Source organism: Dendropsophus ebraccatus, chromosome 10, assembly GCF_027789765.1.
Source record: "Dendropsophus ebraccatus isolate aDenEbr1 chromosome 10, aDenEbr1.pat, whole genome shotgun sequence".
In the NCBI taxonomy this organism is placed as follows: Eukaryota; Metazoa; Chordata; class Amphibia; order Anura; family Hylidae; genus Dendropsophus; species Dendropsophus ebraccatus.
Window position 1 is genome coordinate 80280280 of NC_091463.1, and position 66986 is coordinate 80347265.

General features: G+C 43.6%; 5 protein-coding genes across 5 annotated transcripts; 2 read left to right on the top strand and 3 right to left on the bottom strand.

The window, feature by feature from the left end:
* Window positions 1-16512: 16512 nt before the first annotated feature.
* Window positions 16513-22310, bottom strand: LOC138766160 (THAP domain-containing protein 5-like). Its single transcript, XM_069943539.1, has 4 exons — window positions 22093-22310; window positions 20467-20659; window positions 19371-20345; window positions 16513-17977 (listed from the first exon to the last, which is right to left on the bottom strand). Exons 1-4 carry the CDS (start codon window positions 22218-22220, stop codon window positions 17837-17839), a joined length of 1437 nt encoding a protein of 478 aa, XP_069799640.1. The 5' UTR covers window positions 22221-22310; the 3' UTR covers window positions 16513-17836.
* A 2114-nt stretch (window positions 22311-24424) lies between these two features.
* Window positions 24425-25646, top strand: FANCF (FA complementation group F). The gene has a single exon (XM_069986839.1). The coding sequence runs from the start codon at window positions 24438-24440 to the stop codon at window positions 25479-25481; it is 1044 nt and encodes a 347-aa protein (XP_069842940.1). The 5' UTR covers window positions 24425-24437; the 3' UTR covers window positions 25482-25646.
* Window positions 25647-26785: 1139 nt separating this feature from the next.
* On the bottom strand, window positions 26786-39224 carry LOC138766439 (vomeronasal type-2 receptor 26-like). The gene is made up of 7 exons (XM_069944032.1): window positions 39197-39224; window positions 33696-33756; window positions 33302-33593; window positions 30789-31592; window positions 28123-28344; window positions 27799-27925; window positions 26786-27711 (listed from the first exon to the last, which is right to left on the bottom strand). Exons 1-7 carry the CDS (start codon window positions 39222-39224, stop codon window positions 26786-26788), a joined length of 2460 nt encoding a protein of 819 aa, XP_069800133.1.
* A 6014-nt stretch (window positions 39225-45238) lies between these two features.
* On the bottom strand, window positions 45239-46246 carry LOC138766440 (4-galactosyl-N-acetylglucosaminide 3-alpha-L-fucosyltransferase FUT5-like). The gene has a single exon (XM_069944033.1). The coding sequence runs from the start codon at window positions 46244-46246 to the stop codon at window positions 45266-45268; it is 981 nt and encodes a 326-aa protein (XP_069800134.1). The 3' UTR covers window positions 45239-45265.
* A 6856-nt stretch (window positions 46247-53102) lies between these two features.
* On the top strand, window positions 53103-59823 carry LOC138803024 (radial spoke head protein 6 homolog A-like). The gene is made up of 7 exons (XM_069986843.1): window positions 53103-53348; window positions 54001-54235; window positions 55477-55932; window positions 56016-56303; window positions 56387-56531; window positions 58524-58641; window positions 59532-59823. Exons 1-7 carry the CDS (start codon window positions 53248-53250, stop codon window positions 59764-59766), a joined length of 1578 nt encoding a protein of 525 aa, XP_069842944.1. The 5' UTR covers window positions 53103-53247; the 3' UTR covers window positions 59767-59823.
* The last annotated feature ends 7163 nt before the right edge of the window (window positions 59824-66986 follow it).

A 66986-nucleotide genomic window follows, 5' to 3' on the forward strand; every position in this document is an offset into this window, starting at 1 on the left:
GGGCCCAGCCATTTCTAGTTACGGCCCTGGATGTATAATTTACTGGGGTCTTATAATGGGGTCTATAATATGCTGGGGGCCTTATACTGGGGTGTATAATATGCTTATGGTGATATGTATAATATGTTGGGGGCCTTATACTGGGATGTTTAATATGCTGGGGGCTTATACTGGAATTTATAATATGCTGGGGGCTTATACTGGGATCTATAATATGCTGGGGGCCTTATACTGGGATGTATAGTATGCTGGCGGCCTTATACTGGGTTGTATAATATGCTAGGGCCTTATACTGGGATGTTTAATATGCTGGGGGTTTATACTGGGATGTATAATATGTTGTGGCTGTGGGGGCTGTATTAGACTGGGGTATGCCTCCAGTCTAATACAGCCCCCGGTCCGGTGACATCCCAGCTCAGAATTTCGATGTACACTCAGCCAGCAGACTGGGGCAGGACACCTCTGCAGTCACTGACTGACTGGGCAGGTACTTCCCGTTGGAACATGTCTATGCAGGAAGCCAGAAGAAATTGAAGACTGAAGGCCGACAGAGAGCTGTTGACACTGCACTGTGGGGAGATGGGTGAGTAAAACCTCTTTATTATGTTCCTCCCTAGCGCCTGCCCATCTTGGAATTTTAGATTTGACTGGAGTTCTCCTTTAAGAATTTTTAAAATGGTATAGGGCCCTGCAAAAAGAGTCTATCGTGTTGTTGTACCAAGCTTCAGATCCCTGATACAGTGCAATATGGAAACTGGTAAGAGTGTGGAGGAACGGACACTCCAGCTATATGGGGCCCTGAAATTCCTAATGGCGGCCCTGGTTCTCTGGGCTATTTTTATTGACAGGCAATCACTATGGGTCTGACCTCTAACACTATCACCAATGCACTGTTGGAAGGGGCCTCTGTGCTCGTGCAAGCGCTGTAGCGTCTTATTTTTCTACCAAGTACAGAGGGTTATGGCTATATCTGATACAGCTCATATCATTTAAAGGAGAAGTCCGGCAAACATTTTTATTAAAGTATTGTATTGCCCCCCTAAAGTTATACAAATCAGCAATATACACTTATTATGGGAAATGCTTATAAAGTGCTTTTTCCCTGCACTTACTACTGCATCAAGGCTTTACTTCCTGGATAACATGGGGATGTCACTTCCTGGATAACATGGTGATGTAACTTCCTGGATAACACGGGGATGTCACTTCCTGGATAACATGGTGATGTAACTTCCTGGATAAAATGGTAATGTCACGACCCGACTCCCAGAGCTGTGCAGGCTGTGGCTGCTGGAGAGGATGATGGCAGGGGGACACTGAGGGACACAGGGCATCCAGGAAGTGACATCACCATATTATCCAGGAAGTGAAGCCTTGATGCAGTAGTAAGTGCAGGGGGAAACAGCACTTTATGTGTATTTCCCATAATAAGTGTATATTGGTGATTTGTATAACTTTTGGAGGCAAAACAATACTTCAATAAAAAATTTTGCTGGACTTCTCCTTTAAGTTAATTAGATGACTGCAATACCAGGTACAACCACCATCCAGTGTATGGCACTGTGTCTGTAGGAAGCAAAGAGGCTGCAGGGAACGATCACAGAGACCTTTTCAATCGCCTGACTAGTGGGAGTTCCAGGAGTTGGACCCCCACTGATTGGATACTGGCGATTGAGCTGTTTTTAACAGCATTTAGTGGCATGCTTTATAGTAAGCCTCATTGTCATAGACACAATGAATATCTCCTATTATATGTTTGGGACACTTGGTGAACATCAGACGTGTCAAACTCAGGCCCTCCAGCTGTTAAAAAACTACAATTCCCATCATGCCTGGACAGCCAAAGCATGATGGGAATTGTAGTTCTGAAACAGCTGGAGGGCCTGAGTTTGACACCCCTGGTAAACATGTTCTGTAACCTCTAGGACCTGTGCAAAGGTCATCATACATAGTGGGGAGGCTGAACTTTGAGCTTCATCCATTGTCTTTTTGCCATCTACATTGTCATTGCCATCTACTAGCGTCACCTTTTACTGTACAGATTAATTTCCAGCAGCCTCTTTGCTATTATTACAGACAGAACAGGAAGTCTCAGTTTAGTTTTAAGCCCTGTGGTCAGAATGAAAACTTCAAACTGGACCCTTAGGTTGTGTTCCTCCGACCATCAGAATATTTCACCACAGATAATCGGCTCTTGTTCCAGTTTTGCCACCTGGTGGCCGGATTTATTATACTGCAAAAGTCAATTTGATAGAAGGTTTTTGACTCTTTCGGAGGATAATCTGCAATAGGTCGGGTGAGGTACCGGGGTCACACATAATGGTTTAGAGTAATCAATCTGTTATCCATTGCACCCCCACAGCTGATGAAACGAGGGACTAGTATCCCCTACCTGAATATAGGTGTTGTCAAGCATGTGTGCCGATATTTCATATAACCTCTACCGGGCGAATGGAGATAATGGAGTGCAATCAAGTACAGCACAGCTATTTGAAGGGATTTTCCAAGCAAAATAAACTGATCAGTGGGATGGGGTGCCAACACCTGGCACCAGGCAGCTAATCAGCTGTTCTGCACCCGCACTACATAGTGAAAGGAATTGGTCTCAGTTCACTGTGTATGTGAAAGATGTGTAACTGGAGCTCAGCTCTCATTTAAAAAAACAGACACATCTGCTTTCGGCCCCATTCACTGTGTAGTTTGGGCGCTGAACGCCCTGCCGATCAATGGCTACAGAGCTAGCCTATGTCTATTTTTCCCAGAAACGTGAGTCTAGGAGCTGCAATTCAATTTCCAAACTACTAACACTGTTAGATAGCCGTAAGATCAATGAGACACATGGGGGAGATTTATCAAACTAGTGTAAAGTAGAATTGGCTCAGTTGCCCCTAGCAACCAATCAGATTCCACCTTTCATTTTTCAAAGAATCTGAAGGAATGAAAAGTGGAATCTGATTGGTTGCTAGGGGCAACTAAGCCAATTCTACTTTACACGAATTTGATAAATCTCCCCATGGTACCTTTCATATATCTGTCTGTGCTTCCATAACATAGAGAAATGCTTTTATTCTCTGGTGCAAAGAGTCAAAGAGGGGATCCCAAGCTTCTGAACTGCTAAGGGTTATTACACCTGCACTCCCCTTCCATGCCTGACCTATAAATCAAGGATAGGAGGGGGAGCAAGGAGGCGTTCCATGAGTTTGGGAACATCTCTTTGACACGTTGAAGGTCTCAATAAAGAATAAAAAAAATAACATTATCTTCATTCTGGAGGCACAGCTGTATATAGGAAAGATACCATGTGTCTCCTTGACCTAACAGTGATTCAACTGCGTCAGCACTTATCAACAGCCTGTTGAGACTGAAGTTGAGACTTTTTTAAAAATCCACTTAAAAATCCATATGCTCTTTGCACCGGGAAAAACTATACAAGGAGCTCCTACTGCTAGCTCTCTGTATAGGAGACAATGGACGCTAACTCTCATAATCTGTGGTTGTCCCAGTCCTGTTATGTTATGCCAATCCTCATTTAGTCGAGGTGGAAATACCTGAATGCTAGGGTTAAACTTGGAAATCACGCTGCCTCGCTACGGATGCTGCAGGTCTGACCTTGGGGGAAGATGAATTGTCCATAGTATATGTCCATTGTATTTTAAACATTTAAATATTTCTAGAATATACCAGCCCTTTTCTTCTGGGTGGCCTCTCCCCACTGACCTGTCTGGCACGGGTGAGCCCACCAGGAGAATACTCCCACCAGCTTAGCTCATTGGATCACCAAGGCACACAAGCTCCCTCACCACGTCAAGGTGAAGGCACCATGAGGGAGCCCCTCCACCCTAACCAGATTACCCATCCCAACCCTTAGTTTACCTTTCCTTCACTAAAATCTACCTAGAACTCCTTAAAAATTAGAGCCCAAGCCCCTCCTGGTGCCCTTTCCAGCCTCCTAATTCAAACCCTCCCGTTGACCTTCCTAGCCCAGTCTAACGACTGCAGTAGTTGATACAATGGACCGCCGCTAGCGATGGTATAAACCACACCAAGAAGAGGAGTCTAAGGGGTCGCTTGTCTTCACCAGAGCCTTCCGCAGGGCAGGAAGGGCTTGCTGCTGCAGCTGATCCCCCCAGGTTGCTACCCCTGATTTAGGAGCCATGACATGAGTGGCTTTAAATAGGTACACGTGCTGCTAAAGCAGCCAATTAAGGGCGCATTGGCCCTTTAACTCTTGCTGAGCAGGAACGCGCGCCCTAGGAGTCAGGTATGCACGTGTCGGTGAAGAGGAGACAGAGCAGGAGTGTGGATGGGTGACTACGTGGAGAGACCAGACAACAGACAGGCCCACACCCCATCAGGGACACGGCGTCCGCCACAGCAGTAGAGACGCCCAGGACCACCCCAGCTCCCTAACTTGGACCCTCCTGGTACCCTTTCCAGCACAGGACCACCCCAGCCCCCCAACACAGACCCTCCCAGCACTCTTTCAGGCCTCCTAGTGGTTATATACTAATGCCATTTCCTTACACGTTATGGGCATATATAGGGGCTATAAGGGAGATTTATCACAGCCTTACAGTAGGAATGTTCTTTGCTGCCCATAGCAACCAATCACAGCTCAGCTTTCATTTTACTAGAGCTAACGAATATTTGATAGCTGTTGCTATAGACAACAAAGAACGTTCCTACTGTAAGACTGCTTGATAAATCCTCCGCCCCACCCCCACCCTATACGTTCTAATATCCAGTCTGTATAGAGCAGCACAATCTGCCATTGAGGAGGCTGCAGACAACTCCATATTACTTTATGGGCCAGATTGGAGAGCTATGTATGATCTGAATGGCGGCCATATTGTTTCTTCGAGATGAGTTTTTTCTAACATAGTCCATAGTGGCCGCCATTACTAATGTCACCTGTGTCCTGTACAGATCAGTCTTATAAATGTCAGCTAGTTACATGGTCCCCTAACATGACCAGTCTCCCCCAGTGATCAGTGTCCCTCTCCGCTGTCCTGTGTGCGGTGTACCAGTAATATTTACCAGTAGATGTTCTGGGATGATGTACCGGGGAGCTGTGCCGTCCATCAGGCGTCTGTGACAGGAGAAATGGGCAGAGAATTGCCCCTCAGAAACCACAAGACGCCATAGGACTTGGTTACAGCTCCAATGATAGTGGCAGTTGGTCGCCAGCCTCACCAGCCAGTTCAAATAATAACAGTCCATGATTGGACAATGACTTTTTTTTTTTTTTTTTTACTGAAATAGCTTTATTAACATACTAAAGTACAATGTTAAGATTACAAGGAAATCAGTAGCCCTTAGATTATTGGGGCTATACACTCACCGGCCACTTTATTAGGTACACCATGCTAGTAACGGGTTGGACCCCCTTTTGCCTTCAGAACTGCCTCAATTCTTGGTGGCATAGATACAACAAGGTGCTGGAAGCATTCCTCAGAGATTTTGGTCCATATTGACATGATGGCATCACACAGTTGCCGCAGATGTCGGCTGCACATCCATGATGCAAATCTCCCGTTCCACCACATCCCAAAGATGCTCTATTGGATTGAGATCTGGTGACTGTGGAGGCCATTGGAGTACAGTGAACTCATTGTCATGTTCAAGCAGAAATCGAGACTCATCAGACCAGGCAACGTTTTTCCAATCTTCTACTGTCCAATTTCGATGAGCTTGTGCAAATTGTAGCCTCAGTTTCCTGTTCTTAGCTGAAAGGAGTGGCACCCGGTGTGGTCTTCTGCTGCTGTAGCCCATCTGCCTAAAAGTTCGACGTACTGTGCGTTCAGAGATGCTCTTCTGCCTACCTTGGTTGTAACGGTTGGCTATTTGAGTCACTGTTGCCTTTCTATCAGCTCGAACCAGTCTGCCCATTCTCCTCTGACCTCTGGCATCAACAAGGCATTTCCGCCCACAGAACTGCCGCTCACTGGATGTTTTTTCTTTTTCGGACCATTCTCTGTAAACCCTAGAGATGGTTGTGCGTGAAAATCCCAGTAGATCAGCAGTTTCTAAAATACTCAGACCAGCCCTTCTGGCACCAACAACCATGCCACGTTCAAAGGCACTCAAATCACCTTTCTTCCCCATACTGATGCTCGGTTTGAACTGCAGGAGATTGTCTTGACCATGTCTACATGCCTAAATGGAGAAAGACAAAGTAGGTCAGCACTTCCAATAAAACTTCGTTCTTTATTTCTTTACTCCATTAAAAATGAACAAAAAGGCAGATACAAAATAATATAATACACATCTGACGCGTTTCTGGCTATACGCCCTTAATCATAGATGACGTGTACAAAGGTATGCTGGGATAAATATAGGGGAAATAAACACATACTCCCTCCCACATCACATTATTTTCTCATAGACATTTAAAGTGAAAAGACATGAAAAAACGCACATAAAGTGCACAGTGCCATATGACAAAAATACAAAGTTACAAAGCACACCATACATATTAATAATTCATGATTAGATCCAATCTATGATTCAGTCCTTTTGGAGATGAAGAATCCAACATAAGAATCCAATATCCTTCACGATTTAAAAGTTTCTGTTTTCTATCACCTCCACGATCCGGGCGGAATACTCTCTCTATGCCCATAATGGAAAGTGACGAAATATCTCCTGCATGGACTAGAGAAAAATGCTTAGCCACATTTGATGGATTTTTAACGTTCATATGTGTAGCACCGTAAATGTGTTCACGTAAACGGTCTTTTAACCTACGGCTAGTGCAACCTACATAACCTATTTCACATGTAGTACAGAATACATAATAAATTAACCAAGTAGTGTTACAGTTCATGTAACTTTTAATTTTATGTTCTGTATTGTCTACTTTGTTTACAATTGTATTTGTTTGTTTGATGTATTTACAACAATTGCATCTTGCCCCTCCACATTTAAAATTGCCCTTGGCATTTAACCATGTAGAATTCACAGAATGTTTTGTGACATGGGAAGGTGCCAAAAGGCTACCCAAAGTGGGGGGACATCTAGTAGAAAAATTACAACCCCCCTGTACTATTTGTTTAAGCGTACAGTCCTGATACAGTATTGGTAAAAACCTCTCAACAATATCACGTATCTCAGAGAACTGTCGTGAATAAGTAGTAACAAACGTGGGTTTTTTTGAGAAATTTGTGGACGGCTGTCTTTTATTGTGCAAAAGATCCTTACGATTTCTGATTTGTGCGTTATTGTACGCTTTAACAACATTATACTCTTTATAGCCTCATTTTTTTAAACGTGCACTGAGGCTAGCAGATTCAGATTCATGCCTAAATGCACTGAGTTGCCGCCATGTGATTGGCTGATTAGAAATTAAGTGGTAACGTGCAGTTGGACAGGTGTACCTAATAAAGTGGCCGGTGAGTGTAGTTATACACCACTAGGTGGCTACTCACTGGACCCCATAAGGGCCCTATTACACGGGACGATTATCATGCGAAAAATCATTCTATCGTTCGAATTTAAACGATAATTGTTCTGTGTAATTGCAGACAACGATCGAAAAATTGTTTGTATGATGTTAATCGTTGATTTCGATCTGAACCTAAAATTATCGTTAATCGTTCACTGTAATTCCACATTCGTTCCGCATTTGTTCACTTATCGTTCAGTGTAATCGCACATTGTTCATTGTTTTGCTGGGATCAGATGGAGTAAACGATCTTAGTAACGATCGCAATAACGATTTTAACTAACGACTATCACTCTGTGTAATAAGGTGACTGATTTCAGGTTAACGATAAACAATCTCGTTTGCGATCGTTTATCGTTAGTCGCTAAAAATCGCTCTGTGTAATAGGACCCTAAGTCTGTCCATGATAGACTGCCTCTTTGGTGCCCAAAACAGGCATTACGGTATCATTTCAGGATGGGCACTCATATGAAAGTAAGGCAGTGGCTTACACCTCCAGCAGTGTTTCATGGTGGCAGTGGATATATCAGCAGTGGCATCAGTATCAGTGATATTACATCTCTGAACCTATATTGATCCATGGTATATGATTATGTGACATTGGGTCCTGGATAGAGATGAGCGAACCTGAAGCATGCCCGAGTCCATCCGACCCCGAACTTTCGGCATTTGATTAGCGGTGGCTGCTGAAGTTGGATAAAGCCCTAAGGCTATGTGGAAATCATGGATATAGTCATTGGCTGTATCCATGTTTTCCAGACAACCTTAGAGCTTTATCCAAGTTCAGCAGCCCCAGCTAATCAAATGCCGAACAATCGGGTTCGGATCGACTCCCGGTTCGCTCTTCTCTAGTCCTCGACTGTCCAGCACGGATCATGGAGGAACCCAGTGTAGTGGAATAATAACACTTAGGGCGGGCTGCCCCGGTGTTGATGCCGAAGCAGATCTGTGTCTGAGCAATCTGGTATTGGATTCTACACTCCTAACTTATCCGCCTTTGTCATATGCCGCGAGAAGCTTCATACACTGTTTGACACAATAAAATGTAATTACTACATATTGGAAAAAAGCTAAAGCATTGAGTGTAGGACACCGAGATGATAGGATGCATTTTCCAGATGTCAAGCATAGGTAACTCGGGACGTGAGGCGCTTACAAAACCTGTGATAAAGCTGAAGGGTTCCCAGTCAGGAGCGGCATCGAGAGGGATTAGGGGAGCCAGCCACGCCGTTACCAGGTTTCAATTAGCAATTACGGAGGCTTTTAGGGAAATTTTAATTATTAACATAATGGAATATGTTTCCATTCCGCACATTTACAAAAAAAAGATGGAAATTATTTTGGAAATTTACAATTACTGATTAGAAGGTAAAATTTTATTGGATGTACCGCAGACTGGAGCGAGAGAGGCTGAACGGAGTAATATAAAGGTGTGTGCCAAACGCTTCACTTGTAGTACACAGGTGTCAAACTGCGGCCCTCCAGCCGTTGTAGAACTACAATCCCCATCATGCCTCCATAGCCAAAGATTTAGCATGATAGGAACTGTAGTTTTGCAACAGGTTGCGGGCTATTTAGTTTAGAAAAAAGATGTGGGGTGATATGATCAGGATAGAAAGTTTTACCACCATCACAGATGCGGATTCTTTACTGTAAGAGCAGTGAGACTATGGAACCCTCTGCCACATGATCATGTGATGGTTGATTTTCTAGAAAAATATATTACAGATTATGAGCACTAGATTGGAGATAGAATTCTGATCTAGGGATTTTTTTTTCTCATCTCATAAGTATTTTATGCCTTCTTCTGGATCAACACAGTAGGGATATGGGTTAACTTGGATCCTTGGCTTTTTTAACCTCATCAACTACTTGACTATACTAACCGTAACTTGGAAAATATATACAATGTGACAGATTAACTTTTATATATGGGGTAGAACCTACTACCATGTACTTAAACAGCATCATTGACAGCAACCTGCATCACATAACTTTACCATTGAAAAACGATCAAAGAGAAGACAACATGAAATGGTTTCCAGGCATACGATCTGCATGACTGGACCTGGAGAAATGCATTTGCATCATGGTGAGGAGTCGGATCTCACACCTAGTGTTAAGCATAGATCATATTGGGTGTCAGATTGCTGCCTCAACAACCTAACCAGTGGATCCTGCAGTAGTGGGACCCCCACCAAATACAAGAATTCTGATAAACCTCCTGCTATGTTTTCTCTGGCGGTCCTGGCCAGTGATTAGCTGAGCGGCCTGTCAGCTAAGACAGGCCGCGGGACCCGGGGAGAAGCACAGCGCAAGAGGAGCCCTGCAGCCTGGATAGGTAATGTATATCGCCAGTCCCCGGTCATGCACCGCTATTACATGTAGCGATGCATGGTTGGCGCCCGACAATTATAGGTTCAAACCTATATCAACGATCAGCCCAGGGGCGTAGCTAGGATTCAGGGGGCCCCATAGCAAAAATTGTTAAGGCCCCCTCCCCTAAGCACAACACAAAGCACTGCACTCTGCACGTTTTCCTTTCCTACTTGATTGCCAGCAGAGGTCAGGGGTTATCTGAGCAGTGAAGCACAGATCTCTGTCTTCTGCTTGTTAACCGTTTTTTGTTTGTTGCAGCATGTAAGTAAGCATTGGGTCACTTACACACTGCAGTACATAAGGGGTTAAGCAGAAGGACACACGCTCTTACCTTCTCCCCCGGGCCCCCCTCCTGCATGGGCCCCATAGCAACCACCTACCCTGCCTCTATGGTTGCTACGCCACTGGATCAGCCGATGACAATGATCTTCGGCTGATCGTTGTATTTATTACACGGAGCAACAATATTGTTCCGTGTAATAGTACCCTTAGGGTACTATTTCACGAAGCGATTATTTGATGATCAACGATTAACAAACTCAAATGACCGCTATGTCGAATGACCTGAAATCGTTCACAAAATTACACGGAACGATGATCGTTACTTATGATCGTTATTGCGTTCGTCCTGTTATCACTACTGCAAACGACATCTTATTCCATGCGAACGATCAATGATAAAAATAGGTCAAAATTCTATTAAATGACCAACGATCTCTCGTTGGTCGTTTAATTATTGTCTGGTATTACACTTAACGATTATCGTTCAAATCTGAACGATTTAACGATTTTTCGAACGATAATAGTTCTGTGTAATATCACCCTTAGTCTGATGTAAGAGTAATAGATCTGAATCATATAGGCCATAAGCTGTATCCATGTTTTCCAGGACTCCCTAAGGCTGCATCCATCTTCTTCAGCCACCGCAAATGCTGAACAATCAGACTCGAACATTCTTGAGTTGCGCTCATCTCTATTTATTACTCATATGATTCATCCATCATATCACAATCTCCGATTCCAATCATCTAATGGTTAGTAATCTTTTGTTCTAGTTTATTTGGATATTATGTACTTGTTCTACTTTCCTTGCAGCAGCTGACTGTTCATCGTATTCTGTTCTACTAAGTCCTAGGGGTATCGGAGTACCAAGAGCTATTGTTACGACCCAGAAAGACGACTACTATAGGGAAAGCCAAGTTCAGCCAACCAACCAGTGGTGACACATATACAGATATAACCTATCCGTAATCATTGGCTTGCAAAGCAATATACACTCACCGGCCACTTTATTAGGTACACCATGCTAGTAACGGGTTGGACCCCCTTTTGCCTTCAGAACTACCTCAATTCTTCATGGCATAGATTCAACAAGGTGCTGGAAGCATTCCTCTGAGATTTTGGTCCATATTGACATGATGGCATCACACAGTCGCTGCAGATTTGTCGGCTGCACATCCATGATGCGAATCTCCCGTTCCACCACATCCCAAAGATGCTCTATTGGATTGAGATCTGGTGACTGTGGAGGCCATTGGAGTACAGTGAACTCATTGTCATGTTCAAGAAACCAGTCTGAGATGATTCTAGCTTTATGACATGGCGCATTATCCTGCTGAAAGTAGCCATCAGATGTTGGGTACATTGTGGTCATAAAGGGATGGACATGGTCAGCAACAATACTCAGGTAGGCTGTGGCGTTGCAACGATGCTCAATTGGTACCAAGGGGCCCAAAGAGTGCCAAGAAAATATTCCCCACACCATGACACCACCACCACCAGCCTGAACCGTTGATACAAGGCAGGATGGATCCATGCTTTCATGTTGTTGACGCCAAATTCTGACCCTACCATCCGAATGTCGCAGCAGAAATCGAGACTCATCAGACCATGCAACGTTTTTCCAATCTTCTACTGTCCAATTTCGATGAGCTTGTGCAAATTGTAGCCTCAGTTTCCTGTTCTTAGCTGAAAGGAGTGGCACCCGCTGTGGTCTTCTGCTCTGCCTCAAAAGTCGACGTACTGTGCGTTCAGAGATGCTCTTCTGCCTACCTTGGTTGTAACGGTTGGCTATTTGAGTCACTGTTGCCTTTCTATCAGCTCGAACCAGTCTGCCCATTCTCCTCTGACCTCTGACATCAACAAGGCATTTCCGCCCACAGAACTGCCGCTCACTGGATGTTTTTTCTTTTTCAGACCATTTTCTGTAAATCCTAGAGATGGTTGTGCGTGAAAATCCCAGTAGATCAGCAGTTTCTGAAATACTCAGACCAGCCCTTCTGGCACCAACAACCATGCCACGTTCAAAGGCACTCAAATCACCTTTCTTCCCCATACTGATGCTCGGTTTGAACTGCAGGAGATTGTCTTGACCATGTCTACATGCCTAAATGCACTGAGTTGCCGCCATGTTATTGGCTGATTAGAAATTAAGTGGTAACATGCAGTTGGACAGGTGTACCTAATAAAGTGGCCGGTGAGTGTAGACTGTATACTCCTCTAGATTCCTTTCTATAAGTCAACTTTATAGCCGATCATCGCTTAGTGTAATAGAGACAACGATCAGCCAATGAAATGATCGGCTGATCTTTTCATTAGGCCCAGACATAAAATCATTGGCTGCCGACCGCACATCGCTACGTGTAATAGTGATACGCAGTCAACAGCTGACAATTCGAAAAACCGTTTATAGCACCTGTCCTGGTGTTCTCCTGCGTTCTGCAGTGTCAGAGCAGCCTGTCAGCTCAGATAGGTCTCTCTGAAGCCTCAGCGCCTGGAGAAGACCAGGAATGTAGACAGAGCGGCCTGTCAGCTCAGATAGGTCTCTCTGAAGCCTCAGCGCCTAGAGAAGACCAGGAATGTAGACAGGTAATGTAAACTGTTTGGGCAAGGACTGCACAGACATTGCTAATGATGTCCGTGCTAACGATTATCAGGCTGTGTAATAGGCCCAATCTAGCAGATCGGCGCTCGTTTACAGTATTGGTCGGGCTGTCATTGGTTACGTTCCCATAGCACACAGCCCTATGGGAGTCTTCTAACCTACTTTTAAGGAGTTATCCAGTGCTACAAAAAACATGGCCACTTTCTTCCAGAGCCAACCCGACTCTTGTCTCCAGTTCAGGTGCGGTTCGCAATTAAGCTCCATTCACTTCAATGGAACTAAGCAGCAAAACCCACCCAAGCTGGAGACAAAAGTGGGGCTGTCTCTGGAAGAAAGTGGCCATGTTTTTGTAGCGCTGGATAACCCCTATAATTTTCCTTTAACATTTAGGTTTTCTGGATTTTTAAAGTTGAATGCTAACACGATTTCATTCTGCTACGTGACATAAAAAAACAGACAAAAACACCCAATTTGATAAGGAAAAAATAAACTTTATCATTTAAACAAAGATTCAAGTTTCCAGAAGTAAGCTCAAGTAGTATTGCACATAAATCAAAAACGCAATCTCTAAACAAAACAAAATTAAAATTAATAGTTATAAAAGGTGCTCAAAATGACAAAACTTTTTTTCTTTTTTTCCTTTTTGTAGAGACAAAGAACTTCAACTGACAAGTTAAAGCGGTATCCAGTTTTATAATATTATTATTATTACTAATATATACTAAATATTTCTCTAGGAGATATAAGAAAAAGACTCAATTCACAAGACTATTACGAATTTCAAATTTTCACTGCAGATTACAATGTAGCAGGAGTGACATTGTGGCCAAGTTTACATATCATCAAAATGTTTTTGCTGCATGGCTGTCGACAAATAATTGCCATTATAATAAAGGACGTCCAATAAAAAAACGTCCATCATTTAAATAGTGTGTGAGCATAGCCTTAAAGGTAAATTTACAGAAAACAGGTGTGGATTTGGAGCAAAACATTTTTTTTTTGCTGTGTGTGGCCTTATTGGCGTGTGTGCCCCTCAGCTAATACACCAAAACTGCTGATGGAGGCTCCAATCCTCTCCCAACTGTGTGAACAGAGCCTTAGGGGGAGATTTTTACTGATCTCAAACTCTTAGGGCCCTATTCCACCAGATGATTATCGTTCAGATTATCGTTAAATCGTTCGAATCTAAACGATAATCGTTCGGTTGAAATTCAGTTAACGATTAACGACCGAACGAGAAATCGTTGATCGCTTTATAAGACCTGGACTTATTTTTATTGTTGCTCGTTCGCAAAACGTTCACAAATCGTTCGCATTGAATAAGACATCGTTCGGTCGTTCGCAGTTCGCAATAGCGAAGAAAAAACAATCGCAATTACGATCATAAGTAACAAATATCGTCCCATGGAAATGAGTGAACGTTTTCAGGTCTTTCGCAATAGCGGTCGTTTGAGATCGTTAACGATTATGCGAACGATAATCGTCCGGTGGAATAGGGCCATTAGGGTATTTTACAGGTACAGGTAAATCGCTTAATCGATCGTTTAGCAAATGACAAGTGATGAAATCCCTACAAAAAGTCGTTAATAATACAATAGTAATCATGGGGGCGGAAACATCAAACATGGTGTAAAGTGAAACTGGCTCAGTTGCCCCTAGCAACCAATCAGATTCCACCTTTCATTCCTCAGAGACTCTTTGGAAAATGAAAGGTGGAATCTGATTGGTTGCTAGGGGCAACTGAGCCAGTTTCACTTTACTCCATGTTTGATAAATCTCCCCGTGTTCGTATATATACCACGAACGACCGTAATTGCGCTTATATCTTCACACTGAACAATGAGTGTTCACACTGAGCGATTTGAGAACGATTAACAATGATTTAAAGGCCAGTTCAAAAGATACCATCAACGTCATATGAAGAAACTTTCATTTGCCGCTTGACAGTTGCTGCATTTACACCAGAAGATGTATGCAGCCAGCTCCTAAGCTCCCCCTATAGGTGGCTGCAGGCAGAGACTACTTTCTTATTTGGCTCTATAGCTGTATGAATGGAAAGAGACTATTTAGAACTCTGTATCAAAAAAATTGAGAATTTTACTTAATAGGCAAATAATATATAAAAAATATTATATTAATAATAAGTAATATAACTAAAGTAATATTAGAAGCATCTCTGACGTTCAAATAAATTGTCAGAGAACAGACACTTCAAAAGTTTCAGTTGGATGGAGTCTCAATGCCAAGACTCCCTCTGATCAGACATAGTCGGCACTCAATCCAACTACTTGCAGAAGCTGGGCTTCACAGACTTCACGCAACGTATAAATTCGTATAACTACGGCTGTTGTTGCCGATTGCAACAACTGCCGTGATTAATACGAGAATATACGTGCCGTTGCCGCCTATGGAATCCCGCTGGAGCATATACACATAGTACACACTCCGGCTGGGATCCCTAGCGGCGCCGCAAACAACTGACATGTCAACTGACAACAACAAAACCCTGTCAGTGCACACTATGGAGCGCGCAGCGGCGGCCACACGCTCCATAGTGTGCAGTGGAGAGTTGCGCCCACATCAGAACTCTGTGGCCCTAAAGATGATCTTTTCTGAGACCGGTCGTTCCGTGACCCGGCCAGGTCACAGAACAGCCAGTCTCATACTATGTATAAACATAGCCTTATAATGGAGCAATCTGTGAGCGGCAAGCCGGAGAGTGAGGTATACTGCCTTATGCTTCACCTGGTGAATGAAGGGGGAGGGGGGGGGGGGGGGGTCAAGGCACCAAGACCCTGACTGATCTGAACTTTTGATATGTCAAAAGTTTATTTACATGGCAGTACTCTTTAAAGCATGTTCCCACTTTTAAGAATGGAAAATCCTTTCCCGACAGTATGATGTATTAGAGCACCAGCAGAATGAATGGGTTTTGCAAAAATCTTGTCCACACACTGCGGAATAAAATCCGCTCACAAAGTCACATAATATTTCACTTCAATGGGGAAGTCAAAACCCGCACTGACTCCACAGTGGAATCTATGGGGATTCACAGCAAAATCACAACTGGGGATTACAGATATTTTTTTTATTATTTTGTTATTATTCTATATGAATGAAGTACTCCCAGCAAAACTGTTATTCTGCAGCCATTATCAGCTCTATTCCAGTCTTACCATGGACCAAACCATCGCTCCTACTCACTGAAACATCCTGCACGTTATGTCCTATGTTATGTTCTCTATTCATTCCAATGAGGACATCTCGGCTTCTTATTAGAGTAAATAGAGAGCGTGACCTTTGCCGATCATATGGTCCATGTTGCAACTGCGGCACCAGTACATAAACTAAGTACACAGCATTGTCTTCCATAGAGGTGGCTAACAGGCAACAGAATTTTTTTTCTTGTTGGAAGCGCTTCTTTATCATAATCCACACCGAAATCCATAAAATTTGGTGAATATGTTGAAAAACATAAGTTATACTTGCCCATCATGGTTCCCCGCATCACCACTGCTCCCCACCCATGACGTCATGGCTACACAGGAACTGCCCACTCAGCCAGTAAGGGTGTGACACCACTGCAGCCACCGATTGGCTGGGCAGACAGTTCTTACATGTCTGTGATGTTACAGATATGAAGCAATGTTTAACATGGCTGCAGGGGATCAGGATGGGCAAGTATAACTTGCTTGCCAGGATTATCCCTTTCACACCACAGTGGGTGGTCACTACCAGATCACTCAATTCTTATTATGTTAAATAGCAGTAAGAAAAATCTTAAGTAGAGAACAAAACTAATAAAAAAAAAAGGTATAAAATGGTGGCACATCAGCAGTAAACTAAAGCAGAACCTGAGCTTTACTACAATAAATCAATACACACCTGTGATGGGTTAATAGGTCAAGAAACTTTGGGTGATCAACGGCAACTATGCTGAAACTCAAGAGTGGTGTATACTCATCCCCACCCAGCGGGATCTCCTATACCACAGACAATGATCTGCAGGTTAAAGGGGTTTATCAGCGCTAAGAAAACATGGCCACTTTTGCCCCGCTCGTCTCCAGACTGGGTGGGGTTTGAAACTCCGTTCCATTGAAGTAAATGGAGCTTAATTGCAAACCACATCTGACCTGGAGACAAAAGCGGGGCAAAAAGTGGCCATGTTTTTGTAGCGCTGGATAACCCCTTTAATGGCTGCACGGCTTTACAGCTGAAACAGTCCAAATGGTTTTGGCCACGTGAAACCCAACCTCCATATCAGAGATGACTCAGATTCAATCTTATGTGAATAAAGAACGTACAAAGTTGCATAACTTTTCATAACAATACACTTAATATTAAATTCTCACCATTTTCAAAATCTATGCTTGCTGTCATTGAATAGGGGACCTTGGTTACATCCGTTTGCTGCTGAACCCACAGCTGATTATCAAGCTTATGCTTTGGTGTCACCGCAAAAGATTTTTCATGTTTTCATTCCCTGACACCAAGCAGAAATAAACTGAAATGTACAATATAAATTTTCCTTACACAATCATTTGGTAAAAGCCAGAACCTTTAAGTGGTACATACACCTTTAAATCTCTACTTATAGCTTGAATGGGCCGCTGTGCTGTGACCGCTTCATCTTTGGGATCACTGGGATCATGGCTCCCCAAGGTACTGCTAACATATGGTTCTAAGTCAAAGAGGCTCCGATATTCCTATTTAAAGCGACAGCAACTTCTATTATAGTTTATATTGCCTTACACCCCTCACACCATAAACAGTAGTCGCTGGCAGATACATATAGCAGAAAATATAATGAGAAATGAGATGAGCCTTATATTGAAGTGTCTAGGCTTATAGCGACGGCAGACATAACGTCCAGTGTCATCTCTCCTCCCCGTATCACCAGCTCTTGGTCGTGTCTGCCACAATCTGCAGACCGTAAGCTAAAGCAAAGAAACATTCAGAGGACAAATGAGTGCAAAACGAAAAAAGGTGGCTATATAAATAATTCTCAAATGAAAAACCATATACAACATAATTTCCTTGTGATAGGATGGTAACACAGGTCCTCCATCAATACAAGGATTGGAGACCTAATTCATTCACTAAGGCAGAAGCTTAAAGGGATTATCCGATCATTGCTCGGTCACATGAAGGATTGTCCGGTTTTCACCCTGGAGGGGCAGAGCGTAGAGCAGGGTTTGGTCCGCGTCATCACAGACAATGGCGATGGTCTCGGTCTCTTCCGTCTGTATAGGGGTGCCGTTCAGACAGGCCTAAAAAAAACACAGAATACAGGTTCAGGGTCAGTGTTATGCCATGTATTTTTATACTTTACAATTAGTTAGTCTGGGTGTTCAGATCCCCAAAACGAGCAATGCACCAAGCCAGATCTGGTCTTCGTAAATGTAAGCCAATGTGAACACATGACACAGCTGTGTCTACTGATCCCTTGTACATATGACTTAAAGGGCAACTCCAGTGATTTTTTTTTTATTCAAATCAACTGGTGCCAGAGATTTGTAATTTACTTCCATTAAAAAAAAAAATCAAGTCTTCCAGTACTTATTAGATGCCGTATGTCCTACAGATCTATGTCCATGACATACAGCAGCTGATAATTACTGGAAGACTTTTTTTTTAGTAAACTACAAATCTCTGGCACTTTCTGACTCCAGTTGACTAGAAAGAAAAAACATTTCACTGGAGTTGCCCTTTAACTCTCAGAAACCAGAAGGACCAGGCTGCTGAAATCTGAAACGCATAGTCCTCCTCTCTATTAAAGAGTACCTACCATTCAGCTACCACGGCAGGATACCTTCTCTATCTACAATTCAGTCTACGGTGATTCTGGCAGTTCCCTACACCTGCCAGAGGATTGAGAGGGTATCCTGCCGCACAAGCAGGAACCTTTTAACATTATCTGTCAGGGGAGGCCACCATGGACATGGGAGTCACCCAGCACCGTCAACTTATGTCTTATGTGTATGGCCATGATTAGGCATACATACGGTACTCTACACACTCACCCCATGCACACATCATAAAAATCTATTAAGATTTCATTAAAAAAAAATCAGGTTACATTTCCTGACTAATTGGGTTCTATTAGGCATGGACACCCTTCGGGATTTTTCCTGACATGTGTCTGTGCCAGAAATATATATGTCCTATAAATGTCAAGAATTCCAGCACAAAGAACACTAAGGGGGCATCCAGAATTCTGGACAGCTATTCAGAAACTCTGGAATTTTGGATGCACTGCTTGGCAGCCTGACCAAAGGCAGCAGCCGGGTAAGAGCCACCAGGTGCTGACACTGGCCTGTATCCTTATCAAGAGCACATACAGTTAAATGTGGCGCTGTGTTTGTCAGGGCCAGGAGCCACTGGCTTCTGGCTCTATCAAACACACTTCTTGCCAGAGGCAGCATTACACCTCTGGCCACAAGAGACCACTCTCTCACGCCCAGCATTGCGGCACGAGTGACATCACTTGTATGCTCGCAAAGCCGGAAGAAAGAGGGAGAAGCCAGAGGAGAGCACTGCTGCAGGTGAGTAAATAATTTTTTTTCTTCTCTGTTTTTACGGTCAGGAAACACTGATGGTTTCCTGAAGCCTTCTGAAAGGCTTCTTGGCCGTAAAAATGACCACGGACATGTGGGGTCTTACCAGTTCCAGAAAGTTTAGCTTATCTTCTGCTATTAGATTTTCCTTCTTCAGCTGATCTACCACTCCTTCCATGACCTCCAGCTTGGAGCAGTGCTTCTGGTGCCGCTGCTGAAGAGCTGAGACTTTGTTCTGCAAGTTCATCACTACAGAGACCAGCTCAGTGGTAGATAACCCTTCCGCGAGTCCATCAGATGGTTCCTGCATGAGATCTTGAGACCCGTAAGCAGAAGACGCCTCTTTGTTGTGTTTTGACACGATGGGAACAGTTGAAGGTATAGGCCTGTCTGTAGAGCTTGACAATACGGTCTCTTGTGAAGGTACCAGGAGTGGCAGAGGGCCAGACGACACTACGGGAACAAGCGTGGCAGTCTGCATGGTTTCTAAATAGGACATCACATCCTCTGTGGTCATGGTGGCTGGGGCCGGTGTGGGTAACCCAGCTTCAAAAAAGGGCTCAATTGAGATGTTCTCCATTACCAGAGCACCAGGATCAGACATCTCAATAACTGTGGGGACTTCCTCTCCAACAGACTGTAAAACCTGACCCTCGTAATAATCCTGCTGTAATGTTGTGGTTGCGATGTGTTCTTCAGACAGGAAGCCGACTTGTTCCACCAGAGGAATCTGCTGTATCTGGTGTTCTCCTGACACCACAATAGGTAAAGCTACAGTCTGGAAGCCTTGAGATGGAGCTAGAGCCAACGACAACCCATCAAAAGACTCAACAAAGTGAACCAGTGGCACCAAATTGACAGCACCCATGACCGCAGTGGGGTCTGTATTTTTCACCACAATTCCCGCTCCATCTATGGCTATCTGACCGGTAGATGCATTTGGATCCAGCGCGATTGTCACAGTTTCGGGAAGAACCTGGGTGTTGCCAATGACGAAAGGGGAGACTGTGGATATGCAAGCTTCAGTACCTAAATTCTGCACAGAGCTCAGTGTTCTGGACTTCGTCACCTGTACTCTGCCCTGAAATACAGAGGGAGAATGATCATCTATAGACACGGCAGATGACGAGGTCCCAGGGGGAAGTAAGGATAGATAGATAGATAGATAGATAGATAGATAGATAGATAGATAGATAACCTACCGGAACCACCGGGCTGGAGGAGAAGATAGTGGGCACAGCGTCATGTCTGAGGTAGCGGACCCCCCATCGTATCTGGAAACAAGACGCCTTGAAGTGTTTGCTGCACAGATATTGGTTCTTTGTGGGGAAGAAATTTTCCATATTCAAGTTGGTCAGCCATTGCTTGAGACGCACCTTATCGTGTAATGGAAACCTGCAAGAGAAATGGAATCAAATATATAAAAAAACAACAAGTAGGAGCTGCACATACGGAGAACCACACAGAAGGAAGCGCTATTTGTTATGCCATGTAGCCCCGGCTACTGCCCACTGGGTAATAGAGATTAATCAGAATTATTATTATTATCTATTTTTTTACTAGTAATGGAGTAATGGAGCAGTTGTCCCCAGAGATCAGAGCGAGTATAGATCCATACAGATCATAAGGAGTGCCCATAAGCCTCCTCTGTTTACTGTAGACATTGACCCCATAAGTAACCTGTGTGCGGCTTCTAGACACCTAGATGTCACTATACACAGCTCCAATGCTGGAGGGTTACTGGAGGCTGTCAGCAGGTAGCAGCCAGCAGTACAGAGGGGGCTCAGCCCCTGTATGTGAACTACATTAAACTGTTAAAGGGGTTCAGCAAGGATCTGACTTCTGGGACTAGTGTGATGGTACCCCAATGCATGGCCGCTACTATTACAGTACAAGCAGGAACTGAGCACATCTAACCAGGCTGCATCCCTGTGCTGCGGCCCCCTTCAAACTGAAGACCCATAGGGATATCTGTAAGTGTTTTATTGAACTTTTTATTATATTTTCTGTTTTTTTTACACTTTCTTTCACTCATACTGATAGACTTCATGATATGATTGTTCACTGCCTCTGTATTGTTCACTGCCTCTGTATTGTTCACTGCCTCTGTATTGTTCACTGCCTCTGTATTGTTCACTGCCTCTGTATTGTTCACTGCCTCTGTATTGCAGTATATTGTGCCTCTCAGGGTAAATAAAAGGGTCTACTAGATGGACCAAGATGGCCGACATAGAGGTCTTCATTATGTCCCCCGCGCTGCCATGACAACCTACTGGCAAAATGTGTCACAGGAATAGGAAGCCATGATGGGGTGACATAGCGAGCACCTCTGGCCGCAGCATCTTAAGTAGTGTTTATCAAGCTGTGGCAAAACTACAACTCCCATCATGCCCTCACAGATGAGTTGTAGTTGTGCAACAGCTGGAGGGAACTAATCTAAATCAGGGATGGGGAACCTCTGGCCTTCAAGTTGTGGCAAAACTACGATTCCCATCATGCCTGGACAGCCAAAGACAAGCTTTAACTGTCCGGGCATGATGGGAGTTGTAGTTCCACAACAGCTGGAGGAAGGCAGGTTCCCCACTCCTGATTTAAAGGGTAAACTTCCAGGATGGGATACATATATATATATATATATATAATGTACATATATATGTAAAGATCCTAAACTACCGAAAAGTTTGCTGAGAAGTTAGTGCTGACCCCTCTAGGCTCCCTCCATGGGCCCCGGGTGTAGATACAAGCTGCCCCCGCTGGTAGGAAACTTACCAGCAACACGTCGGAGCCCAGCCCCTCCCCCACAGAGGTGCCCCGACCCCCACACTCACTTATAATAACTTTCCCTGCCTGTCTCCGCTCGCCTACACTCCGGGACCACGCAGCTCTTCGGCATCGTTCTGGAGATCTCTCGCCTGCTCTTAAAAAAATGACGTTTTCCGTAGTCCCGTGACGTCATCCGTCTACGCTAGACTTGCGCGACGGCAGCGGCGAACTCTCAGCGGCCATTTTGGATGAGGGAAGCGCCGTAAGGCCTCCTGCAATTTAACGCCCACAGTGAGTGGCGATGACGTCATGTTTGCGCGACTCACGTACGCACATTGGGGCTGGCGGACATATTTAGTGAGGGAAGTTTGGCAAAGGGGAAATGTTTTTACCCAAAACAAAGATGGCGGGCCCGGATACGGGATAATGTGAGACTTGGAAGGTGAGTTACAGGTTTACTTTCTAATGTTGGCGATCAGTCTAGGGTAGAGTCCCCAAACTGTGGCTGTACAGCTGTTGCACAACAAGTCATAGCATGCCCCCTTTTGCTCTTCAGCTGTTGCACAACTACAACTCCCATCAAGCACCTTCAGCTGTCAGGGCATGCTGGGAGTTGTAGTTTTGAGGTTGTTGGAGAACACAGGTCTAAGCATCCTAAGGGTGTGTTCACACAGGTGTGTTCTGGCTGCATTTTTGTGTTTTAGTTTAGTTAAGTCATCAGAAAATCGTTTGGGTTGTAATAAGCCATCACAGGCAATATCTCCTGATCAGCACGGGTATATCTCACGCCGACCGAGTTCTATGCTAGAGCCCTATTAGGGTTGCCATGGTTACGTCCTACACCATCTGATTTCCGCACACTAGCCCTATTTAATGTATACAACTTATGCACAGAACTTGGCCGGCATGAGATGTATCCAAAGCAACTCATTTTCCTATCCCTGCACGCCCATAGCATTTTTGCGACAGTTCCCCTTTAAAGGAGAAGTCCGGCGAAAATTTTTATTAAAGTATTGTATTGCCCCCCAAAAGTTATACAAATCACCAATATAAACTTATTACAGAAAATGCACATAAAGTGCTTTTTTTCCCTGCACTTACTACTGCATCAAGGTTTTCTTTCCTGGATAACATGGTGATGTCACTTCCTGGATAACATGGTTATGTCACTTCCTGGATAAAATGGTGACGTCACGACCCGACTCCCAGAGCTGTGCAGGCTGTGGCTGCTGGAGAGCATGATGGCAGGGGGACACTGAGGGACACAGGGCACTGGAGGGACACTGAGCATCTCCCTGCCATCATCCTCTCCAGCAGCCACAGCCCGCACAGCTCTGGGAGTCGGGTCATGACATCACCATGTTATCCTGGAAGTGACATCACCATGTTATCCAGGAAGTGAAGCCTTGATACAGTAGTAAGTGCAGGGAAAAAGCACTTTATATGCATTTCACCTAAGGGCAATACAATACTTTAATAAAAAATGTTGCCGGACTTCGCCTTTAAGCAAGTTTTCATACCATGAGTTCATTATGTGAATGGAATAAAGAGTCATAAGTGACCCTGTAACCATTGCTAATCCAGTCAGATTAACTATGACGGTGGTGAGATCACTTATGTATTGCTTCATGGCTTTACTGTAAATATCAGGTGTGTCCTGTGCCTTATGAAGCAATGCCAAGACCCTAAAAATAGGCCCCACAGACTCCAGATCGGTAATAACAACCAGTATCCTACTCAATGGTACATACTTACAGAATGGTATATACTAATGTGAATGTCTCAACCAGCAAATGGCTACCTGGGTATTGTGTTCTATACAACACAATGAGGATGTTAGGGACCCTGTAGGGGGCCATACCCCAGCTTTTCACAGAATTGTAATGGAAATGCATTAGTGTTTGATACTTTTATCTGGTTGGAGCTGTCAATGTTTTGATCTTGCATAAGTGATACAGCAGCTCCATGAAAACATAGTCCATTCATAATGAAGACATCCATGGAACCAATACAAGCTCTATGAACCCTTCAGCCAAATTAAAAAAAAAAAAAAAAAGAAAGAAAAACTGCAGCACCAAGCTTCATATGCAAAAAGTAGCTATAAAAAATGGATAACAATGCAAAGCCTCAGCCGTGACAAAATCAGTTTGGCTGTTTTAAAAATGTTGCTTTTTTCTTGGACTAAAGATTTATTTTTTTTAGCTACTTTTTGCATATAAATCCAAGATGGCCATATGTTATGGTGCCATCTCCTTTTCCCTTTTATGCTGGGATCGTAGCTTCCTATGCTCTCTCAATGCTGAGGATCGTTTTGGAAGGAATTGCATACCCTGTTAAATATCACTAATTTTGTATTGTTCTTCAATTGTGTTCTCCACTTTTCTGTTATCTAGGTTAATTTGATAGCACCATGGCTGAGAAGACAAAGACCCTGCTACAGAATTTAAACCTGTTTATAGAGGTTCTCGCTTTATCTCAAAGTGTCCATACTAAAGACTGGGATATCCTGCATGTACAAAGAGCACTTGAGTGGGGAACCTATTTTAAGCATGTCCATAATCAGTTCGAGGCCAATAGTCCGCTTAGAAACCTTATAGAAGCTCAACTTGCTGCGAAAAACCAGGAGCTTTCTAATTATATGAAGAATTACCATTACATTACATTTGATGACCTCAGTAAAGGTTGGGATATTTTGTTTACGTCTCTTCTCCAGAACAAGGCCCTTCCTGATCCGGTATTTAAGTACCTAACTGAGCTGGTCCAAAACTCTGACCCCAAATGTACTGCATATACGTGTGTATCCCATATTTTATCCCAGAAAGTGGCCTCAGAACTACTCCTCCCTCTTGCTCTATTGTCTTCCAAAGGATTGCACGATCCACTGGACGACCCCGTGCTCATGACAGAAGCTGAACTACTGAAAAGTCGTCTAGAAAGAAGATTGAAGGTGTCAGAAGATGACCAGAAACTGGGGCTAGTCTCTGATTTTCTTGGACGGATTTCCAAACCACGTATCTACCACCTTGTAGAAGTTATACTCCTATCCAATGGTAATATGGACTCTGAACCCCAGAACTTAATATCCAATCTTCTTCTGGATTGGGTTCTGTCAGATAATGGCCACTTTGTTGACTTTTCCATAAATGTAACTTGCCAGGTCCTGGCACGATTCAGCTTCATGTATCCAAAATTTAGGGACGTCTACATGGATCATTTGGTCCAGCTAGGGATTAGTATGGAGCAGGAGGTGACTTGTGGGAAATGGGTTAGCAACAAGTTTAACTTATCCTTTGATGAACTTTTGGATTATTATAGGCATCTTATGAAAGGACCAGAAGATGTGAAATACTCCATAGTAACTAGACTTCAGACCTTAAAAAGTCAGGATGGGAACTATGATGTGTCTGGTATTAGTATATGGACGGACATATTGGCTGAACTGCAGAAAACGTAACACTGGTCTGGGTCAGAATGTCCTTGTAATAGATAATGAATTTTGGTCTAATATTTGTTGTTCTATATCTATATCTTTATTTTTATTATGTGGTTTTCCACTTTATAAATTATTTTCAAAAACACCATTAACTGTTTATTTTGGTCCATAAACCTGTGAAACAAAGTACTTATTCTCATCATTTGCCCTGATTGCGTTTGTGTGGACTATGTGAATACTACAGAGCTGTGATCTCACTGTGTGTATGAAATAATATAGGCAAAGTCACTGTTACATGGAGGGATTATTAGGTGAACCGGGAAACTAGCAAACAGGATCCTTAACTTGTTTATTGGCTGCACATTTCCCCGTGTAATAGGCAATGTGCGGCTGACGAGTTAGGGCCAGTACTCCTGGCACGATAGTCGAGCCTTTCAAGAGGCCTATTAGAGAAGTGCTAATTAGAGATGAGCAAACCTCAAGCATGCTGGAGTCCATCCGAACCCGAACTTTCGGCAGTTGATTAGCGGTGGCTGCTGAAGTTGGATATAGCCCTAAGGATATGTGGAAAACATGGATATAGTCATTGGCTGTATCCATGTTTTCCAGACAACCTTAGGGCTTTATCCAACTTCAGCAGCCCCAGCTAATCAAATACCGAACGTTAAGGTTCTGATGGACTCGAACCCGAACCCGGTTCGCTCATCTGTAGTGCTAATCTACGAGCTTTGGGCTTGTTTAGAGAGAGTGTCAAGTAGTGTCATTGACTTCTGTGCAGGCGAACAGCAGGCGAATGCGTCCTTCACATTCCCAGTTCATACCTTCACATTCACTGTAGTCGGCAACTAAAGCAAAAAAAAAAAATTTTTAAAAACATTCCATTGTGCGTCTTATATTTTGCATCCTGATAGAATAAACTACACAGACAAATAAGTCAGATCAACTTCACTTTATTACTCATCAGAGAAAACCCAATACAAAGAATTCATATAAGTCTTTGGATTTCAGTCCTCCAAAAGACTTAACTTACAATAATGACCAAAGTTCAAAAAGAACGCGTTGACTTGTATTGGACATATTCTGTACAGGCATAACTGAGCACACAATTGTCAGTGGTGGAGCCTGTGTTTATCTGCTTTACAGTAGAAGAATAGTCATCGTAATGATAGTAAGATGACTGCTGATCTCAACAGAAAAATAATTGTTAGGCCGACCTTATCTATCTTACTGGGCAAAGTGAAAACTAAAATATTTTGGGCACATTTTGCTAAATATGTTGAATACTTTTCTTGTCTCTATCTCCTACATGCACTTTTTAGATGCAGCTAAAATGGCCTTCGACTAGCATGTTTTGCAGATAGACTTTGACATCTTCTAGTTGTCATTTTTTTCTTTTCTGTTATGCAAAATATTATAAAGCATTTAGGCAAGAAAATACAGACCAGGACCCCAGCTGCAGATACTAGGATAGCAAATACTTCTACAGCTACCGTGTATTTCCCTTTGGTGCTCAGGTACACCGGTGTGAAGGTCATCCAGACACTGAACAAGACCACCATGCTGAATGTAATAAGCTTTGCTTCGTTGTATCTGTCGGGTAAATTCCTAGCAGGGAAGGCTATGATGGAACATCCCAGAGCAAGAAAAGCAATGTATGCCAACATAACATAGAAGCCGAGGTGCTCTTCACATTCAATAACTATCTGACCTGGCTCTGAGTGAAGGTTAAAATATGGCGTAGGAGGGCATGTTCCCAACCACAAGGCGCAGATAAGAGCCTGAATAGAGGAGCACGAACCAACAATGGAGCATGGAAGCTTTTGCCCCATAAATCCTCTCAGACGACTTCCAGGTTTCGTAGCCCGAAAGGCCAGAACCACAAGTATAGTTTTTGCCAGCAGAGAGGACACAGAGACGGTGAAAGACAATCCAAAAATTGTTTGACGTAGTAAACAAGTTATGGGCCCCGGGTATCCGATGAAGACCAGACAGCTGAAGAACGTAAAAGTGAGAGACAGTAGAAGGAGGAAACTTAAGTTTCTGTTGGTGGCCTTAACGATGGGAGACTTCTGATAATGGGTAAAGATGGCAAGAGTGAATAGAGAGGCGAGAGAAAGAACAATGGCACTGCTAGCAAGGGTTGTACCCAACAGTTCTTCATAGGATAGATAGGTAACTTGCTTTCGGATGCATTTATCTTTCTTTTCATTCGGCCATTGGTCATCTGGGCATTTCCAACAGCTGATCATATCTACAGGAGAGAATGAAGCACCTGTAAGATAGGAGCTGATAAGTGCAATTGCCATAAACTAAGAACTACGGTGGTGCCAGCTCTTACCAGTGTGAGTGGTAACCTCTCCTCTTGGACAAGGAACACAGTCATAGCAGCAGGCTGGCTTTCCTTGCAGAACCATTCTCCTGAACCCTTCTTGACAGCTGTCACTGCAAACAGAACGTGGTGGTGTCTAGAATGAGCACAGAAATGCATGGACACAAGTCAGTTTTTCTTAAAGGTGCATTAAAACCCCCAAATAAGCTACTTTAAAAAAAAAATCAGTTTTGCAGGGTGACACTAGGGAGCAAGCCGTCTTGAATGTGACTGCAGATAGGCTGCACATGCTGTTTCTGTATTATACTGCAAGCGTAAAGAGATTTGGTCTACCTGAGCAAGGTGAACAGGCCATACAATAGAAGATGTATTCACGAACAAATCTTCTCCGCTGCTAGATGGGACATTTCCAACTTGAATGCTGATAAGTTTCTTCTTACATTTGGTTACCCAGTTAACCAGATCATACATAGGAGGGGCATCTCCATGTTCTTCAAAGTATATGTCCTCTCCGGCGGTATTGGTGAAATGTACTCTCTTTAAAAATGTATGAATCTGTAGGATTTAAAGGGGTTATCCACTTTTTTGACATTTATAGGGCATATGGCAGTAGATTTGTGCTGCCTTAACCATGGACTGCAGGAAATCCCAACAAGCTTCCCTATTGCTATCCATTACCTTTATGGCTTGTGGTGTTTCAGAGAAAAACTTAAGTGTGCAACCCAGGTCATGGCACTGGGGATGTGCCCAGGAGGCAGTCTCTTAAGTGATACCCTCCCCCTCAGTTCATTTTGAATGACAGGTGTCTCCCTATACGTGAAGCAAGGAGAGACCATTCAGTCGGGGTAAACCAGGTAGAGGTAAGCTAGGAAGATCATCTCTTGGACGATTCCCTGATGCCACTGCTTGGGTTTTATACTTGCAGAATTTAAAAGTAATTTTTTTTTGTCAGCAATGGCAACTAAGGATTTGAGGCTGCCCATAGTTTTGTCAACATAAATCTACTGATAGACCCCCCTTTAGGTATGTAGAAAATATGATAAATGTCTGAGATATAGCCAGAACTCTGGATCTCCAACCCTATCCTTCCTTGTGAGGGGTTAGTTATCAACAGAGCGTGGACCCAAGCACTCGTCCCTATAAAAAGTCAGCAGAGGTGGCTGTCCAGCTGCTCACATGTTCAGAAGCTGAAGCAGTATTGAGGACATTATAGAGCAATACTGAGGAGTGTAAGCTGCAATTCCTAAACTGGGGTCAGATATAATGATCGCTACAAACTCCTGAAGTCCCAATGTAGGTCCCAGTTTCTCTAACTACCTCTTCCTTTTCCATAGACTTGTATAGGCAGCTATAACCTGATCCCTCCGTGTGATGATTTCTCACAAGACAAATATTTTCAATGTAATGAGTTTGGGAGGGGGAGTATAGGTATTAAAGGGGTACTCCAGGCAAAATTTATTTTTAATATGTTATTACAAAAGAAAAGTTATACAAATCCCTAATATACACAAATTATGGGAAATGCACATATGGTGCTATTTTTCCTCAACTTAGTAGATCAGGCAGGCTCACTTCCTCTATAAAAAGGTGACTTCACGTCTCAAGTGCTGGGTCCAGCAGGGGGCGCATGTATGCATCTATGTAGATGTATCAGTGCCTTCTCCTTCTCTGTGCTGGCTGACACTGACCCCGCTGTGGAGGCCTCTCCCCCCAACTAGCTCACCCTGCCGCCCGGTCAGCGCTCCCCAACTAGCTCTGAGCCTACCTGTCCTGTGCAGGAGCGCTCACCCGCAGCTTGTTCCTGGCAGGGTAAGCGCTCCTGTACCTCCCCATCCAGCCGCCCGTGCTCTTAGCCGCCCTGTCCCTTGCAGGAGCGCTCACCCGCCGCTTGTTCCTGGCAGGGTGAGCTCTCCTGCCCTCCCTATCCAGCCGCCCGTGCTCTGAGCCGCCCCGTCCCTTGCAGGAGCGCTCACCCGCCGCTCGTTCCTGGCAGGGTGAGCTCTCCTGCCCTCCCCATCCAGCCGCCTGTGCTCTGAGCCGCCCCGTTCCTTGCCGGAGCGCTCACCCACCGCTCGTTCCTGGCAGGGTGAGCTCTCCTGCCCTCCCCATCTAGCCGCCCGGTCCCTTGCAGGAGCGCTCACCTGCCGCCCGATCACGGAGCTGTGAGCGTTCCTGCACCTCCGTATGCATCAACCTGTCTCCTCTCAGATACCCACAGCGCAGGAGCAGGACCGGGCATCGGGGTGAGCGCTGAGGCACAGTGGGGCACAGAGGCTGTCCTCGCTTCGCCTCAGTGCTCACCCCCCGACGCCCGGTCCTGCTCCTGCGCTGTGAGTATCTGAGAGGGGACATCGTGTATATTAGGGATTTGTATAACTTTTCTTTTGTAATAACATATTAAAAATAAATTTTGCCCGCAGTACCCCTTTAAAGAAGTCTGGCGAAAATTTTTATTAAAGTATTGCCCCTTAAAAGTTATACAAATCACCAATATACACTTATTATGGGAAATGCTTATAAAGTGCTTTTTCCCTGCACTTACTACTGCATCAAGGCTTCACTTCCTGGATAAAATGGTGATGTCACTTCCTGGATAACATGGTGATGTCACGACCTGACTCCCAGAGCTGTGCGGGCTGTGGCTGCTGGAGAGGATGATGGCAGGGGGACACTGAGGGACACAGGGCACTGGAGGGACACTGAGCATCCCTCTGCCATCATCCTCTCCAGCAGCCACAGTCCGCACAGCTCTGGGAGTCAGGCCCTGACATCACCATGTTATCCAGGAAGTGACATTACCCTGTTATCCAGGAAGTGAAGCCTTGATGCAGTAGTAAGTGCAGGGAATAAAGCACTTTATAAGCATTTCCTGTAATAAGTGTATATTGGTGAATTGTATAACTTTTAAGAGGCAATACAATACTTCAATAAAAATTTTTGCCAGACTTCTCCTTTAACATAATTTTAGGCCTAAACCAAAATGTTACGAAAGTGATCACCTTCCAAGGATGTGGGTAAGAGGGAGATGCTTCCTCTCTGTGCAGTTCCTTCCAGTCCTTGGACACCATAAACATCTGAAAGGCATGAGCCAAGGAATATATGGCATTATATACTCGATAACTTTCCAACAGTGTCTCTAAACCCAACAACATCATCTTCTTTGTCGTATTGTGGCTGCATGTGTCATTGAGAACAACGCCATTGAATATTTCACATTGATATATAATGGACTTATAGCAAAAAATGAAATTGCAGAAGTTATAATGGTCTAAAGTGATGTTCTGAAGAAAAGGCATGAGTTTAGGAATTTCCATTTTTTTCATCTGAATTGCCAAGTTTCCATGGAAGGGAGTGAGATCCAACTTGTCTATGGTTGGCATCAGAAGATGCTCCATGTCTGTAAGGAAGATCCAGACTTTCTTTGTCCTTGATAGTTCATGTAGTAATAAGTATAAGCCATAGGTAAACTCCAGGTCAGCCCAGAAGATGATAATGGTTGCCGAGGAGTCAGAAATGACTTTGGCTATTCGTGTATGTTCAGTGAACAAGTAGTTGGAGTAGCTGCGGAACTTTTCTGTAAACTCAACACAACCCCCTCCTATCGTAATGGAAGATTTTAGCCTCTGGATTGCACTTTCATTATTATCAATGTCTGAAGAAACTATTCCAACCCAAGTCCAACCAAAATGCTTCAGCACTGCATTCAATGCATCGTGCAGGTGGACAGAGTTGGGGACGGTGCGGTAGAAGTATGGGAACAATGACTTATTACTGAGAAGAGGGTCTGTGGCGCCATAGCTAATCTGTAATGCAGTAAAACAACTCATGTCACTGTACACAACATGGCATCTAATCTCAAAGTAATTGGTATGGAAATGAATAGGCATAAGTCAAAAAAAAAAATTGGTGACCACAATCTGTTTTATTCCCTCCCACCCCCATCCCAACAACTTGACAGAAAACAGCGCATCTTGTTTGTTTTATTAGCTAGAAGAGCGCTACCAGCACCGCCGATCAGACTGTATAGATTAAAGGGGTATTCTGCTCAAATTAAACTTTTAATATATTGCTGTGCTAGTGAAGAACATAACAAACAGGCTATTCTTACCTTTCCGCCCTCCCCCAGTGTCCTCCTACGTCATCTTTGGGTCCCTGACTGAACGATCCTGCCTCCACTTCCGAGACTGCTTAGCCAATCACTGACTGAGACGGGACAATGCTGCAGCCAGTGATTGACTAAGCTGTCTGATACTGCCAGATGAGTCCGCCTCAGAAGTGGAGGCGGGACGTTTACCCAGGGACCTGAAGATCACCTATGAGGTCTTGTGGCCCTGTGTTATATAGTTCTATAATATGATGCCCTAAGGGCCGGTTCACACTGAGCAAACACGGCGCAATTCCGCGGCGGAGCTCTCCGCCGCGGAATCCCGCCGTGCTCAGTGTCCTGCTTTGAGCGAATGGGAGAGCGCGCGCCTGTAAGCTCCCTCTCCTCTCTGCTCAAAGAATGAACATGTTCATTCTTTGAGCGGAGAGCGGCAGCAGCGGACGAGCGCGGGCCCTCTCCATTCACTTAACAGCAGGACACTGAGCACGGCGGAGCCGAGCTCTCCGCCGCGGAATTGCGCCGTGTTTGCTCAGTGTGAACCGGCCCTTAATCTGCAACAATGGGGCCATGCTGCACTCTGCTTTTTTTTTTTTTTAACACATTCAAGATCTTAACATCTAGGGTCCTTAGACCAAGATCCTGTATGGAAGCCTTGCCTTATGCGTGAACTTGTTTTCACCAGGATGATTCCTATAAGAGCATATGGCATTAATAAGTGGATTCTCTGCTCAGGAACCTATTTGTGAGAGTTCAGGTACTATTACACAGGTCGATGGGGGCCCGATAATAACTGTAAACGAACGCTAATCTACTAGATCCTCGCCCGTTTACTGGTCCTATTATACGGCCCGATAACCGTTTAACAAGGGCTGCATGGACATCGTTACCGGACAGTGATTGGCTGAGCGGCCTGTCAGCTCAGACAGGCCGCTCTGGAGCTGCAGTGCGTGGGACCCGCAGACCACAAGAAAAGCCCTGCAGCATGAATAGGTAATGTATAAAGTTTGGAAATTGACAATTATAGGTCCAAACCTTTATTAAGCATCAGCCTATGATCGTTGTCATCGGCTGATCGTTGTGTTGACTATACGGAGCGATAATCGACCGAATCGACCCTATCTGGACGATTATCGCTAGGGCCCTTAATAGTGGCTTTTTCCCTGGTGGACAGGGCCTCTCTATATATTACATGCTCAACCATTCATTTGAATGTTTAATATGTTATACTAAAGGGAAAATGTATGGCCAGCTGCAGCTTTTTTTGCCGAGGCAGAAGTCTCTGGAGCCCAAACCCATCTCTAGGCCAGTTTGGTGTTAAAATGGTATCACTATCGTGTAACAATATGGCAATATACAGAGCTGTAAATGCTTACCCAGTGGTATAAGTTAGATAATAAAGTGACCTACCTGTGGGTAGCCATACATGCCAAAAGTATTTGCCACCAAAAGAGAGAGAACTGAGGATGCACACCCCACCACAGCAACCAAATGTCCCTGACTCCCACATCTATAATTAGGAGTTCCGAAGCCCCATCCACTTAGTATTTTCATATAAGCGTCCAGTGTTTTACCTTCATTCAAGAAGGATTCAAAGAGGTGGAATCCCAAAGTGATGTTTGGTAAAAGATTTTCACTCCTATTAATTTCTTCAGTGGCAAAAAGCACGGTGAGAGCGGTTTGATATTTTTCCTGATAGACACTATATGAATGAGGGAACACAGTTACGGTTGATGTATGTTGTGTTAGGATATATGGCATTACTTCAAAAACACTAGGTCGAGCCTAATAAAGTCACTCTAACTTGCCGCCTTTGGTGGCTTTCCCTGACTGTATAAAGTGTATGGGGACCTCTCGAATCTCAACTGAAAGATGATGTTGGTGAAAGAAGAGTTGAGGGTGTTCGATTTTCTTATTTTTTACTTTTTTTCCCACTTGACCCTATTGTTCTGGAAGGGATGGGATGAGATAAGTCAGCACTCGCTTGCTCCTCGTTCCCCGTTAGCTGCCGGCGCTATTACACACACACAGTGAGCGGGTAAGCGGGGGGGCTGCCTGGGCGATCATCAGATCGTCCGGGCAGCCCATAGGAGATAGCAGCGGTCTGCTGCTGCCGCTGCTATTTCGTGGTAGTCTGGCAGCAGATCATTGCTAGGCTGATCGTTTGTGTTTAAGGGCCCTATTCCACCGGATGATTATCGTTCAGATTATCGTTAAATCGTTCGAATCGAAACGATAATCGTTCGGTTGAAATGCAGTTAACGATTAACAACCGAACGAGAAATCGTTGATCGCTTTATAAGACCTGGACCTATTTTTATCGTTGCTCGTTCGCAAAATGTTCGCAAATCGTTCGCATTGAATAAGGCGTCGTTCGCGATAGATACGAACGCAATAGCGAATAAAAAGCGAAGAAAAACGATCGCAATTACGATCATAAGTAACGATTATCGTTCCATGGAAATGAGTAAAGGTTTTCAGGTCTTTCGCAATAGCGGTTGTTTAAGATTGTTAATCGTTAACGATTATGCAAACGATAATCGTCCGGTGGAATAGGGCCCTAAGGTTGTTGAAAGACACGATCAGCCGACATCCTGCATGTCAGCTGATCGGTGTCTTCTATTACACAAAGCGATTATCGGCCAAAATACGGCCGATAATTGCTTTGTGTAATAGGGCTTTTACCCCTTTTCTCCCCATAGAAAACACATGCTATAGAAAGCCATGTCAAATGTTGTGTATGGGGAGGTCAGGAGAGAGAAAGTTCGGCCAACAGTCATTGAATATGTACGGCCAGCTTTGATTCATTGTTAAATTTCACCTACTGAACGAATGTTTTGGTTGAAATCATCCACTTTTATCAACTTTAATCTAAGGTGTATTGGTACCTTTACACTGTCTAATCTATGTTTACACTGTCTTAGATCTAGGCAATTATTATCTCCCCTATTGTCTGTCCCTGTTACATTGGACATTATAAAAAAAGTTGTGAGGCATAGGTGCAAATATTAGGCCATAGCAAACGATAGGTCCAAATCAGCATAGGACTAAAGTTAACAATAGATGTGGATTGAAATAAAGACTAGATAAGACAAGGGGTTAAAGAAAGTGGAAGGAGGGGCCCATTTGGGACAATTCGAGTAGTTACTGTCAGTAAGGGTACTATTACATGGGCCGATGGGGGCCCCATAATAAATGTAAACGAGCGCCGATCTGCTAGATTGGCGCTCGTTTACTGGGCCTATTACAAGGCCCAATGATCGTTTAACAAGGGCTGCAGGGACATCGTTACCGATGTCCTTGCAGCCCTTGTTTAAACGTTATACATTACCTATCCAGGTTGCAGGGTTCCTCTTCCTCTGTGCTTCTCCCCGGGTCTGCGCGCTCCAGCTTCAGAGTGGCCTGTCTCAGCTGGCCGCGGCTGTCCCGGTCAGTGATTGGCTGAGCGGCCTGTCAGCTGAGACAGGCCACTCTGAAGCTGGAGCGCGTGGACCTGGGAAGAAGCACAGGGGAAGAGGAGCCCTACAGCCTGGATAGGTAATGTATATCGTCAGTCGCCGGCCGCGCACTGCTATTACACGTAGCAGTGCGCGGTCGGCGCCCGACAATTATAGGTCAGACCCTATATCAAAGATCAGCCGATGACAACGATCATCGGCTGATCGTTGTCTTTATTACACAGAACGATAATTATCGTTCCACGTAATAGTACCCGAAGTGTCTGCTATGGTCTCTAGGTCTGTTTAAAGTGTATAGTTTTGTTTTTTTTTATCTACCATTCAACTTCCGTTGAGTGTAGCAGTAAGGGGTGACATGGCTTTCTCTACTGCCACCATTTCTGTTGGGAACTGCAGGGCTGTTTAAGCCCTTCAGTTCCCGATCCCCTGCTCTGCTCTATCATTTCTGCACAGTCCTATACAGAGCAGGGTCCTGTTTCCCTGTGTACTGTATATTGTTATATATATAGTATCCAAGGAGGGTACCATATATATATTGGCATCAGTGATGGGCTGTATGTGCATTTCCTTGTGTTGAGACTGAGACCTGGAGCTGTTGATCAGTGGGATAAGTGAGTTGGGATTGGGACACATTTCTTTATTGTTGTTATCCCAGCATTAGCATAATTTACTGGAAGACTTCAGGCCCATTGGCCAATTACCATCCGTTCTGGCCAATAATCATTTCATGTAATAGGACATGTTAAAAGGCAAATATCAGCCGACATACAAAATGTCTGCTAATTGTGGTCTTTCAAAATGTTGAATAATCCCGATCATGTCAGCGACGGTCCGCTCTTTTATTCAAAGTTATAAAAGACCTATTACATGGAACGATTATCGTTTAAAAATTCGCTAAAACGATTAAAATGAACGATTATCTGTTCGTGTAATAATACCCAACGATGAAACGACAAATGAAAAATCGTTCATTTTGGTCTTTCAACATGTTGAAGAATTATCGTTGATAGTTCGCCGATTGTTCGCATATTTGTTTGTGTAATAAGTCGTTCTCCGATAAAACGTGTTGTGTAGGCTGTCCTGAGGAACGATTAGCGACCATATAAGGACGTAAAAACGATCGTTCCTAACAGTAATCAGTAAATGTCAGAATCGATCGCTAAAAAATCGCTAGTTATCGCTAGCGAACGATCGTTATAGCAAATCTTTGAACAATACGTGTAATACGGCCTTAAGGGTTTTTTCTGGTAAGAATAGATTGTGCCAACACCCAGCACCCAAGCACTCAAGACCGTTGCAGCAACAGTAAACAATGTACAGGAGCCATTCGGTAATGTACATTCACTTTAATAGGAGCTGTGCCACAGCAAGGTGCCACCACTCCATTGTACAGAGCTAAGGCTTCTGGCTCCTGTACATGACTAGGCCAAATAACTGTGGGGGAGGTTGCCACGTGTCAGCACCCTGCCAATCGCCTATAATCAGCCTACCCTGTGTACAGGCCATCAACGATTTCACCCCAGGAAACCCCTCTTAGGGTATGTTCACACTGAGCAAAACAGGTGGAATTCCACAGTGGAGCCCCCCATTGCGTAATCCCACCTGCCTCAGTGTTGCTATGGGATGGCTCCCATAGAGACATTGTGTCACTGAGGTAGGTGGGATTCCGCGGTGGGGGGCTCCACTGTGGAATTCCACCTGTTTTACTCAGTGTGGACAGTGTGAAAGATCAGTGTATTTAATTATTGGTTTGGAGATTGGGGGCATAGAAGCTGGAGGACGTGAAGGGTTATAAAGCATCGGAAAACTGAACACATTGTGAAGATCATTTCACTTTACATATACTGTACAGAAGAGAAAAGGGAAGTAGAAGGATCCTTTAGAATGTATGTATCTCTACGAAGAACAAGGCTCAAAGACACGATGCAAATGAAGTTGGACTTTGATATGAAAATGAGAATCCAATAGTTCCTGAAATTGTAGCTCCTCATATTGCCTGATTTCAGATTGTCCGGAGAATGTGACTTGACTCTTAAAGTGTACCAGTCGTTATAACTTTCAAAATATAAATCAACAGTACGTGTGATATAAAGAAAGTTTGCCATATACATTAATTATTTATTTTTGTTGTTATCATGCTGTAAAACAAAGCTGTACTTACCAGAAATCCAGGTCCAGTCTCCTGAAGGCAGATTTTTAGACTTGTGCTGGTTGCAAAAAAAAAAAACAGACTAAACACACTACAGAAAGTCACGGCTCAATGTGTCCATCAATCACGACTGCTTCCTCTCTGTGAGCGCTCAGATGGCCTGGAATACACATGACTTCCTGTTTTCTGACCCTTTGAGGAAAAAAAAAGAGTCAGAAAACAGGAAGTGCCGTGTTCTCCATGATAACAAAAAAAAAAAATAATGAATGTAAATTGCAAACTTGCTTTATATCACATCTACTGTTAATTTAGATTTTGAAAGTTATAACGACAGGTACACTTTAAGGGACAAGACCCAATTGCTCTATAGTTACTACTTACAATATTCGACTGAAATTCCCTGGCTTTTGTCTAAATGTGGGATTTTTATCATCGGGCACCAACCCATTAACTGATATAATGGCACCAATGATGAGTTCTCCGGGATGGTACAACCCATGATCTATAACATCACTTGATGTTTGCAGAGCGCAGAATAAAAGACATGATGGTATAAACAAAGGCCTATGTGCAAAGTGCATTATAAATCCAGATCTTAGTGTCAAATGACAGAATAAAAAGAGTCTTCTTCAGGATAGTGGATGAGGAGATGGACGTGAAAGGCTCCATAAGCTACATACACCTTCATGGGATGACTGGTCTCCTTGATGCTGGTGGTAAGTGCAGGGCAGGGATCTGACACTTATAAGCCTGAGATTTGTAGAAGATCCTTTTTCTGTCACTTACTCCAATTATTGAAATGACAGGTTGATGTTATTTTTCTATATTCAGTTGTAGCAAATTTAACGTTAGTCACAGTGTTGACGCCCACGTCCCTCCCAGTCGTGTTGTTGAGAATTGTCAGGAATATGAAAAATAAGATGATTATAGGGGTTTGTCACCAGGAGCATCTGTACTCTCTAGATGGGCACACTTTATATATCACTTGTAGAAAGTTTAACTTTGAGCTAGAAATCTGTAAGCGATGCGTCCTTCATAGGCCTGGTTGTCACTGTTTGGTTTCTACAAATAATATTTATCACCTATCCCACCACTGGAACCCTGAATGACCCGGTAGAACGGATGTCATGTTCCCGATGAGGTATCCCTGCAGTGATAGGGTGTATGACTTGAGCCGTAAGGGTCTTATTACACAAAACGATTATCGGCCATTCTTGGCCGATTGCCGGCTTTTCCAGACGATAATCGTTTTGTGTGATGGTTCATGTTGATAGACAACAATCGGCCAACATGCATGATATCGGCTGATCGTCTTTCAGCATGTTCTAGAATCCTGAAGACGATATCGATGGACTGCTGCCTGTTGATCCGTGTGATAGGAGCGGTGGAAATAGACCGCCACTCTTTTCTATAGGGTTATTTGATAGCCACTTCTTATAAGAAATGCACTAAAATTCCTCAGGAGTGCTGCTAGAAGCTGATGTCTGGCTATGTATCACGTTCGCAGTAGGTCATAACAGCAAAAGCTGTTCTACTAAGTACTTAAAGGAGTAGTGCGGCGGTAAGCAATTATTCACTAAATAACACACATTACAAAGTTATACAACTTTGTAATGTATATTATATTAGTGAATGGCCCCCTTCCCCGTGTTTCCCCCCACCCACTCTAGACCCGGAAGTGTAGTGCTCTATACTCACCTGATTCGTGTCGACCCCCGTCCGCCATCTTGGGACAATGATGTAATCCTCGGGCGGCAGACCGAACCCCTTCGACGGTCCCTCGTGCTGGCCGCCCTTTGCCGCGTCATCAGCGATCGCGGCTGAGCAGCTGATGACGCGGCAAAGGACGGCCGGCACTAGGGACGGTCAGAGCCCGAAGATGACATCATTGTCACAAGATGGCAGACGGGGGTTGACACGAATCAGGTTATAGAGCACTACACTTCCGGGTCTAGCGTGGGTGGGGGGAAACACGGGGAAGGGGGCCATTCACTAATATAACATACATTACAAAGTTGTATAACTTTGTAATGTGGGTTATTTAGTAAATAATTGCTTACCGCCGCACTACCCCTATTTGACTATTTCACTTAAACATAACTTTGACTATTTTGACATAACTTTGACTATTTCACTTAAACATAACTTTTGATATGTAGCTGCCCATGGTGAGACTAACAATTCCTTCTATACTTGTTATTATCTATTCAATCTCCTTCCCCCAGTTCTGAGCTGCTGCTTTCTGCTGAAAACACAAAAATCTGTGTGTGAGCCTTTCTCTCTGTCTCCCCCCCCCCCTTCTGAGACAGCTGATGTAAACAAGTCACTGGCAGGATGTATCTGCAACATTGTAGCTTCTTTGTAATGTTGGGAGGGTTATTCTGAGGTCAAGTTGCTGATGAACTCACTTTGATTAAAGGGATTGTCCAGCGAAAATCTTTTTCTTTCAAATCAACTGGTATCAGAAAGTTATATAGATTTGTAATTTACTTATGGTAAAAAATGTCAAGTCTTCCCATACTTATCAAGTCTGACACAGTGCTCTCTGCTGACAACTCTGGTCAAGACAGGAACACTGTCTCGGCTTTCTATGAATCCCCGTAGAAAACCTCTCCTACTCTGGACAGTTCCTGTCTCGGCCAGAGATATCAGCAGAGAGCACTGTGTCAGACTGAAAATAAAACAACATTTTCTGCATGACATACAGCAGCTAACAAGTATGGGAAGACTTGAGATTTTTTTTTAATAGAAGTAAATTACAAATCTGTATAACTTTCTGACACCAGTTGATTTGATTTGAAAGAAAAAGATTTTCCCTGGACAGCCCCTTTAATCCTCCCAGCATTACAAAGAAGCTACAATGTTGCAGATAAAGCCTGCCAGGGACTTGTTTACATCAGCTGTCTCAGAAGGGAGGAGGGGGAGACAGAGACAAAAGCTCACACACAGATTTTTGAGTCTTCAGCAGAAAGCAGCAGCTGAGAACTGGGGAAAGGAGGCTGAATAGATAATAACAAGAATGGAATGAATTGTTAGTCTCACATGTCATGATGCTTGCCTTTTTTTTTTTTTTTCAAACAGCCAAAAGTTTGTAAACTGAGAATAATCTTTACACAAAGAAATAGTCTTCAGCGGCACTCACCATAAATATCACAGGAAAAAAGAGGACGCTTCCTCCCGGCCTACAAATGTTTCACGCCTTTCCAGTGCTTTCGCAAGGCATCATTAGGAAAGCACCGTATATGCGTGAAACGTTCGTAGGCCGGGAGGGAGCGTCCTCTTTTTTTTCCTGTTAAGCGTGTTTATACTTAATAAAAGTGATATTTATGGTGAGTGCCGCTGAAGACTATTTCTTTGTGTATGGATTATATCGAACTGCTGACAGCAGAGCACCACCTACACCTATAAGAGAGGTAAGTGCCATTTGAATATGTGTATATATATATATATATATATATATATATATATATATATATATACTGGGACCTGTAGTACCGTTGACTCTCTGGATCTGTGAATAATCTTCACTGCAGCTGCCAACACTCTAGTTGTCATGATTCTCTGTTGTTTTCCACAGCTAGAGTCACTGCACCCAAAATACCTGCTGTCAATCACCTATTGTGTTGAACTCTCTTCAGTGTTTCCTGTACAGCAGGTTTACACGGCCATTAACCTTTCGGGAGGCCCGTCGTGCTCTTACACTAATTCTATTGTGTCATCTATTAAGTGTGACAGCCCAATGTATCTGTCTGTCACTGCCCCACCCACTAGGAGCAATTCATGGATGATTAAAGGGTAAAGTCACTGTTCCCTAACTACTCCTTAGTATCAGCAGTTCTTTATCTGTGGATCCTCCAGAACTGACTGAAGAGGTAGAACAAACAAATTAGTCACATCTTGTCATGGAGCTCATATAGTATAGGGGTTAATAAAACCTACAGGGATATATAAACACAATAGATAAAAGGGGTAGTCTCAATAATAGTATATGGCAGGGGTCCTCAACTGGCGTACCGCGGAGGCCAGCTGTCCGAACCCCTGCTGCAGCTCACCTCTGCATAGTAACTATGAGCACTCATAACGAGCGCTCATAGTTACCATGCAGGGGCAGCAGTGACAGAGAGGGAGCCATCGGCTCCCTCCCTGTCAGTCATTCTTGTGGCCGCAGCAGTCACAAGAGGCCACTCTGTCCTGTCTCTGGTTTCGGTGCTCGAGTTACGTCACTGGAGTGCCGACGCCAGGACAAGGAGAAAGCGGCCTATTGTGACCGCTGCAGTGCGGAAGAGAAGAGGAGATGCCCGGACACAGGTGAGTATAGGTGTTTTTTTTTTTATGTTATATACTATATGGGAGGAGGAGCACAGGAGGGCTATATACTACTGGGGGAGCACAGGGGGACTATATACTTCTGGGGAAGCGTACAGGGGGGCTATATACTACTGGGAAGCACAAAGCGGGGATCTATATACTACTGAGGAGGTACACAGTGGGGAAGGGCTATATACTACTGGAGAGCACAAAGCGGGGTCTATATACTACAGGGGGAGCTTCCCAGGATTGGATCCAGCTTTTCGTGGCATCCTGGGAGGAGTGGCAGGGAGCGAAGCATCACTGAAAGGCGGCGGAGCGCAGGGGTGGATTAACTTTAGCATAGGCCCCGGGCTGTTCACCAGGCCTGGGTACCCCCACTGTAACTATGGCAGCACTAGACTGGTGTTCATAGAACAGGATAGGTAATGTCATGATGCCCTGATTTGTGCAAAATCGAAGTAAAAAAGCAGCGATTGTTTGCAAATCATGGCGGAAGTGTAGCCAGGAGACAGTTCACTACAGAAAGTATAAGTCTGTTTGGGTGGCCATGGGCCCCTCAGGAGCTCTGGGCCCCGGGCTACCGCCCGAAACGGACCTATTATAATCTGCTACTGGCGGAGCGCTTATCAAATGAAGCTCTTTGCTTCATTGAGATCAGTGATTCGCTCATCTCTGCTTTCAAGCATTGAACGTCCTTCGGTAACAGAGTAGATGCAGATGCCATGGCAGATTATTATTACAATGAGCATTGTGGTATGTCATGGAGGGATTCAGAAAATGTTTCTCCAAGGACCCTGCAGAGACGTAGTTCCCTCTTCACAATGGTGCAGGTGAACAGATCAAGGTACCGGCCACCACAAGCTCCACAGGCAGACCACAAAGCGGTAGGCATACGGTCAAGCACGGCGATCCGGGGGGTATTATATAAAAAGTATTTATTGTGGTAACACGTTTCTGTCCTCAATTACTAGAGGGCTTTTCAAGGGATTCAAGGAGAGCCTCTGAATTTCCTTTGTATGGGAATGTTCACACAGAGCAAAAGAAGTGGAAGATCCGCGGCAATCTTCCACAAGATGGCCTGGCTGTTGTCTATGGGAGGGCTTGTGCGCCTCTGCTCCCGACATGTCAATTCTTTGAGCGGAGAGTGACGGAAGCGGAGGCGCACAAGCCCTCCCATAGAGACCCTGTGTGACACTAAGGCAGGTGAGATTCCACCGCTTTTGCTCCGTGTGAACATACCCATAGGCTGTAAGCCTTTACTAATAGTTGGCAATGAATTGACACAGTTGTACCTAGATTTCTTGAATTTCAATGTTTTCTGTAAATCCATAATGTGTATTTGGTTTTGTATGTACTGTACATATTTTGTTGTTTGCCTATTACAGCATGGCGTACAGCTATATTATTACGCCATCTTTAGCTCCTCTGGGGAGTCTGGAGTAATATATAGATGGCTGCTGTCCCCAGACAACAGCCAGGCCATCTTGTGGAAATAACCTTTTATAATGAGGCTGTGACTGATCCTCCTGAGCCCGGTAATTATCTTACAACTGTATTTGTGACTTGCTTTTCTTAAGATGGAAAAAAAAAATCTACCTTTATAGCAACAGTTGGGCCATTGACTCTTTTTATAGTGATGCCCATTCGGGATTAGAGTACTGTGACAGCCATAACTGGATGATTGTCTCAATGTACAAGGTTAGGTAAACGTATTGATTGATCTGCATAGAGACAGATGAATTATAATGTGAAGAGAGAAGTCTGTAATAGAACCTTGCTTATATCAATCGCTACATTACATAAGACTATACCCTATGCTCATGCCGTATGGGTTAAAAGGGGTACTCCGGCAAATATCTTTTTCTTTCAAATCAAGTGGTGTCAAAAAGTTATATAGAATTGTAATATACTTCTATTTAAAAAAATCTCAAGTATTCCAATACTTATTAGCTGCTGTATGTTCTGCAGGAAGTGGTGTATTCTTTCCACTCTGACACAGTGCTCTCTGCTGCCACCTCTGTCCATGTCAGGAACTGTTCAGAGCAGTAGGAAATCCACATAGAAAACCTATCCTGCTCTGGACAGTTCCTGACATGGACAGAGGTGGCAGAAGAGGGCACTGTGTCAGACTGGAAAGAATACATCGTTTTCTGCAGGACATACAGCAGCTGATAAGTACTGGAAGATTTGAGATTTTTAAATAGAAGTAAATTACAAATCTATATATTTTTTTCTGAAACCAGTTGATTTGAAAGAAAAAGATTTTCGCTGCAGTACCCCTTTAAGTGTAACAAAAGTTTAAAAGAATTGGCCGTTTACCAAAACCACACCCAAAACGATTTTGTCCAAACCCATTGGTGCTTTTATGGTTGGTATGACAGTAATGGGCTGGTAATATTAGTCATGAAAAAAAATTATTTAATCTATGCACAAATCAAATACAATCTTCTAAAATCAAGGGATCCCTATTAAATTCAATGTGCTCCATCTAACATGTCATTGAGCATTTATATTGAATTTCCCCTGCAAAATCAGATAGAGGTCACAACTGCTGGGCCCTCTGCAACTTTTTATATTTAGTTCTTGTCCTTGACAGGGGCCTCATGTGACACGGCACACAGCAGAGACAGCACCTCTCTTGTCTCCAGTTTGGGTGGGGTTTGCCACTTAGTTCTGTAAGGGATGGAAATTGAAGTGAATGGAGCTTAATTGCAAACCACATCTGACTTGGAGACAAGAGTCGTGGTGTCTCTGGAAGCAAGTGGCCATGTTTTTGTAGCGCTGGATAACCCCTTTAAGCTCCATTCACTTCAATGGAACAAAACCCCCACCCAAACTAGAGACAAGAGTCATGCTGTCTCTGGAATGTGTCCGTGTTTAACAAAAGCTGGATAACCCTTTTAATGGCAATATTACAGTAAATGTAGAAATCTTTAATATTATTAATATTATATTTTCAAATTATATAAGCGCAATTTCTTTCAGAAGACCACCCAATATCGGATGGAACAGTAATATTTTACGGAAGCTGCCTTCTCAAAGGAAATGCCCACTATGTATAACGTATGGTGAACTGAAATCCATCATACGGGATCTGGTCTGAATAAGGAGGCGGTATTCTGAAGTTTCACTCTACCATACAAAAAAGACATAGGGGGAGATTTATTAAACATGGTGTAAAGTGAAACTGGCTCAGTCGCCCCTAGCAACCAATCAGATTCCACCTTTCATTCCTCACAGTCTCTTTGGAAAATGAAAGGTGGAATCTGATTGGTTGCTAGGGGCAACTGAGCCAGTTTCACTTTACACCATATTTGATAAATCTCCCCCACCCTCTTGGGTCAAGACACTTGTAAAACAACAATTTCATCTTGTCCTCCTCCAGTGATATGCGACCATAATGGAGCCATTGAGATTTTTGGTACACCATTGGTAAATGTGTTGCGCCACCACAACTTATACTTTTACGTCCTCCAAAAACCACTTTTGGATACTAGGGATAACTTGGTAATACGGAGCCTGCTGAAGGACCCGACAGGCTGTGCAGTAGTGGTGGTCCATTCCAGGGTCTCTTCTCACTTGGTAGTAGGATCTCCAGTAAAAATACCTTTTGTATCTCTCTTCGTCTTTATCTAGCTCAAGAAGGTAGGAAGCTAGTTCCTTTGGGCTTGAGAAATCATCTACATGAATGAAGGCTTCTCCAGGGAGGAAACGCTCATAGTTTTTCCGAGTTGTCCCCAACACCACAGGAACGGCCCATTGATCAAAAGCATGTGACCACAATTTTTCAGTAATATAGTCCTTATAATTAGAATTCTCAAATGCCAAGTAAAATTTATATTTGGAGATGGTTTTATAGAAGTCATCCCAAGCCAGTTTCATGTGTTTTTTCCCATAGACGTCAATTGGAAGATATTTCTTAAGTTCCTCGTAATATGTATTACGTCTGGCCCCTGGATACCACTGACTAATCGCCCAAGCAGCAAGTTTAGTCTTGGCAGGGATCGAGAAACTTTGAGGTTCCTTCAAAGCTATAGCTCGACCATAAGGTATATAGATATCAGAGTCTTGGCGAAATGTCATAGTCATATTAAATAAGTTATCCAAGAAGTGAAGATTTCTAATAATCCGTGGCGGTTCCATATTGAACCATACCCATCGTTGATCATGAGGTCGCGTTTCTTGTGGTAAAGACCTCCTGTCGTACATAATGTCTACGTGGTGCATAACAACAGCATCAGCGATGCCGTACAAGCTCCTGTTGGTTGTCAGTTTGCATCCCGAGATGCCGTATACACTCTCGCAAGTGTCTAAAGGGAAGGGTTCTGTAAAAGGAAATCCCCACACAAGAAGAAGAAGTTCCTTCTCTGTCTTGATGAAAGCGTTCACAGGCCGATCTGTGTTTTTGGGAATGATCTCATTTGGTTTACACTCCATAGAGGAGCTCCTGCGCCCCCAGTTCCGGAAAAATAAGATAACAAAGAGGAAAACGGGGACAATGATGATGAGAGTTCGATGGTGAAATATTTTTGTTTTATTTAACCTGAAAAATTAACAAAAAAAAACAATATAAACACATTGTACATCTTGACAGCCATAAACTTTTTCAAAAACATTCAATAACTGGAAACCTGCAAAATGTAAACCTGCCTGGGATAGGATAAACATATATCAATCCTAACATACCGTATTTTATGGCGTATTAGACGACTTTTTAACCCAAAAAAATCTTCCTAGAAGTCGGGGGTCGTCTTATACGCCAGGTATGGTCGCCCCATACGGTGGGGGAGCTAAAAAATGGCTGCATCCCCACCGTATGGGGAGACCACTATAAAAAAACAAACAGTTTACTCACCTGTGACCCGTTCCGGCAGCCCGCACTTCTGTCCCGTTCTTGGCTCAGGCAGTGTGCCGTACACTACCTGCGCCAGAGATCCCCGAAGCTCTCCCAAGCAGCCAAGCGTCTCATCGTAGAAGCTCGGAGACGCCAAAAGTTCCCAAAGCCTCTGTCACTCTCCGATGAGATGCTCGGCTGCTCGGGAGAGCTTCGGGGATCTCCGGCACAGACAGTGTACGTCACACTGCCTGCACCAGGAACGGGACAGAAGACGCACGGCTGCCAGAACGGGTCACAGGCGAGTTAACTGTATGTTTTTTTTTTATTTAGCTGCAGTTAACCCCTGCCTGACCGTAGCAGGGCTGCGGTCTGGCAGGGGTTGACATTTTTAGGCATACAAGGCGAACCCCTGACAATCTTCTTAAAAGTCAGAGGTCGTCTTATACTCTAATAATATAAGGGCAGACAACATGAATCAAGTCTTTTTCCTTAGCCTTAGTTTAGAGAGGCAGACGCCATAGTACTATGGCGTCTGCCGCCTCGTGATTTGTATCCACAAGTTTTATCTATGATGAAATAATAAATCGCACGAAACCGGTAAGTGCCCTCAGCTTTATTTTCTACATATTACCCACATATCGAGTTTTGTACTAGAAGTGCACCCCGGTGCCAATCACTTGCTAGTTCCGATTGAGTCCTGGGTCCGATCTGTCCATCTATGCACAGAAGCAGTGCCGGTGAAAATCTCAAAACTGAGTTAGTTTAGGGGGGGGGGGTGCCTTTTTTTTTTTTTTTGGCTAATTGAGTGTCTTATTTTATAAGAATGTTCACAGTTTCTGTGTTTTCAACCCATTCCTGGTTTGGTTAAAAAAAGACTGACCAAAAGACCGACAGAAATACTATGTAAGAATGTGGCCTTAATCAATCTCTAAGGATTAATGTGATATTGTTACCACGCCATGTAAATTTCTGCTCATTTTGGGCTAAATAGTCAAGAAGGATGTCCTACATATCTCTTTATACACAGATAGCTGTCAGTCTCTAAGTAGGACCGCCCACTTGACTACTTAGCCTAGAATAAGCAAAAAGGTACATGAATAAACGACAAGTTATTCTGGAACTTTTCCCATAAAACTATATATCAGTCTGCTCAGCTTTTCTGGCTCAATAACATGATGGTGATGGATTTTACTGTATTTTTAAGTGCAAGGTGCCCTTAAAACTATGATTTTTCTCCAAACAAGCCTTTAGAAAGTAAGTCATTGAGGTTCCTATAGCCACGCACTGGCTAGTCGGATTTAAAGTGTCTCTATCATTCAAAAAGTTTTGATCGTTTGGGGTCTCAGTGATCAGACCTTCACCAATCATTACATGTTTAGGGACACCTTAAAAATACAAGGCAAACAGACATCTTAGATAATCTACAAGAGGGAACAGTAATTTTTACCCAAAGTTGCAAACAATAGAATTTCTAAATGTTTAAATTTAATAAAAAAAATTTTTTTGAAACACATCTGTGTTCATCAAACATAACTTCTCATATTTTGCTGCCTATGGTGAGACTAACAATATCTTCCATACTTTTTATTATCTATTTCGTCTCTACCTCCCTTGCGACAAAAAGTCCCTATCTGTAACTTTGTAATGCCAGGAGGGATAATCACATTGAGATTAACCCTTACAGCATTACAAACAAGCTACAAGGTTGTAGATAAAGCCTGCTGGAGACTTGTTTGCATCAGCCATCTCGAAAATGGAGGGGGGGGAGGGAAAAGCTCACACACAGTTTTTGTGTCTTCATAAGAAAGCAGCAGCTCAGAACTGGGGGAAGGAGGCTGAATAAATAATAACAAGTATGGAATTAATTATTAGTCTCACCATGGGCAGCAACATATGAAAAGTTATATACCCCTTTAAATACATAAAATGTTGGTACTTACATCTTAAAGAAAATCCTTTTAAGGACGTAAAGGCATGGAGTGAGAATGGTCTAGTCCAGCGTCTGCACAGTCTCTTCTTCCAAACCTGCTCATCCCAAGCGCTCTTCGACACTGTTTTATGACTAAAACCGTCTTTGCAAGTTCCCAGTGTTAAGTACTGCATTATTGGAGGACGAGATTAAGACTTCAGTCATCAAAGGTTTGTGAATGACACAGCAGCATTCATCTTCAATCTTATAAACATTCACAAAGACCCCACCTTCCCACCCAGGCTTCACGCCATGTAATGATTTCTATTTCCTGGCCGGTAAATTATCCTGGGGTGATTCAGGTCATGTTGTGCACAATGCGTAGTGGAGGTGGTTTATGTTCAGCCATTAGAGATTCCTACTGACTGCAACAAAGCAAGACACCATTAAAGAGATGGAGTTACTGCCAGACACCTCTAATGTACAGTTGTCAACTTTCCTGATTTTTCTGAGTATTTTTTTTCTTGAATATTAAGAAGGTCCTGGCAAGACTGTCCTGGGCAAGTCCCAGTAATCCCCACCATCTCCACTGGGTCCTGCCTTCTGTGCCTGAACAGCTAGGGGACTGCCAGCACGGTTTAACACTATTTTGCACAAAGCCCCTAATTGTTTGGACTGCACAATGCCCATGTATATAAATATATATATATAAAAAAAAAATATATATATATATATATATATATTAGAGAGCCTAAGATATACTGCTACCACGCCCCCCTTCTCTTTAAGAGGGTACTTCACTCAACCAAAACTTTTAATATGTTGCTGCCCATGGTGAGACTAACAATTCATTCCATACTTGCTATTATCTGTTTAGTCTCCTTTCCCCAGTTCTGAGCTGCCACTTTGTGCTGAAAACACAAATATTTCTCTGTGAGCCTCTCTCTCTCTGTCTCCCCCTCCTCCCCCTCCCTTTTGAGACAGATGTTGTAAACAAGTCACTGGCAGGCTTTATCTACAACATTGTAGCTTCTTTGTAATGCTTGGGGGTGGGGGTGGGGGGTTAATTAGTGAGTTCATTAGTAACGTAACCCTAGAATAACCCTTCCAACATTACATAGAAGCTACAGTGTTGCAGATAAAGCCTGCCAGGGACTTGTTTACACCAGCCGTCTCAGAAGGTGGGGGGGAGGGAAAGACAGAGAGAGAGGCTCACACACAGATTTTTGTGTTTTCAGCAAAAAGCAGCAGTTCAGAACTGGGAGAAGGAGACTGACTAGATAATAACAAGTATGGAAGGAATTGTTAGGCCATGTTCACATCTCGTTTTTGGGCGCACGTCGGGCTACACGCCAGGAATCAGTGAAAAAAGGATGCTGACGTGCAGCCCAGCGTGCGGCCGACGGCCACACTGACTTAATGAGCAGGACGGAGTCATTATGTGACTACGTTCTGCTCATTTGCAGGACGTACACTGCTTTTTTAAGTTTAAATTTCCCACAAATCGGGACAACAAGTGGAATGCAATCCACATCAATACACTTGTGCAAACAAGCAAGAGAAAATGCCAGATCATACATAGGTACAAACATATCCATCCAGTGAAATAGTTGAGCATAGAAGAAGACATGTCTAGGAGATGTATACATAGCTCCCCTGGTAGGTACTACCTTAGTTAACCAGATCTCTCGTCCCAATGGAACGCATGTATTGACTTGGTGTGTAATTGGTCAGTGGTGATTCACACCATTCCCCCCACACTTTCTGGAATTTACCTTTACACCCCCTATTCTTATATGTCACATATTCATATGGTAACACAGCATTCGTAAGTGCCAGCCATTTCCTTACTGTGGGTGGCCTTGAATCCATCCACCTGATGGCGACAGTTTTACGGGCCATAAATAAGGTTTCTTTTAGAAATATTCTCCTGTGGTGGGACCATTGTTCTTTATCCAATAAGCCAAATAAGCAAACCTTTGGGTCTAGGGGTACCTGCTTATCTAATACCTTTGACAGTATGTCTACTACCCCTTCCCAGAAAGATCGGATTATCCTGCATGCCCACATCATATGCCAGAAGTCTGAATTTATTACACAACACCTATGGCACTCTGTAGTCGGGTATCGCCCCATCTTATATAACCGTGCTGGTGTCAAATAGCTGGTGCGTAATATACAGCTGGGTTATTTTATTGTTGGCGGCGGGCAACACATACATACGTGACAATAGCATGTCCAACCATTCATCATCAGTTATATCTGGAACCACGGCCATCCACTTACTTCGCACTGGCATGGTTTCCATCTCAATTTTGGATCTTATCAGGTACGAATATATGGCCGATATGAGCCCCCGTGGGCCCTGTGATTTAATAATACCTATCAGTGGGAACTTGGAGAACGGTCTACCAGGTTGTGGGAATTGACTGGTAAAGGCATGCTTGAGCTGCATGTATCTGTATGACGCTTCTCTCGGGATGTCATGTTTAGTCTGGAGTTGGGTCTCTGTAAGGTGGATTGCTTCAATTTGGATCTATTCGATCCTCACACAAAGGGGTGGAACAGCGAATGCAGGCATTTAAAAAAATATAAGGGGATTGGTGTCGCTGCTTGTTCTATGATATACAAACATTTGGGCAGTATGATCATTTTTATGAGGTTTATGCGGCCAGTAACTGCCAAGGGCAACGTCCCCCAATTACTGAACTTAGTTTTAACATATTCTAGTAAAGGGAAAACGTTAGATTGTAGATCATTACGTACACTGCTTTTGTGCAGGACTCAAAAGCATGGTCGACCACGCTTTTGAGTCCTGTACCAAAGCAGTGTACGTCCGGCAAATGAGCAGAACGTAGTCACATAATGACTCCGTCCTGCTAATTTAAGTCCATGTGGCCGTCGGTCGCACGCTGGGCTGCAGGTCAGCATTCTTTTTCTACTGATTCCTGACGTGTAGCCCAACGTGCGGCCAAAAGCGAGATGTGAACATACCCTAAGTCTCGCCATGGGCAGCAACATATCAATAGCTATGTTTGAGTGAAATACCGCTTTAATATATACCATTATCCCCTATCTTAGAGAGTTGTCATGAAAGCAATATTTATATACAACAGGTTGGTCCATAGGTGCAGTACATACGAGAGGTTGGTCCATCGGTGCAGTATATATGAGGACAGTGCGATGAGGGCAGTATATATGAGAGAGGGCACATGGAAATAGTATATATTAGAGAGGAATCCATGGAAGCAGTATATATGAGAAGGGAGGGGTCATGGGTAAAGTATATATGTGAGAGGGTCCATGGGAGAAGTACATATGACTAGCGCCAGGCCCTGGCATTGGAGAGCACAGAGGCCCACTTGGATCATGTAAACATATTTAATGGGTTTTGTGTGTTTTTACACTGTTTTAAAAGGGGTGTTTCTGGCAAAATAGACTGATGAACTATCCACAGGATAGGTCACCAGTTACCGATCCGCTCCTGCTAAGCTGAGGTTACAGGTCGCTACTAGAGATGAGCAGGACTTGAGCATGCTAGAGAGCAATTGCTCGACATTTGAACACTGGTGGCTAAAGGAGTTGGATGCAGCCCTACAGAGTCCTACCCTGCTGTAGCCATGTTTTCCAGGACTGTCTGTACATCTGTTCCAACTTCCATTATGGGGGCACTCTGACTAGTCATGTCTGTTCATCTATTCCATTTTTCATTATGGGGACACACTGACTAGTCACTGTCTGTACATCTATCCCAATGTTCATTATGGGGGCACTCTGACTAGTCACTGTCTGTACATCTATCCCAATGTCCATTATGGGGGCACTCTGACTAGTCACTGTCTGTACATCTATCCCAAATGTCCATTATGGGGGCACTCTGACTAGTCACTGTCTGTACATCTATCCCAATGTTCATTATGGGGGCACTCTGACTAGTCACTGTCTGTACATCTATCCCAAATGTCCATTATGGGGGCACTCTGACTAGTCACTGTCTGTACATCTATCCCAAATGTCCATTATGGGGGCACTCTGACTAGTCACTGTCTGTACAGCTATTCCAACATCTATTATGGAGGTACTCTGACTACTCACTGTATTTATATGTATTGTAGCAGAATTTATAGGGGCGCTGTGACTAGTCACTGTCTGTACATCTATTCCATCTTCCATCATGGGGCACTCCGACTAGTCGCTGCCTTTCTATGTATTATAGCTGAATTAATGACTAGTCCCTGTCTTTGTGTGTATTCCAGCTTCCATTATGGGGGTACTCTGACTACTTACTGTCTATATGTGTATTGCACTCTGACTAGTATCCGTTTTTACATTTATTCTAGCCACCATTATGGGGACATTTTAACTTTTTTTTTCCCTCAAAGCAGCCAGATGTGGGTATAAATACAGCTAGAAAAACTATTTGTAACTTGGAGTAGTAGTTACACTGTGTGGAATGATCTAGTATAAACGCCGAGCATGTGATATAGGGTTCTCATTGTTTACTACAATTACCAGCATGCAATGCGCACAGATTGGTCACCTGATCCGGAAGTTTGAGTTGAGCGCCTAGCAACGGAAGGCCGCGGCGGCGGTTGCCGTAGCAACCAGAGACGCAGAAGCAGAGAAGACGTTTAAATAGGCAGCTGCTCGGGATAACGTGCAGGGGGTCCCCGTGTCCGGGTCGTTGTGAAGATGTCGGACATCCCGGCTGAAGTCTCACCGGATCCCCGGGAGCTGCAGATTAAATACGCCAAAGCCTATTTATTACAAGCGGGTCCATCCGGAGTCAGCCTGTAAGTGGGGAGAAGGTCTGCAGCCAGGGTTCTCCAACCTGTAGCTCCCCAGCTAGTGTCAAACTACAACTCCCATCATGCCCTGACAGCCGAAGGCTGTCAGGGCATGATGGGAGTTGTAGTTTGACTCTAGAAAAAGAGGACTTGCCCATAGCAACCAAGCAAGTTACTGCATAGCAACCAACCAGCTGGATCCTGACTGGTTGCTATTGACAGCAGCTCCTGTTTTACTTTGCAACCGATTCCATCTTCTCCATTGCTTAAAGGGGGTTTTCCAGGATTTGATTTCTTCCATAAACAGCGCCCCTCTTGTCATCAGGTTGTGTGTGTTATTACAATTCACTGAACTGCAATACCACACACAACCTGAGGAGAGGTGTGGCGCTGTTTTTGAAAAAAAAAAAAAGAAGCTATGTTTTTCTAAATATGGAAAAGCGGTGTGACAACCGACGAGGGCTTAAAGGTGGTCAGCCACTAAAGGACTGAATGGTAGATCTGCCTTGTTGTGTGACTGTATATCTCCTGCTCCCCCAATAACTAGGAAGATCAGTCATTCAGGATCTAGGAAAGCTGGGTGAGGGTTTTAAAGGGCATCTCATATAGATGATGTTACCATAGCAACATGTTAATTCCTATCACATTTATTCCACAGATATGAACACCTCTCGGCCCTCCTGTCCCGGATCCTGTCAGAGCGCCCCCCTAATGCCCTGGAGACCCTGGAGCAGATGAGCGCCGAGCTGCACTGGTCTAGACTGCAGAAGGGACATGACTCGCTGCGTCCGCTGACAGAAGACCCGCCAACTTTTATCAAGGCCGAATCCCACCGTGCGCTGTTCTCTCGCGGTAACGGGGAAGCTGATGAGAGCGAAGGAGATGGGGAAATGGTGAGGACTCAAGGTGCCAAGGGTTAAAGAGTCACTGTTGTATTTTTATTTATTTTTTGCAGAAATCAATAGTCCAGGTGATTTAAATAAACGTTGTAATTGGGTTTATTAGGCAAATATGCCATTATCTGCATTCAAAAAGACTTTCCCCAGGTCCCCCCCCCCCCCCTCCTCTTTCTCATCCACTGCTCATTATCAGGAAATCTCGACTCTTTTACATCAGTCGAGCCCTGTCTGTTCTATGGAGAGGGGAGGGGGGGAGGAGGGAGATTAGTCGGCAGCAGAGAACAAAGGATTACACAGTGGGAGCTGTGTGAAAGACGGTATTCAGAGGTCAGAGAGGTCAGTGCTGAGGAGATAGCCCGGTGATGTAGCTGTAAATTAACTCTTTGTTGTCCTGTTTTGGTGCCTCATCTCCCTCCACCCCTCCCCTCCCCATAAAGAACCATGAAGACAGGGGGGAGAGCTTCAAACTGCTTTTTCATGATAAAAATGCATTTTTCAGCTAATAAACCCAATGACAAAGTTTCTTAAAATTACCTGTACCATTGATTTCTGCAAAAAATGTTTTAAACAACATGAAATAAGCGTCCTCCTATTTCATGTAGCAGAGCCAAGTTAGTGATTTGGTCCAATTTAAACATCAAATTCAATAGTATATATGCATTTGCCTAATAAAATATTTAAAGGGACCCTATTACTAGTTTTTTGGACACTCAAAACCTTTTCCCACAATGGTGCAACTTAACTCTTATTTATCACTGGACATGCTGGCGGTTTAGTGTCCCAAAACAAACACTGACTGACATGTTGTTCCTCACTGGTTCTTCATTGGTGGGCCCCCAGGATCATTTCCTCTGGTGGGCCCCAGATACCCCAATCCGATACTGGCTACAGCGGTGTCTGGCCTCAGCCGGGGATCAGGGTCACTTCTGTTTTTTTACCCATGCAATCCCAGGTTCTGTCCCAGACAACCACTTTAAGGACCCACTATCTAGCTATGATTATGGTAAGAACTAAAGGGTCTTCATTTGTAGTCTAGCCCCTTGAAAGAAAGTTTTCAGCTGTGACCACCATTTTATATATCGCTAACACATACCTGAACATGTGTTTGTAGGTAAGGAGCCTCCCTATATACTTATATAAAGTATATGGGATGGGATTATAACACTTGGTTGACAGGAGTATTCTGTATTCAGTTTGAAGATTTCTAATTTGTACCTCTGTATTCTCATTTCCAGACAGACTCTCCTCTTCCTAACCTGTATGATCTAGCCCATCTTCTCCAACAAGGGGGGCTGAACATAGGGCGAGATGAGACAGTACAGATCGCCCTTGCTATGAAACGACTCACTGACACCCACCCACTCCAGTACTGTCGCTTCTGGGGCAAAATCTTTGGTACAGGGGGTAGTTATTTGGTGGCAGAGGCACAGTTTCGTGAAGGTGAGGATGAAGAGGCAGAGGAGGAGGCAGAAGAAGAAGAGAAAGAGACAGCTGAGGAACAGGAAGATGAAGAGGAAAAGGAAGAAGAAGACTTGCCCCCTAAATCTACCTACCGCCCTCCCCCTGTGGTGCAGCGAGAGGATAATGGTGCAGGAACCAATAAATACGTGTACTTTGTATGTACTGAGGCCGGGGCAGAATGGGTCCGACTTCCACCAGTAACACCTGCGCAGATCACAGCCGCTCGAAAGGTATCTGAGTGTATGTATCATCGTGTCTCGTGGTTTATAGCCATCTTCCTATCTGTATCTTATTCGTCACTCTTTGGCTATAGGTCAGGCGTCTCTTCACTGGGAATCTGGATGCCCCAGTCATCACCTACCCTCCCTTTCCGGGAACAGAAGCCAATCTTCTACGTGCACAGATTGCCCGGATCTCTGCAGGAACCCATGTCAGTCCCCTGGGCTACTACCAGTTTGGAGAAGAGGAGGGTGAAGAAGAAGAGGAAGGAGCAACAAGGGAGACCTATGAGGAGAACCCAGAATTTGAGGGTGTTCCAGTCACAGACCTGGTGGAGAGCTTGTCTAATTGGGTTCATCATGTCCAACATATTCTGCCACAGGTGGGAAGACTGTCAGCCATCGTAATGTATGTAGCATAGGGTCTACCTTTATGTCGTCTTTATATTTATTGCTCTTCTCTCAGGGTCGTTGTGTTTGGTTGAATACAGCTGTAAAATCTGAGGAGGAAGGGGAAGAAGAGGAAGGAGAGGAGGAAGAGAAGGAAGATGAAGAGGAACCAGAACCTGAAGTGGGGCCACCGCTGCTCACCCCACTCTCAGAAGATGCAGGTACCAGCAGGGACACCCATTGTATAGATGTCATACTAAAAAATCTTCTCCGCTAATATTACTATAAAACCTGATAAAACGACCTGATAATAATAAAAAATATATATAATGTGTAATGGCATGGCTATTGATACTAGCCTTAAATATACATATAAGGTACGACTTATGTACCCTAAGACTATGCCATGACTAGAAGAGAGCCTGGATCCTCATATTATTGATATCAGAGATGAAAATTACTAATCTCCTTGATATCCGCTACAGCGTGATATTCTTCTCAATAGGGAGTGAATCCTAGACTATTCCCGGCCCATGTACAATGGAGTGACATCTTTCCACGATCTTCTAAGTCCTCTGTCATGCGCACACAGGGGGGGTTTTCACTCAATATCGTCTAAGTTCTATGTCATGCGCAAAGGAGACGTATCCTCTAGCTATCTTCTAAGTTCAATGTCATGCGCAATGGAACTACATTTTCCTATTATCCTCTAAGTCCTATGTCATGCGCATTAGGAGTGCCTTCCTCCTGAGTCTTATAAGTTAACTGCCATGCGCTAAGGTAATACCTCCCCTTGGTCACCTGATTGGTCCATTAGCATATTCATTTATTCATTGGCCTGTTTTGAATAAGTGGGTGGTTTTGAATACTCCAACCCCTTTAAAAGATACCGCGAATCGCGGGCACGTCACTATAGTCTCGGTCCCCTTGATAAAGCCACGCTGTAGTGGTGAAACGTTGGGGTGGTGGTGGGTTTTGTAATAGGTTTTAATATGATGGAATAGCTTCTATACTATTAACATTGTAGATTAAGTAAGCGTTCATATAGGTCCCGGCACGGGCGGCCGCTGTGCCGAGCAGGACCGATAACGCCACGGTGTCTGATTATAACAACAATACTACTTGCTATTGATACTAGTTTGCAGCAACACTAGTCTGTACACTATAGCGAACACACATCCAAGTGTATGTTATATATGACAATCATTCAATATTACTGCTTTCTGGGATCTACGCATCTGCTAGCAATATTACTACCCTGTGCAGTACAGCGATATCCAAAGGGGTTAACCCCTAGATCGCTGTCTATAGCACTATACGGTCACTAATCTGGTGTTTACCTTCTGGGCAGTACATCGATATCTAAAGGGGATAATCCCTAGATCGCTATCCAGAGTACTATACAGTCATTTATCACCAGATTTCAGTACCGCACGGTTACCTATTATCATTCCTAGTGTTTACATATTTATTTAGCACATTATTTCTGCTAGCACTACATCGATGACCCCACTATTACAGTAAAGCTATCGCTACAGTAACGAGCAATTGCATACAATACCCGCAATTTGGTGTCTAAAGAGCCGGTGGTTAGGAACTAGGTTCCCACGATACCTAGACGGTTCATGTAATTAAGGACAGTGTGCAGCAATCAGTATAAGCAACTCTCTAATCACAACAATAAACAGTGAAGCTTTTCCATCTAGTTTTTAACTATCACTTTCGCACATTTATCTTAATAATATTATTAATAAAAGTTATGTTTTAATTCTAGAACTTCATAGTTTGTTGGAATTTTGGGTATGGTAATATCACTATAAAACACAGGGGATGACAACACATATTGAGATATAGATATATATTTTATTACTATTATTTTTTTATATGATCATTTAACCTCTCGGACAACCACCGATCCAGGAGCCACAGAGTTGGTTTAGCTCCTTTTCAATTTGTTCTTACACAGCAGTGTCCCAGCTACCCGGCTACTATGTCCAAAACTACAATTCCCATCATGCCCGGACAGCCAAAGCTTTTGATAAAAATTATTTTGCCTACTACATAAACTTCCTGTAATGGGCCAGGAGCTAGTGATGTCATTTGGTTGTGATGATGATGATGTTACTATTTATTTATTTAAATATCTCAATCTGTCTGATTTAAGATTTTTTTTACTAAGTTCTGATTACTTATAATCACTTTTATATTCCCAGAAATCAACAATACACCTCCATGGACAGCGTACCTCTCCTCCCAGCACATCCCTCAATATGCTCTTGCCGTTCTCCGCTCTAACCTGTGGCCTGGCGCCTACACCATTGCAAGCTCCAAGTACGTAGTTGATCACTTCTCTGTTCTAGATGTTTCAGTTCTGTTGTGGGATGACCAAGTTTAAATATCATTGGCCACCAAGCAGGCATTGCCTCATGTAACAGGAGGTACACAGCCAATGATATAGCCAAGTACAATGGTGCCTTGGATTACGAGCATAATTCGTTCTGGGATCGTGCTTGTAATCCAAATCACTCTTAAACCAAAGCAAATTTTCCTATAAGAAATCATAGAAATGTAGACAAATGGTTCCACACCCCAAAAATAATTATTTATTATTCTGAATAGCATGTAAAACAAATGAAACAAACATTCAGAAACAGCAGAATATGTGATATTATAAGTTACTGTACAGTAATGGAGAGGATGGGAAACATAAGGACCGACAGACTGCAGGGAGCATGAAGGAATGAGCAGGGCAGATGTGGGCACATACATGCAGCGCTCTCTGTCCGGGGAGAGAGGGGTTACAGCTATGGAGAGATTACCTCCACACTCCTGTCCCCTGATGTAAGCCCCAGCCTGAAGTGGATCTGCTATGATTTGTAAGGTGAGAGAGATTTCCTGGGTCAGAGTACAGTGCTGTAGACCCCGATATGCAGACCATGCCCCTCCACCGCTCCGCCTCCCACCCAGTACAGGGAGCTCTTAAACCAAAGCAATGAACTTAAACCAAGTCACAATTTTGAAAAACTGTGAGCTCTTAAACCAAAACGCTCTTAAACCAAGTTACTCTTAAACCAAGGTACCACTGTATATGGAAAATAATAGTTATATACCTCTCTTTGCTTCCCCGCTTACCACAGCTGACATATCTGGCTATCTAATACGGCCCTTAGAGGGAGCTTGTCCGCCAATGCATTTTTTTCAGTTGCATTTTTGAATTTCAGGAAATTTGAGAACATCTACTTTGGATGGGGCATAAAGTACAGTCCTGAAGGATACAGCCCCCCTGCACCACCCCCACCCCAACCAGAGTACCCGAGTGGGCCGGAGATCAGTGAAGGAGTAGACCCCACCGTAGAGGAGGAACAAGCTCTGAAGGCTGCACAGGAAGAGGCCGCAGCTGCTGCAGAAGAGGCGGAGGAGGAAGAAGAGGAGGAGGAAGAGGAGGATGATGATTGAGAAGTTAATCTAGTTGTATGTCTTTCACTTACCTGCATTAAATTTGTTATTTTCAAAGCTGGCTGTATCTTTATTCTATGATATGTTATGTAATGTCACAATTCTTCATATATTGGGAGTACATGCACTTATATTGTATCATACATCGCATGCTGATAATGAGCTACAGATTGTAGTATACTCCAGAGTGGCATTTATAATTCTTCTGGATATCACTGCCCTCATGAATAAATCATTCTCTTTAAAGGGTTTATCTAGGGTTAGAAAAACAGCCGCTTTCTTCCAGAAACAGCATCTCTTCTGTCCTCAGTTTAGGTGTGGGTTTTGCAGCTCCATTCCATTGAAGTGAATTGAGCTGAATTGTAATGCCACATACCACAGGATGGGTGACACTGGAAAGTAGGTGTCATTTTTCTAATCCTGGATAACCCCTTTAAGTTCCCTCCGTCTATTCAGGGCGCCTCCCTGCTCTCAGTAATGCATTAGAACGAGTTGAGTTTGTTCTGGTACTTTTAGCCTGTAAAGCTGATGATCTTATTTATAGGCAGTAGGTGGCGCTGTTGCATTATGTTGAAGGTATATCACATGGGCAGGTATTTTCATGTACAGAATACATGTCGCTGAAGTTCAGTTTTTTAGCAGATTACTCAGATTTGCTCCTTGGAAATTAAATTTACAATTGCTTCGAGCCAATGTAGAATTTGATTATAATTAATGCCGATTTATGACTTAAATTAGAGCAGATCTGTCAGGCAGTCATTCATGATAAAGAGGTTATCCAGGATTAGAAAAACAACCCCTTTCTTTCAAAAACAGTGCCACTCCTGTCCTCAGGTGTTGTGTTCTATTACAACTCAACTCCAGTTTAAGTGGAGTGCCGGGCTGTGCGCTGGGGGGGTTGTTTGGAATCCGTACTGTGATCCACAATTTTTTCAGTGCGGATAGCGGTGGGGGTCCTGGCACGGATCGTGTGAATGACTGCAGTCACTTGAATGGTTCCTAAAATTGGCTGTGGTCACAGATCCGCAACGGACAATTTCACGGGACGCGTGAATGCAGCCTTAGGCTATGTTCACGCAGCGTATTGGACTGGATTCCGTGACCCGGCCGGGTCATAGAACGGCCGGTCTCTAAAAAGATCATCCCGGCCAGTACAGCAGTACCGGACGGATGATCTTTCACGCCGCAAAGTTCTGATGCGGGCGCATCTGTGCACACCCGCCACCCATCAGAACTCCTCACAGCGGCCAGAGCCGCTCGCTCCACAGTGTGCACTGACATGGTTTTCTACAGTGAATAGCGGGCGCAGAAAATTGACATGTCAGTTCTTTGCGACGCCGCTAGGGATTCCGGCCGGAGCATATACTATGTGTATACGCTCCGGCTGGGATCCCATAGAAGATAAGGCAACGTGTAATTCCGTATAAAGTACTGCCGTTGTTGCAGATTTCAACAACGGCCATACTTTTACGAAAATATACGTTGTGGAACATAGCCTTACAGTTTACAGATGAGACTTGTGTTAGCTAGCTTAATGGTTTCTGGCTTACCATGAGCTTTTCACAGTTTTCACATTATTTTAGCCTCAGCCCAGTTGATTCTAATATGTCCAGTAAGATTTAGACTGGGCCATAGAAGAACTAACACTATGCCTTGGTGGTGCCATGCTGTCTAGTGAGGTAAGCATGACCCATCAATGGACAAACAATCTGGAAATTAGTAGATGTAGCTGAACTGATTTGTACATTTTGGGATTTTATTTGCTAAAAGCAAATCTCCCAGCCAGTAAATAAATCTGTCCGCGCCAGGGTGGATCCATTAGCTCATCCCTTCCTCCTGCCAGATGGAGGATCACTCTGTCATCAGCTTGACGTCTCTCTTATGTAGATGCAATAACTACTTGCCAATCCGTACTCATGTACAATGACGCCTATGTTTACAGTACATGATGAACTGTATGACTAGCTCACTGACACACCTACTGTTCACACGTGGAACTGCAGCAGACAGTTTTAAAGGGATTATTCTGGGATTTGAAAAAAACATAGAAATATTGCCGCTTTTCTCCTCAGTTGGTAAATAGTATAACATATAAGATGCATGTGACGTGAATAGATTAAAATTGCAATACCACACATAACCTGAGGGCAGGTGTGGTGCTGTTTTTTTGGGGGAGAAAAAAGCAGCTGTGTTTTTTTAAACCTGGATATCCCCTTTAATTTTTATCCTCCCCTTCATGTTTTATTAAAAAAAAAAAAAAAAAATCAGGAGAAAAAGGGAAACAAACAAGAGGACACCCGTCTGAATTCTAGTATTTTTCATCTTTATTCACCAGGTAAATTCACACGATATAAATACAAACGTCTTAAAGAAACACTCGTACATTTATCCTCACTTACTATACACACGCAAATGTTTGCTTCCTTCCAAATATATACAGTCATATATACAAGATGCATATATACATAACCTTGGTCGTAACAAAACATAAATAAAATATATTACATCTGGCTGTCATATATCTATATATATCTATATATAAACAGGTATATATATATATACATTTATATAGATATAAAAATAAAACACTATTGTGTGCATAGATATTGGCCGAACATGGCGTCAATCCATTAAAACATCATGTAAACTAAAGTCTTGAGGGATCGGTTTTGGTGATTGGCAACGTGGGAACTTACATTCACAGGTGGGGCATATGGCAGCATGCAGTGCGGAAACTCTAGATGCTTCTCTGAGAAAGCGAGGCTGATGTTTAAGGAAGAAATGCAGTGCATCTTTAAGAAAAATCTAGATTTATTCAAAAATCCAAGATGTGAAGATTGAAAGATATTAATCTCCCTGGACCTATTCAAAGGCAATCTGCGGCCTCTATATCATGTTCACAGCTTCAGACATGGGCAGATAGCTTATAAGGAGATAACACTAATGATTGATTGATGTCTCTTGTTAAGATATAAAATCATGTACTGCATCTAAGCTCATGGAGGTTGTGCTGAGCTGCAGCATGCACGCCTCCTCCCTCCACCACCTCTTCTGCTTGCATGCTCAATAACACTTGAGCATAGAAGGAAAACATGAATTTATAACTTTGCTAACAGCTATGAGACAGGCATCATCTGTTTTATCTCTTATCAGCTATCTGCCCATGTCTGGAGTTCTAAACATCAATAAACAGCTCCCTTTAAAGTGGATCTCCAGTGACTATGCTGCCTCTTATACATTCTGCAAAATATAAATATCCTAAACTGCAGACCTGGGTTGCTCAGAATTTGTTTATATGACATCTGCATTATGGACCAACTCAGGACTACCCTCGCCCACTAGGGTTCTACCGAACCAAATCCAGATCTCCATAGGGTTCTATCATGCTCTTAGTTCGGAGTTGTGAGGAGTCGTAGTCTTGTGACCATTATCCAGATGCATTTTTATTAGATTTTTTTAAGACATTGGATGGGTCCATCATCCTTAAAATCCTTGGTTTAAAGACTCCTATTATAGCTAAATCCTCCATTACATAGCCGAAAAGTCAGATAATGAGAGAGAGGGAGATAAGTGACAACCACTGTTCATCTTATGGTTAGCTATAGGATTAGACAGGTACAGATGTGACCTGTCCCACCTGTCTGATCCACATCTAGCCGCACCCATAGGCTGAATTACTGACAGATCTAAAGGCGTTATCCTCAATTAGAAAATAATAGCTGTGTTCTTCCAAAAACATTGTCACACCCGTAGTCAGGTTGTGTGCGTGATATTATAACTCAGCTCCATTCATGTCAATGGCACTGAGCTGCAATGCCTAAGGCAAACTAAGGGAAAAGAGTGGCACTGGTTCTGGAAGAAAGCGGCCATGCTTTTCAAATCTGTATAACCCTTTTAACCAACATTGCCCAGATTTGCTGACAAAAACCTGATGGATTATTTAAAGGTGGCCATACAGTGTCTCTGCAGCCTCCCCATACACATGACCAAACGCTCATGTATTCTCTATGGGGATGAGAAGTCACATCCACAATTTGATAGTATAAAGCAGAAGTATAACATGAAACTTTTGGGCCTAAATGCAATATCTGACCTTAGGTGCTATTTATATATAACCCGCATATAACCCGGATGCAAGACATGGCATATATATATATATATATATATATATATATATATATATCTTTTTCCCTAAGTCATTGGAAACATGAACTCATACATTAAACAGGCCAAAATAAAGATTACAGCGAGACTGTTATTGTCAGTAGATGTTCCTTGGTTGCTACGTTCCGGCTATGTGTCCCATATACACTTTCCCTGAATATCACTGGAAAGAAAGAAACACCTCTTGGAATCTGGGCCTTCTGCCACCGCTCATTCTATTTAAAAGTTCCCTGGAACAAGCGAAACCGGCATCTGGTCCTTGTAATGAATCCATGGGCAGGATGGATGACTGAGAATCAGCCAGAAATATAGTCCTGAAACGGATTCTGTAGAAAAGACCACCCAGTGTGCATACAAGTGTCGCCTGGACCTGTGGCTAAGAACTTGCTAAGAACCCACTAAGGATAACTAGACTACCCTTCCCTTACCATCAGTTCTTGCACCCAAACAAGTATATAGCATACAGATACGCCATGTGGCTGTTATAGGATCCTTGGGGGTGGGGCTTTAGTCCTGATTGGCTATATTACCTTTTCTACTGGTGCTAAGGACTCCCTTCTACTAGAAGGGGGAGAGAAACTAGTTTGAGGACATGGACACAAGCCCGTCTGTTGGGCACCTTCATTTTGGGCCCACTTTAAAGGGAATCTTTCACTAGGTTTATGCTGCCTTATATGAGGGAAGCATAAACTATTGACAGAAATGCTGAACAGATTAGTGTATTATTTACATCATTTTGTTCAGCCGTTCTCCTAATATGCAGGAGAATGGGATTCTCGCCAAACCCTTTTCCCCGCCCTCAAGCTGCTGATTGACAGGTGACTGCCTATACACAGCAATCAGCTGCTGATGGGAGGAGTTTTCTGTTTCTCATGAATATCCAGAACTACTGGGCTCACGCACATAATAGAGAGGACTACTTATTGATCATGTTATTCAGGAGGAGATCTCTGGATCAGCTGCACAGAACAATGTAAGTGATAGATCATTCTGTTCAGCTTCTCTGTCACTAGTTTATGCTACCCTGAGATAGGACAGCAGGAACCTCCTGACAGAGTCTCTTTAATCTTTGCCATGTGCCCTATCTCTTCTATGACTACCACTGTCTAGACCCATTTGTTCCTAACACATATTCACCAGTATAACTATGCTATGGCCAAATGACAAGTCGAAAACTGCCTACAGTAAAACTTGATACCTCCAATAAGAAATAGTTAACAGGGCCCCTCCCCTATGCACCATCTGTAATACTGGTGACGTCTTACACATATGCCTTCAGTCCCCACAGGTGGCAGGCCTTGGGTGTGACTGCTACCCCGCCACCCCTATAGCTACACCCATGTTGAAAAGTACACATTGTCACTGCCACCATTACCCACATATACCAACATAACCTGTCGTAACAAGCGAACATTGATCCCGTTCAGTATTACATGTTTTCCAAACAGGGTTCAGTTAATGGTTTGCTGAAGGGAACCTTTTATGGAGGCCACAATACAGCGCGGAGATGTGGGGGAGATGGCAGCTAAACCAAACGCTTCCCTCATGAAATGGGTCATGTCCGCATTCCTGGCTGCTAATGCCAGTCCTATAAATAGGTAATTATGATAATTACCAATAAAACCCCATTGCCAGCTGCAGCTAATAATGTATTAAATAGACATACTGAGAGGCCTGGACGGGCTCCAGCTGGGCTGTGCTTTGCAGCACTTTCTTCTACAACTCATCCAATGGGATTGGACAATTGGCGATTTATTGTTATTAGTTAGGCATTCGTATATTTTGACTTTGCCATGCGAATACACCCTTAAAGAAGTTTCACAATAGTAATCTGACCTTTGGGACCCCCACTGATCACAAGAACAGAGGAAAACTGTCCTTCTGAATGAATGGCAATGTGAGATTGGCAATGTTCAGACACCCCATAAACAATGAATGGAGAACTGGTCACATGTGCAATATGCTCCATTAATCTAGGGGGACAGTTTTCCTCCATGTGATCGGATGGGGTTGCAGTGGTTGAACCCTCACCGATCAGCTTGTGACCTCTTATCCCCTAAATAGAGGATAACTTAAAGCGAATGTCCCACTAGGTACATTGGTGTGTGTTTTTTACATAAGCAGACCGGCGCAGGCTCAGGGATTCTGGTGCCCCAGTCCATTTTTTGAACCACCGCTTGGTTCCCACTAACGGCGCCAGTCTATTCTTGGGCCCAGCATGAAACACTGGGGGCTGGCCTGTCTGCCCCCAGTGTGACAAAAACCCCTGTGGAGATAACCTATGCCCCATATTGCAATGGCTGATTCCCTGGTGTATGTGCCCTTATTCCATTACTATAGATGGACTAGTAACTTTTAATTGTCTATGATCTGACCCATTTTTTGTTAAGGAGAATCATTCCGACAACAATTTACAGTTTGTCTCTTGGCCAAAGCATCCATTTTGGTTGTTTTGGCAGGGACAGAGCACGCCATCAGAAGGATTCCCCATGACAACCATGAGTCAGATCGTAGAAAACATCCCAAGTACCCTAAGATTTAGATTTGTTAGAGATTTCTTAGTCATGTATGGTCTATGTATAGACTACTCCATAAATGCCTGCTAGAACCCGTACCTATCAGTCTGATGACCTCTGCAGTACTCGCCTCTTTCTGTACCTCTCATAGACTTCTCAGCAGGTGACAAGCATGGCCACCTCTTCACCGAATTCTATTGAGAAGTGGCACCCAAGACCCCTGTTCTCCACATGGGTGAGCATTTAGGCAGGTAGGCCGTGTCCCATCCCATTAACATATGGGGTGGGAATATATGGGGCAGGAATAACCCTTTAAATTGATATAGGAGGAGATTTATAAAACATAGTGCAAATAATAATGATGGAGTTGTCTATGGCAACTACCAAAAGTATGTTAAGAAATGATTTGTTACTACTCTATTTCTAGTAGTTTGTCCGTTTTTGGACGGTATTGGGTTAGTCAGACCATTTCTGCCTACTATTAGCAGTATGAGGCATGGTAGTCATCGGGATGGTAGAAAAGATGCTTTACTCAGAAAA

Excerpts from the sequence above, each read along its gene's own strand:
- LOC138766440 (XM_069944033.1), bottom strand. The coding sequence starts at position 46,246 with ATGGAGTGTAAACCAAATGAGATCATTCCCAAAAACACAGATCGGCCT.
- LOC138766160 (XM_069943539.1), bottom strand. The coding sequence starts at position 22,220 with ATGACGTCACGGGACTACGGAAAACGTCATTTTTTTAAGAGCAGGCGA. Across the intron at positions 20,660-22,092 it reads GGCAGGGAAAGTTATTATAA|GTTTCCATTACACGATAAGG; the intron begins GTGAGTGTGGGG and ends TTTCTCTTGCAG. Across the intron at positions 20,346-20,466 it reads CCTCCAGCCCGGTGGTTCCG|GGCAGAGTACAGGTGACGAA; the intron begins GTAGGTTATCTA and ends TCTGTATTTCAG.
- FANCF (XM_069986839.1), top strand. The coding sequence starts at position 24,438 with ATGGCTGAGAAGACAAAGACCCTGCTACAGAATTTAAACCTGTTTATA.
- LOC138803024 (XM_069986843.1), top strand. The coding sequence starts at position 53,248 with ATGTCGGACATCCCGGCTGAAGTCTCACCGGATCCCCGGGAGCTGCAG. Across the intron at positions 53,349-54,000 it reads GGTCCATCCGGAGTCAGCCT|ATATGAACACCTCTCGGCCC; the intron begins GTAAGTGGGGAG and ends TTTATTCCACAG. Across the intron at positions 54,236-55,476 it reads GCGAAGGAGATGGGGAAATG|ACAGACTCTCCTCTTCCTAA; the intron begins GTGAGGACTCAA and ends TCTCATTTCCAG.
- LOC138766439 (XM_069944032.1), bottom strand. The coding sequence starts at position 39,224 with ATGGCGGACGGGGGTCGACACGAATCAG. Across the intron at positions 33,757-39,196 it reads CGGGGGTCGACACGAATCAG|TTGAGATTCGAGAGGTCCCC; the intron begins GTGAGTATAGAG and ends ATCATCTTTCAG. Across the intron at positions 31,593-33,301 it reads GCATGTATGGCTACCCACAG|ATTAGCTATGGCGCCACAGA; the intron begins GTAGGTCACTTT and ends ACTGCATTACAG.